Raw genomic sequence first — 67,914 nt, forward strand, 5'->3', positions numbered from 1 at the left:
AGGGATGCTGCCCAGGTCTCTGCCAGGAAAACCTGGAGAGATCCGGGTCCTGCCCCCTGACCTTTTACTCTGCCAGCCGGGAAGTGGGGAGCTGGAGGGGTAGGGAGGGGGAGAAGCCTCAGCTCGTTCCCAAGACAGAGTCCCCACTTGAGCACATGCCCTGGGGTGAGGCTTCTTTGGGAAGCCGAAGGCCTTGAACTCTGTGCCGAAGGGGTCCCGGGCGGAGAAAAGCCCCGGAGACCTGGAAGCCTTAGCCCAGGATGAGTGGAACGCGGAAAGGAGCCCCAGGGACTGGGTGCGAGAGCAAGAGCTGGACCAGCTCCTCTCCTGCGGGGTCGGGGCCCTTGGAGTTGCCAGGAGGAATCTCCCGGGGACGCGGCGCGGCGTGGGGCGGAGCAGCCCCTCCGGTCTTCTCGAGAGCGGGCACTGAGAGGCCGCGAGGGCCAGGCCCGGGTTTTGTGTGTTTCCAGGAGGTCTGGGCTTCCCGGCCACCCGGAGGAGCAACAGGGAGCCTTCCATTCTGGGCAGGAGCCCAAGGAGGCCCGCGCTTTCTCTGGAAGTGAAAGGAGTGGGCGGGGGGCGCGGCCGAGGCGGGGCCCAGGCGAGCGGCCGCGCAGGCTCCGCCTCGGGGCAGTCTCAAGCCTGGGGCGCCGAGCGGCTCCAGTACCCGCCGCGCCGCGGGCTGGTGGGCTCCCCGGCGGCTCTCTTGCTGGGAAATGACCCTGCCCGGGGGCCCGACGGGCATGGCGCGACCGGGAGGCGCGGGGCCCTGCAGCCCCGGGCTGGAGCGGGCCCCGCGCCGGAGTGTCGGGGAGCTGCGCCTGCTTTTCGAGGCGCGCTGCGCCGCGGTTGCCGCCGCCGCCGCCGCAGGGGAGCCCCGGGCCCGCGGGGCCAAGCGGCGGGGGGGACAGATCCCCAACGGGCTTCCGCGGGCTCCCCCTGCCCCGGTGATCCCGCAGCTGACTGTGACGGCCGAGGAGCCGGACGTGACCCCGGCCAGCCCCGGGCCGCCCAAGCCGGAGGGTGGCTGGCTCCCGGCCGCGGGCTCGTCGCACCTGCAGCAGCCGCGCCGCCTCTCCACCTCGTCGCTCTCCTCCACTGGCTCCTCGTCGCTGCCCGAGGACTCGGAGGACGATCTTCTGAGCGACAGCGAGAGCCGGAGCCGCGGCAACGTGCAGCTGGAAACAAGCGAGGACGTGGTTCAGGTACTGGCCGCGGGGGCGGGGCCAGCGCGGGGCGCGGGGGCTGCGTGCGGGGACCTGCGTTGAGCTCTCTGCGGACCGACTCCTGCCCTAAGCTCCCTCCCCGGCGGGTCCGAGTCTCACTCTTTAGGAGGGCATTGGGGCCAAAGGGAGGCGCCGGGCCGACCCCTCACCTTTACAGTGGTCACCCCGGTTCCACAGGCGAGTCGCGGCCCGGGCCCTGGGGCGTCTAAGAGAGTAAGGAGGAGTCTGCGACCCGCCACGGGGAGCGGGGAGGGGGCGGGGGGGGAGCGTGACTTGCTGGCTGAGAGATGGTTGGAGGGATCGGAGGGGCTTAGCGTTACCCCACGAACTCTCGGAGAGTGGGGTCAACGAGTCTCCCTCTCTGCCTCCCCCTCTCCCGCGCCGCGGCCCCACCCCCGCCGTTGCCACGGTTTCCCTCTCCTGAGTGGGAGTGGAGCCGCGCTCCAGGCTCTGCTAGCTAGCCGCCGCCGTCTGCTCCCGGCGCCCGCACCAGGCGTGGACGCAGGGAAGGGAGGGGCGCGGGACTGGGAGCTCTGGCAGGGGGCGGAACGCAGCCCTCCTCCGCTTTACTCCTCCTAATTCTGGCCCGGGAGAAGGTAAACTGAGGCGCAAAGGGTGGGACCAGCCTGCTGACCTCCGCCTCTGGTAGCCTGGATGTTCCGGGGCCAGGTTTGACCCTCGGATAACCCAGGCTAGGGTGCGGTGAAGTCATTCCCGGTGCCTGCCCCTCCCGCATGTGCCGCGCCCAGGATAGCCGTCTTGTCCCCCTGGTTTTAACCAAGGCCAAATACTTCACATAACTATCCGCGGTCAACGCGAAGGAGTTGCTCTAGATCCTCGTTATGCAAGTGTCCCTGTAGTGGAGGGAGAGGCGAAGGGCTCCCCGCAGGCTCTGGTGGCTCGGGGCCTGCCCAGAAGGGCGGTGAGAGCGGCGGACGCGCGCCGGGGTTGCCGGGGCCTGCTGAACCTGGGCTCCCCCCGTGCTCGGATTGGACGAGGCGCGGGAGTCACTGTAATGACTTGCTGTGGCTCCGTGACTCAGTTACCCCTGAGACTTACATTACCCAGAGGGCGGCGTGGTTTGTAAGTGACACAAGAGGAAGAAGGGAAAAGTCTCATAGAGCAGGAACACACTCCGCCACCAGGTGTAGGGTGCGGGGAGTCCCTCTCTCCTCCCCCGGCGTAAGGGTACGCCTGATCCCCGATCATTCTTGGTGCAACCTTGGCGCCTGAAAGGAGGCGGGTGCCGCCCAGTGGTTTCTAAGGCGGTGATGTGGGGCAGTGAGAGGACTCCTCCCTCCCCACCTCCAAAAACCCGGAGCAGTAGCTGTGGGCCCACCGCTCCCCCGCTCAAATCTCTGACAGCTGAGAGGCGGGCGCTGGAGGAAGGGAGCCAGGAGGGAAGCCCCCAGCTTCGCTCTTCCTCCCAAAGGCGGAGTAGGTCCCGCGGCCCAGGACTGTGTACAACGTAGACAGGCCAGCCTGGGTCAAGACTCCGGGGACCAGTCGCAGCTCTGCCTGGGCGTCTTCGGCCGGCCTCTCCCACTCTGGGCCTCGCTGTCACCCGGGGCGGCAGGAGCTGGAGCAGATGGCCGTTGAGAGCCCTTCCAGATCCGAGGCGGCGAGTCCCAGGCCTTCCCAACCCCCAGCACGCCGGGGCCTCCCCGAAGGCAAACAGCCGAGGCAGCGACAGATAAGCCGGGGGCTGTTGACAGAGGCCGCCTGCGTCTGCGTGGAGGGCCCAGCTCGGACTTTGCCTCGCGGCCAGGCCGGGAGCGCCACAGTGCGCCCGCCCAGGCTGCCTTTAGGGCTTCCCCAGGTAGGAAGCAGAGCCCATCGGCTGGCTGACCGTGAAGGATGCACCTGGGAGAAGGGTGCTGAGGCAGTGCTCGGCAGCTCCCAGCTCGCCAGCCCCTTACAACTCAGGCCTGGGTGGACAATGGGAAGAGAGGGGAGGCTCTGCCCAGCTTGTACATCCTTCACTTCTCTTCCTAGGAGCTACGCACAGTCTTTCCAGAGCCTGGAGCTGGGCTCCCCGCAAGGTAGTTGGGACTGGGCAGCCTGCCTCCCTGCTGGGTCCTTTCCTACGGTAGAGGGAAGAGTCATGGGCAGGGAAAACCATACAGGCCAGGAGAGGAGTTGGGGCCCTATCCCCAAGGGTGGCTGGCATGACTGTATTCTTAGGCCTTGTCTGCCTATTAAAACAATTTTGGGATGTTGCTCTAGCAGAAGAGAGGGTGTTTGACTCTTGTTTGTTTGGTTCTCTTCTCTCAGTGCTCCAGGATGGGTAAGGAGACCTGGATTCGATCCTGTCCTGGACCCAGAATTCCCACACTTCACTTCTCACTAATTATAGAGCAGAATTTAGGTTAACAGCCTTCCTTTTTAAAAAGCAGATGCCCCTGGGAGGGTGAAGTCATGGGTCACTTATACCTTAGTGCAAATCATCTTATAAATTTAAACGGATTGTTCTCATCACCCCTGCCACCAGGAGTGCTTATTTGATAGAGTATTGGGAACATGGTGAGGGGGTTGGGTGGTAGAGAGCTTTAGCCAGAGTCTGGACGGCTGGAGGTAGGGAGTAGAAGTCAGGAAGGATGGGGATGAATACCAAAGACAAGCAAAGGATCCGTTCTGGCAGAAGATACACTGAATATCTGGTGTGATATGAGAAGGAGGAGAGTCCTCAGGGCTTCCAAATAGAGCTCAGACAAAGGAGGGTCTGAGGCTAGTATCCAGCTAAGCCCTGCCCAGAGAGAGATGCTCCCTGTCCAGCTCCATGAGTGAGGAAGTATCGGAGGGCCCTCCTGTGATTTCATCAAAGACTCTTTCACATGGTCAGCTCTCCTGAGCTTTTTGTCCCAAGATGTCTGGGTAGCCTCTTGGCTGTGAGCGGCTTTCCCAGACTTCTGTGGCGGGATAGACTGTGCCAGAGGACGGGGTTTTAGCCCTCTTTTCAGCTAGATTTCACTCTGTAACATAATAAATCTGCTTTCTGATATTCATACAATAAAAGCCTTACCTGCTCAAAAATATATTCCCTGCTGTTGTTCGTGTGCCCAAATCCCCACCCACCCACCAAAGAATGATTCTCCCAGAACCTTTTTGGATACATGCATCTTTGTATGCATTATGTTCCCTGGGGGAGGTAGCTCCCTAAGATGGAAGACGACAGAGTTCCATGATACTTGCGTCAGCTCCTTCCATGTTTGACCATATGCATTACTGGCAGAAGAACTAAATCCTGTCACTACCAACCAACCTCAAGAGGTGGCTGAGAGGGCTGAGATGGCATTATGGGTGTGAAAGCCCTTTGTAACCCACATGGCTGGAACCAGCCTTAGTCTTTGATGCTCTTGGCTGATACGATCCTCACAAAACTGTGGTGGGGAGAGTGGAGAGATGACCCCACGTTACCTCAGCTTGGGAGCAAGTCAGTGCTGTGTTATCACACATCAACCAAGTGTCGGTAGCCCAGGACTGCAGGACTAAATCCTCTTCTACCAGGCACAGCTTCCACCTTCCAGCCTCACTCACTGCTCCCACATGATCCCAGAAGAAAGGATGATGCCGTTCTCCCATCTCATCTAACCCAAGGCTGGTTCCTTCTTCTACTAGGGTAGCTACAGAACTAGATGTACCCTCTGATGAAGTCCATTCTGGTCCCACTGTCCCCCAAATTCTGCCAGTAAGTCCCTAAAGCTGCCCGAAGCCCCACCATTAAACCCATCCCTTTGGATGAAGCAGAAGTGTCCAGCCAACAGAGAGGGGTCCCCAGACAGTTCTCAGTGTTTCCTCAGTGATTAAAACATACCACCTTGTGGCTGCAAATTGCTTCATCTTGTACAAAACTCTTTCTCCTGCAGGGTCCCCTTTGACCCCTAAAGGGAGTCTGGGTGGTAGCATGGATTTTGGAACCTGCTGGGGCAATTGAAGCATGAGGAGGGGGTTGAACTGGAGCTTAAGGCAGAGACTGGGGGCTGGGAGCAGGGATGGAGGGGATGTTAACTCTCTGAACTTTGACTGCCTTCTGTAAAATGGCAATAATTACCACCTCATGCACTTGCTGTGCATGTGCAGCAGCTTAACGAATCTCAAACTGAGTGTGGGGGAAGAGGGTATAGGATGGTGCCACTCAATACACACAGCACATACATCTTCCGGGAATTTTATTTGAGGATTCGGAGGTGGGAGAGTTTTATAATAAAACTTGGATTTATTATGCAGCATAATGCAAAACTTGTATGTATTTAAAGCGTGAAAAAGGGAGTTTTGAAAGAGATGTCATGCTTCTAGTGGGCTGCTTCTGGCTACACCCCCAGATCCCCAGGGGTTGGACAAGTGATCACACCCTAGTGTGCCATGTAGGGACTTCAGTAGGAAAACAGGAGCAAGGCTGTCTGATGGAGATGAGAAGTGCCTGGCTTGCAGTAGGCGGTCAGTAAATGGTGGCTCGTGTTATGGCAACAGCTAGGTCCAGAGGAAACAGGCTCACACAGCTGAAATTCTCCCTTGGGTTCACTCAGATAGAAAGTGACAGAGCCAGGACTGGAACCAACTCCAGACTCCCCATCCAGTGCTCTGTCACTAACTTCCATCTCCTCCCCACGGAAAGGGGTTTTATGGTCATCAGCCTCCCCTGCGTAGGCCAGCATGCCAGTTCTCCCTCTCCCTGTTAGAACACCCTCTGGTCAGGGAAGCTGGATTCCTGGGTTCCACGCTTGTGGAGGCACACATGTGTAACTCCTTTAAAAGGCAGGCACCCTGGGAGGAGGCAGCAGACACAATGTTTGCATGAACAAACCTCTGCACTTCAGTGGGTAGACACAGGACTGATGAGTTTGGGGTGGGAAGAGGAAAGGTCCAGAGTATGAGATACTCTCAGGACTGGCTGAAGGCTAGACACAATGGTCAAGAGGCAAAAGGTACACCAAAATCTACATTTCCCTCCCAATTTCATCTAAGATGACAGACCCGCAGCTCTGTATCCCATTTTCAAAGCCCAGGTTTCTGGGTCCAGATCAGGACTAAGGGTGCCCTGGGCCTTGTCAACTGGCTAGGAGTGAGATGGCATCCAGGGATAGCAAGAGGGCCTTGGGGAGCCCCAAGCCACTCTTTCTCCAGGCCCTACCAGGCTGGCCTCCCTGCCCTGGGCCTATGTAATGGTTTGTTTCCATGTTTGTCTTTCTCCTTAAATGAGAGGAACCAACGGTCCCAAGTAAATGAAACAATAATCCAGATTTGTCCAGCTACTGCTTCATGCCAAGGAATGGGTTGGGGGTGGGGGCATCTGTCACACTCAAGCCTCATTTACTACTCACAACAACCCAGCGAGAGCGGTTATTTCCCTATTTTACAGATGAAGAAACTGAGCTCAGAGGCTTCTCAGGCCGCAGAATATCCGGAGGCATTGGTAGAAATGCAAATTTTTGGTCCCACCCCAGACTGCTCAGAATTTCCCTGTGGTGGACCTGAAAATCTGCATTTTTTTAAACAAGAGTGACCATCATGTGATTCTCATGCTCACAAAAGTCCTAAAACCTTGACAGAGCAGTTTAGTAACCTGTCCATGCAGCTTCGGAGCAGCAGAACTGGGGTGCAAACGTGAGCTTTCTGACACTGAGGGCTCTTTTCAGCACACTGAAGAGCTGGATGTCTGTCAACTGCATGTGCTTGTCTCAGGGTCCGCCACACAGGCTCACAATAAACTTTCCCTGAGCGAATGAATGATTGACTCATCAGGCTCTAGCTGCTTATTGTAAGGTTGGGCTGGGCGAGACCATGTTCCAGAGGAAGGAGGGCTTATGCAGACGCTAACTTACAGACCGGGACCGTGTCGCTTTCAGAAAAGCCACTGGCAGAAGATCCGGACCATGGTGAATCTGCCCGTCATGAGCCCTTTCAAGAAGCGCTACTCCTGGGTGCAGCTGGCAGGGCACACGGGTGAGCACGGAGCAGGCACGGGGGAGGTGGGTGGAGGCGGGGAGGAAGGGACTAGGCAGCACTAACTAGCGCCTGCCCGCAGGGAGTTTCAAGGCGGGCAGCAGCGGGATGATTCTGAAGCGTAGCTCAGAGCCCGAGCGCTACTGCCTGGCACGGCTCATGGCGGACGCGCTGCGCGGCTGCGTGCCCGCCTTCCACGGTGTGGTGGAGCGCGACGGCGAGAGCTACCTGCAGTTGCAGGACCTGCTCGACGGCTTCGATGGGCCCTGCGTACTTGACTGCAAGATGGGCGTCAGGTACGCGTGCCCTACCGGGCAGGTGGGAACCTGTAAAGGGCCCGGGGTGGGAACGAGCGCTCTACGCGTGCCCAAGGCCGTGCTTTACAGGGTCCGGGTGTGCGCCTGCTCAATCCCCGCCGCTGTCTGCGCCTCCGTAGGACTTACCTGGAAGAGGAGCTGACCAAAGCCCGCGAGCGGCCCAAGCTGCGGAAGGACATGTACAAGAAGATGCTGGCCATAGACCCTGCGGCACCCACCGAGGAGGAGCACGCGCAGCGCGCGGTCACTAAGCCGCGCTACATGCAGTGGCGAGAAGGCATCAGCTCCAGTACCACGCTCGGCTTCCGCATCGAGGGCATTAAGGTGAGCCAGGCCTGCTTCGCCTTGCACCTCCCGGGCCCTTCCCCCGCCCCAGCCCCACTGTGCGATGTCTGTCCTCCATGTTGACCTCCCACCCTGACAGTCCCCGGAAGAGGCAAGCCTCTGGCGGCAGTCTCGCTGTCCCTGGCATTCAACGTCCCGGGAGGTACCGCTGCTCTGGCCTGATCCTCTCCCCTCGGGCGGGCACGGGGCCCCTGACAATTTCTGCCCACCTCCTACAGAAAGCCGACGGCTCCTGCAGCACAGACTTCAAGACCACGCGAAGCCGGGAGCAGGTGATTCGCGTCTTCCAGGAGTTCGTGCAAGGGGATGCCGAAGTGCTGGTGAGCGCGGGATCCCAGAACCCTGAGGTGTTGGGGAGCCTGATACCTAGGGGTGTCCCCAGGTCAGGTCAATTTATGTAGCACCTCACCCTATGTGACCCCCATCATAGCATTTATCGCATTGTGTTGTAATTGCTTTACATTCCTTCCCTTCTGGGCTGCGCGCCACGTGGGGGCCTGTGCCTTCCTCACCACGGTATTTGCCAAGCCAAACATGCATCATGGCGCTCCTCATATCCGCAGAGGTTCAGCTGGTATTCAGTTAATTTGTTCTCCTCTCCTACTCTCCCCTCTCCAGAGGAGGTATCTGAACCGCCTGCAGCAGATCCGGGACACACTGGAGGTCTCTGAGTTCTTTAGGAAGCATGAGGTAAGATGGGTAGGCTCAGGTACCGGGTCTGTGAGGGAATAGGGTGGAGGGCTTCTCCGGATTAGAGCCGTAGCCTGACGGTGTGGGACTCGGCAGGTGATCGGCAGCTCGCTCCTCTTCGTGCATGATCACTGCCACCGCGCCGGCGTATGGCTCATCGACTTCGGCAAGACCACGCCCCTCCCCGATGGCCAGACCCTGGACCACCGGCGGCCCTGGGAGGAGGGCAACCGAGAGGACGGCTACTTGCTGGGGCTGGACAATCTCATTGGCATCCTGGCCAGCCTGGCTGAGAGATGAGGCTGGGTCCCTGTCCCCACGGACCGGAGGGTCTGACAGAAGGACATGCGCCTGCATCCCCGCCATGCATGCAGGCGAGAGACTGAAACCCCGCGGTGCGGGGCGGTTCATACGGTCCTATAGGGCCAGGTGCCGACCACTACAGGACACACTGCACGCGCAGGGCCTGGCCCCCATAAAAGCCCCAGTGTTCCCAGAGCTGATGACACTAATTTACCGGGCAAGGGAGGAGTAGAAGTGGGATGAGTGGCTTCTTCTTCAGCCCAGCTCTTCTGAGGGGGCTCCATACCTCTCCAGAGAAGCCAGATAATGAACTTTATTTCACAGGTACTAGATCTATTGGTCTGGCCTCCCACACTACAATGGACTCCCCTTCCCAATAAAACTCAAAGACACCAGCTTTGACTCAGGCCTCATCCCCTCCCTCCTCTGGTCCCTTCTTTCTCAGTTCCCTGGCATCCCTCACATCCACTCAGATCACTGGAGGATATGAGAAGAGCTCTTTATTAGAGGTATCTGTAGTGTTGGGGGCTGCCCAGATGGAGGACGCTAGTGGGGTAAAGGCAATCTAGAGAAGACTTCCTGCAGGAGGCAATTTCAATTCCCCACCTACACCTGGGAGTTGGGGGAGTATCCTCTGGTCCCAAATATCAAAGGCTGGGAGTGGCCAGACTCTTGCCCAGGAGGCCTGAGACTGGTTTCCAGGATGGAGGGTCCATGGTGCCAGGCCAGCAGATATACAGGCCCAGACATACAGCACAGACTGTGGGGGACAGAGGCTACTTGGAACATAAGCCACCTAGAAGCCTGGGGAGGAGTACAGGGAGGAACTGCTACCCTCAGTGCCAGAGTCCTCACCCTCAGGGCCCTTTGGGACCCAGGAACCATAGGTGGGATTCCAAAGGTTCTGAGGTTGGAGACCCCTGGATTTGGAGGGCTTGAGGCCAGGGGCCAAGGAGGTTCGCTCCCCAGCTCTTCAAGTTCCCCAAACTTGGTTCTTGGGTCTGTGGACATCTTAGGTCCCCCAAAGATAGGCTCCCCAGCCCCTTCCTCCTCCAGGATGGGTCCCAGTTCCACTGGAAGGGGTGAATTCAGCACATCAGGATCCTGTAATGGGAGGGTAGGGGAGCAGGGGGCCACAGTGTTGTTTTATGGCTTCCCTCCTGACCCCCAAGTCCAGGGTGGTCAGGACAGGTCAGGGGGCACACCTGAGTGCGGTACTGAAGACCTCCAAGATGCTGGCAAAACTAGGGTGAAGTTCAAGCTCATGCTGCCAGCACTGGGTCATGAAATGGTACCTGGGGAGAGGCAGGAGTTCATGCCAACCCACGGCTGTGAACGACCTCCCTCCTGAGGCAACACTCCATACTCACACAGGCCTTGGAGAGCCCCTGAGAGGGTCCATCGAGCCCCCTCAGATGACAAAGCCCAGCACCTCCTGATCGGTGTGCCAAAAGTAGGGCACGTAGTCCAGTGAGATCTCCCAGAGCAGCACTCCAAAAGACCTGCATCACCAGTGGGAGGAACTAAGTGAGGCCCATCAGGCACAGCTTCCCTTTCCCTCACAAGAGGTGGCCCAAGGCAGGGGAGAGCGTGTTATCACCAGGAGTCGGTCTTGGATGTGAAGATGCCCTCCAGGAAGGCCTCTGGGGGCACCTACTTGACAGGCAGCAGAGCCTGGCTCCCCTTGCGTTAATAACTGGCCCTACATGAGGGAGGAGAGGAGTGATGAATTGTTTAAATGGCCCAAAGGTGCTGGTAAACTCCCTTGGAGCGTCAGCCTTCTCCACATCCCCAGGTCCTACACCTGTAGATAGTGCTTGCCATCTCCAAGTCCCCAGTCTTGGCCATTTGGCTGGGTCTGGAGCAGCTCGGCAGGCAGTTCCTGGCAGCAATGTCCCTGCAGAGTCAGGTAAAAAATTCACTGCCAGAACTGAGAAACTCCAGCCTTGATCTTTTCTTTAAAAGTTATGTGGAAGGGCTATTCCTTGGGGAAGGAGTTGGGCTCGGGGTCCCCAGAACCAGGATCACTTCCAACCTGTGGATGAAGTGATTTTCCTCCAGGTAGTGGCAACCCTGGGCTATGTCCCAAGCCAGCTGGAGAAGGTCTTGCATGGCCAAAGGTGATGGCTGGCCCTGGGTCAGGCAGAAGGCGCATCAGACCATGCAGGTTTGGGGACACATGAACAGGGTCTTCAGAGGGGCCTGGCGGGCTGGGAGAAGGGTCTCATCAGCTGTGGCCACCTATGCCTCAGGAAACTCTTCATGTCCCCTCCAGACATCAACTCCAGCAGAACTGGGCCAGGGGCAGCCTGCATGCTGAGCCCCACGCAGCGCAGTGTCCTGATGGCTGACCTTGTTGAGCCAGTGGTGCACATATCCCATCACCAGCAGGGAGAGAAACCATGCTCTAGGCTCCACAGACTGGAGTGAACCTCTGTGTCTCTAGAATTGCTACCTCTAAGCCCCAGGGTGAAGACAGGCTATTTGTGCAGGCAGTTCTGGGTGCCTTCCTCCCACCTTCCACGCCTGCCCCTGGCCCCAGGTGTGCCTGATGATAGTGTCTCCATGAGGAAATCCAGCTGGTCCTGTTGAGAGCAGAGTTCTGGCAGAGTCTTGGGAGGAAGAGGGCAGAGCTCCTGAGCGCCCTGGACACTTCAGGAAGGCAGGTTGACCCTAGCTCCAGCCACTGTTCTTTCCTCCCTGGACCCTTCTTTCCTACTGTCAGCTGGAAGCCCCACCCCCTCTCACCTTGATAGTCACCTGCAGGGGGCTGGGGTCCCCAGGAAGGCCAATCACCAGTCCCGCATAGACCTCTCCAAAGGCACCACAGCCCAGGGCTCTGCAGGAAGACAGGTTGGAAGTGAGTGGGTGACTGGGTCTGGGGAGGGTCCTCGAGGGTCCCCCTTGTCCCCCTGATTGCCCTCCATATGCCCAGCTGGCCCTCTCTGAGGGTCTGAGCTCTCCGCATCACGGCATGTCCCCAAGTACAAACTCTGCAAGGGTGACGGTGACTAGGCCAGAGCCAGGGCAGAAGAGGGGGCAGGTGTGGGGTAAGGGGATGGGGTGGGAGTCTGTGCTAAGGCTTCCCTTAGGTCCTTGCAGACATCCTGGGGCGGAGGCAACCCCTGCTCCAAAGGAATCATATCCTAAGGTCCCTACCATCCCAGAACTGGGGATGACAGCTGACTTTGGACAGGTTACCTTCCCTTTAGGAGCTTCTCTGACCTTCATCTTCTCTACACAAGGGGTTTGGACGAGACGTTCTCTGGGATCCATAATTTACCACAACAGGGAGCAGGATGGAGGGTGGGGATTCAGAGTGCACAGGTTCTCAGAAGGAGGGGGAGGACGCAGCTGAGCAGAGTGATATTTACTGGGAAACCTCCGTAAGCCCTGGGGGCAGAGGCCAGGACTGGGCTGGGCCAAGCCCCACCTGGAAGTAGTAGGGGTTGGGGGTTGTCCTGATGGTGGAGGTAAGCTTGCTCAGCTGGAGCTCAGGGCCTGGCAGCCTCATCCACCACAGGCCCTGCCACTTCTTATGGTTCACTGAGGGTGGGAGGAAAAACGGCACACTCTCTACCTGGCCATCAGGCCCACCCTGACTTGCCCCCTTCCCAGGACACCTCTCCAGATGCCCATTAAGATAAATGTTGTCCTTCTACTCTTAGAACCCCAGAGGAGTCCACCACAGCTCTGCTGGGAGTAGAGGTCTTGAAATCAGCTATGTCTGCCCCTGGGACCCCACAGAAGCCCATCAGTTCAGTGGAGAAATCAGCCATGCTTGCTGGATGCTCCGTACCCAGAATCTGGACCCCACACACCATAGGGAGTCTCAGTGTCAAGATCAACATCACAGCCACCATCAGAATCAAAGGGTCTGAGAGGTGGGCAGGTCTAGAGAGAAAGACACATCTCCAGTGGGAAACGCCTCTCTGTCCCTCTACCCCAAGTTTTACACATGCCTCAAGACTCAGCTCAATTGTTAGCTTTTCCATGATGCTTTCCCCACTTATCCTAAATGAATGCAGCCTCTCCCTCCTGAGAACCCCTAAAATACTTTACACCTCCCATGCCAATTGTCACTATGATATATATCTAGATATAAATGTAGATGTATATCTAGAGATAGTGATAGATAGCTCCCCTCACACACTAGACCATTAGACTATGTGCTCCTTGAAGGCAGAGATGCACCTCCAATCCCCTGCCCAACACCCAACATGGTACCTGGCACACAGCAGGCATCCTTCCCGTGCCCTACTGCCCCCAGCCCAGCCCATGGCCCCAGGAGTCCAGACCTCGGACACAGGCAGGACATACCCATGCAGGTGATGTTATCTGCAGCCAGCTCCATGCCCTCTGGGCACATGCATCTGGCCAACTGGAGCTCTGCCTGCCATTGGCAGATTTTCAAAAGGCAATGACCACGATTGAGGTATAATCAAATCTCCACCTCTCCATGGCTCTCCATGACTATGAGTAAAAGAACTCATATTGCGGGGTGAGCATGGGGGGCATACCTACTTTTTCCAGCCTCATGGTTAATTTTAGCCCTGGACTTTGGAACAAGGAGCAGTGCCAGGCGTCTAGGGTGGGTGGGAGAGCTTGGGGGACTTCTGTCAAGCCTGTATGCTTCCTCTTCTGGGATCCTTGAGCTTGCAGGTAGTTGAAGAGAATTCATAGCAAGAGATATTTGACAAGCAGACCAGAATGCCCCATACTGGCATTACAACTGACAGCCCAGTTCCCAAGTATTCCTGTGCTGTGCAAGAACAGGTAGTTCACAGTGCAGAGTTGGTGGCTCAGATGGGAGCAATTGAGGAAATGGGCTAGGCTAGCTGAAAGGTGGGGGATACGGGCCAACACCTGGCAGAGGCTGCAGGTAGAGCTCTCTGTTGGGGTGTATGAAGGATACCCCATCTTCCCCATCAGCCCAGAGGATGTCAGCCTCTGAGGCATCGCCCCCTGGAAATTGAAAGAGAGGGTTTGGCTACAAAATGGGGGATTAAGGGGCACACAGCTGCCTCACAGCTGGGAAGCTGGCTTATGAACAGTGGGGAAGCTGGAGTCTCCCAGTGGAAACCCCAGTGTGGCCTTCTCTACACACTCACATTACAGTACAGGTGCTGCCAGCTTGCATGTGGGAGCTGAGGGGCCAGAGAAGTGGGAAAGGAGTAATCAGCTGGAATCTGAAGGCCTGGTTCACGTCGGCTGGGATGGCTCCTTGTCTGTCTGAACCTCTCTAATCTCATGTCCTCAGCTATCAGATGGAAGAGGCCCAACCCACATATTCCACTTCTGTGATAATGGAGACGATGCGTATAAAGTACTTATGAACAGTACAGCCCAGACAGACACAAAGGCTCTGTTTCTTTATAGCAGTGGTTTCCAAACTCTGGAGTGTATTAGAATCACCTAGAGGACTGACTAAAACATAGATAGTGGGACCCTCCCCTAAAGTCTCTGATTCAGTAGGTGGAAGGCGGCTGAGTATTTGCATTTCTAACAACTTCTTAGGTGGTGCTGATGCTACTGGCTCAGGGACCACATTTTGAGAACTGCTGACTTAAACTATCCCTGCCTTTCTGCCTCCCTGCTCAGCCTGCTAACTCAGCCAGCTGTAAGTTCCTGGGACTGCTGCAGATCGAGGATGGGACTTGTGATGACAAAGGTCCTGGATGTAAAAGAAAATCGAGGGAGTCCTACCTGCACGTGTGACTTGCAACTTATCTGACCTCCTTTTCTAATAGTTGTTACTCTACCTACTCTGACCTGGAGCTAGCTCAACACCTTTCCTAACTCAACTATCTCCAGAGGGACTAGGTCTGTTCTAAGGCTCTAACCTCACTTCACTCTCGGGGCTGCCCAGGTGCCCTCCCCAAAAGTTCACCTACCCGGGTGGCCGCCGCCGTCTCCAGTGAAGCCGCCGGCTGAGGCCCAGCCAAGCGTAGCCCAGGCCTCCCTGCAGCCCTGGCCACCCTCCGCTCCCTTCCGCGGTGAGCGGCCGGCCGGCGGAGAGGGGACCCGCGACGTCCAGCCGTCCCCTCCACCTGCAGAGAGACCGCGGGATGGCCGGCCGCGGGGAGGGGGAGCACGGCCTCCTCCCCGCCGCAGCCCGCGCCCTCACCCGCCGCCCCGCTTCTCGCGCGCTTCCCGGAGCCGCCGAGCGGTTCTGCAGTTTTTCGGGGGTGGCCTGAGTCCGGCCTCGGTCCTCCCGCCTCAGGTACGCCCGACCACCTCCTCCGGCCGCCACCAGCAGCGGCTCCAGCTCGCGTGCGCGCAGCTACGCGGCAGCGGCGTTCAGGGGCGCGCCCTCTAGCCGTCCAGCGACGACCCGAGCGCTGGGTGAGGGCCCCACCCCGGGGACTGGAGTAAGCGAAGGGGCTCCCAGCCAGGCCCAGGGCTCTGGGGACGCCAAGGAGCTCGTGTGCGTGCGCGCCCGCGGGAAGGTTTGCGACCTCAACGCTGAGCGCTGGAGGCGGGAGCAGCCCGCACCGAGGCAAGCAAGTACCCGAAAGACGGCGGTTGCAACCCCCATCCGCTCCGACTCCTGCCAGCTCCGCGACCCCGGAACCCCTCCGATCCCCTCCGTCACCGCGTGCTCCTCAGCGGCCGGAGACTCTCCGAGACAGAACGAGCTGGCTCTCCTGGCTCCCCGGCGGGCGTCCGGGACCGGAATCAGCGGGGGTCCGGGACCCTCCGCTCTCAGTGCTGAGGTTTTAACCCCAGGAGCGCCCTCTCCTTCCACCCAGCCCTCGCCCCGGGGCGCTTGAGCCGTCCCCCTCTCACTGGCTCCTCTTACTCTCGGACAGGCGTCCTCTTCCTGCTGCCCTACGAGGATGTAAGGCAGCTCCCCGTGACCAAGGGGGAAAACGGCGGAGAGGAAGACTCCATGCGCCGGTGACAGGTGGTTCTTGGCACCTTTGCCGCCCGCGGCTCCATAGGCTGAGATCCTGCGGAAAACAGGCGCTGAGTCCCCGGCCCTTGACCATCGGCCCTCGGGCCGCCCGCCTAGGGCAGAGATTGCTGACAGAGGCAGCTTCAGAAGTTCTTATCTGAAGGACTTGGAGGACGTAGTCGATTTTGAAGGAATGGGGAGACTTAGGTATGCACACCATAAAATTAGATGTTACTTTTTTTTTTTTTTTTTTTTTTTGCCGCGTCGCGCGGCTTGCGAGATCTTAGTTCCTCGATCTGGGATTGAACCCGGGGCCCCAGCAATGGAAGCACAGAGTCCTAACCACTGGACCGGCAGGAAATTCCCTAGATTTTACACTTATTTCGCGAGGCTTAATGGAGACGGAGGGAAGCTCAAGCCACCCTTGGTGGCTGGTTAGGGACACTCCACTTGGCAGAAACAGGCTCCTGGGTACGGCTAATTTGGTGGCGACTATTGCCACCTTTACCCGGGTTCCGCTGGAAGAAGGGACAAAGCCGCCCTGGCCGCTTGTCACTGCGGAATATTCCAAGACACAAAGTGGTGCGTACATAGCCTTGGTTCCCCTGACCACAGAACCTCAGATTCGCAGGTCACCAACCTCGTCTATTCCTGCTCCGCACTTACAGAGGCTGGCCGGCGCCCAGTGCCCACCACAACTGCACGCCTTTCAGAGGCCCAGCGGCCCCACTGTCACCACCACACTGCTGCCGGTGTAGTCCCGGTCACACTGTGTGGGCCCGCGTCAGCTGTTGGCCCTGCAGGTGGAGAACAGCCAACGCCCCTCTGGGCCTGGGAGCAGGGAGGGAGGAAAGGGTCAAGAGCACCCCAGCCTGAGGGTCTGCCTTGGTGAGTGGAGAAGGGAGGAAGGAGCTAGGAGCTCACCTGGGGGAATTAGGGGAGAGGCTGGCTCAAAGCGGCTAGGCGGTGTGTGGTGATGTCCAGGATCCAGGGGCTTGGAACCGGCCGGGGCAAGGGTGAGGAGGGGGGAAAAGGGGCCTGGGACCCCAAGCTGGAGCAGAGAATGGCACCTGAAAGGTGACAGGGCAACAGCAGGGTTGGGAGAGGGCACAGAGGTTAACGGGATGGGAGATGAAGAGAAGGCTGCCCTAGTCTCTCACAGCCACACCCCTACCCCCACCCAGTCAGGGCACACCAGCACCTGGAAGCCACCCGAAGGCAGGGCTGGGGGAGGGGGGTGGAAAGGGTCATGGTGCCTGCTTTTGTCTCTGCAAGTTTTTCCCCTGGAGAGCCCTTCCCAGTGGATGCCTAGAGCACCAAGCTGAACTCGGTCCTTCAGGTCCCCCATCTTTTCTCGACTTACCTTGGTGGTTCTGCCCCCAGGCGGTGCTGAGACTCTAGGGCCTGTCCCTCCTTCCCCAGCCGATATCTGGATCCTCAGATTCAGGCACCCCTGCAATTCTCTGCCTGCACTCCCCACACACTGACCCAGGAGCTTTGGCTGCAAGAGTTCGAGGCCTCTGCAGGAACCACTTGGGACCCCTTCTGTCTCGACTGTGGTCCCCAAGCCTAGGAAGCTGCCTCTAACATGATGGTTCCCTGACTGCCAAAAGGCACTTACCCACGGCTCTGAGCCACAGCAGCAGCTGGCTGAGCGGACTGGCCCACTGCAGCCAGACTTGCAGAGTCAGACCTTGCGACTTCAGCCCAGACTGCCGCTTATAGGAGTGTCCAGTCGCTCACTGGAGACCGCTGGGTCCTAAAGCCGGCCTGGCCACTCTCAGCTCAGACCCCAGGATGCGAAGGATCTCAGGGTTCACCTCGTACAATTCCGTTGCCTGCGTCAACTCTGTGCACAACTTCTTACTGTGATTTTGGTGATCTGATGTTAGAAGACCAGAGTGCTAGTATTAGCATCCCTAGTCAATTGGTTTTGGTGAAGAAATCACAACAGCTCTGAGACAGTTTCTCTACCACCTGCAAAACCATAGGAAGGGAAGTTTCTCTGTAAACCACAAAGCACCCGACAACTGAGGGGCCACACAGCCGTCAGGCGGTTTTGTGTCTTCCTCATTCTTTTGCTCAAAATACCAATTTTAGTGGCTGAGGCCTGCTTAATATAAAACACTGAAAAAAATAAGTTATAGTAGTTAGCTACTTGGTAAAGTCTCTGAGTGTAGAGTGCCAGGTGTAGACACAACAGTGATTTTTTTAAGTTTGGTACCCATGCCTTATTTAACTCTCACTATGAGGTCACAGAATTTACTTTGCAAGGTCCCTGTAAATCAACAGTTCCCCAAGCGCGGTTGGTTCTGGACAGCAGCAGTACCTGGGGACTTGTTAAATGCAAATTCTTGGGTTTCACCCTAGACCTACTGAATCAGAAACACTGGTGGTAGGGCCCGGTGATCTGTTTTAATTTACTGTCCAGGGGATTTTTTTCACATAAGTTTGAGAGCTATTGCTGTTTTGCAGATACCGGAGTTGCTGAGTGAAGCGTATTGTATGATTCTGTGTTCGGCAGCTCTGTTTATGGCGAGTGGTTTCTCTACCTACTGACAGCACACGGCACTCACCCTGACCTATAAACACAATGATGGTAAGTAATTCCTCACAGCAAATGACACTGTAAGAAAGCTTAGTGTTGGAATTCAGGCAAAAGAACCTAGAAACTACCAAAAGAAAGAAAGAAACCAATGAATCAAGAGTTTACGCTTTGATCCACTCCTCCCCAGCCTTTGCCTATCACCAATAAAGTCCACAGTGGAAGGGGTGTTGTAGAACAGCACTATAGACAATGTTTTCACTCCACCTCCCCTCCCGGCCCTCGCCACAGTCCCACCACCAAATTCATACATTGAAATGGAATCCCCAAATTGAGGGTATTTGGAGGTGGGGCCTTTGGGAAGTAAGTCATGACGGTTCCACCTTCATGGGTAAAATGGGATTAGTGCCCGTATAAAAAGAGGCCCCAGAGAACTCCCTTGCCTCTTCTGCCATGGGAGAGCTGCCTATGAACCAGGAAGCAGGCCTTCACCAGATACCAAATCTGCCAGCACCTTGATCTTGGACTTCCCAGTCTCTAGAACTGTGAGAAATAAATGTGTGTTGTTCAAAAGCCACCCAGCCTGTGGTATTCTGTGATAGCAGCCCAAACAGATTTAAGATAGACAGCTACTGCACCAGTCTGATTTCCGGCTTCTTCTTGTCTCATGATTGCCGTTGATGGAAATAGGGGACCATAAGGAGACAAGATGCTAACCTCATTTAGCACACCTACACTCCAAGTGGACTGATGAGAGAGTCCTTCTAGAAGCGCCCCCCATTCCCAAGAGCACCGCCCTGGCCTGGCTTCACTCCAGAACTGGGACCCACATTTTTGTTGTCCCAGATGTGGACTCAGTTTTCACCTCCCATTCATGATTCCTCCCCCATGTCTCTCACAGTGGTCCTGATTCCCCCAGAGATAACCCATTCCTCGATACCAATCCTGAACTAGTACATCTGAAATCAGTCCAAATCAAATTCCCAGAAGATAAAAAAATTCTTTATTTCAATGCTCAGCTCCAGTATTCATATACCCTGGCCTGAAGTGGGGAGAGGAAGAGGTGTAGTTAGTATGTCTTGTCCCCAAGAAGGGGTATATAGCTAAGTCACCCCTCACTCCCAGCACAGACCCTCAGAAGCCCCAGATCCTGAGCTCCAGATATCAGGACATAAGGGTAGGCTCACCAATCTCCAAAAAAGCTCAAAGAGCTTGCTCCTAGGAAGGCAAGCCTTCTGCTCTATTGTTTCCTGCACACTCTTAGGACACAAAGCCCTTCTCTCTGGCCAGGCATCTGTTGGTGAACCCCAGGAGAATGTATCCATCTCTTCCTCTGCAGCAGCTATACTAGGTCTCTGAAACCCCATTTTGGAGCACCCCTGAGATCAGTTTCTGGAGGTACTGCTGACGCAGAGGGGGCAACTGGGGATACAGCTCAAAACCCTCTGGAAGGGCAGAATTAGGAAGTTTATAGTGGAGAAGGTGCTGCCGAAGACCCTGCAAAGAAGGAAGAAACTTTATGAAGTGGGTAGTGAGATCCTGTTGAGATCTCTGTTCCCCAAGGCCCTCCATTCTCCCACCCTCCAAGATGTGCCCCGCCCTACCTCATCTGCCAGCAGCCAAGTTTTCTGCAACATGCTCCTGCGGGCAGCCTTTACCTCATCCTAGAGGCAGAAGAGGGAGAGGTGGCACCAGGCCACAGGCCTATCACTCACCTGGCCTGGACCTCACCTCCTCCCCAGCTGGCTCAGTTCAACTGCAGGTTCCTTCCCTCCCTCTGGAGATGGGGACGTAACTTACCAAGCTCTTTGGGTCCTGGCAGAAGATGAAGCTGTTGACATGAGCCACGGCCACAGCATAGAGCACAGGGCACCAGTGTGATTGGAGCGCACCAGTAACCAGAGCCCGGAAGTAGAGCTGAAGGAGGGCCAGGTTGTCTTCAGGAGGCGCTGTGTAGCTCTCCAGGGACACAGGCAACTGTGACAGGGGAAATGAGACAAGCTGAGGGTCAGGGTGGAATGTGTATCACTGGACAACAGGGTGGATGGTTGATGGTCACATGAAACAAACCACGAGGGCAGAGATCCGGTCCTAAACAGACATCCATCACAAGGATCAAGGTTAAAGACTAAAGAGCTCAAAAGCAGCGGAAACTGGGAAACTGAGAAGCAGCTATGAATTTCTACTGCTACTACTACTTGCTTAATCTACTTAAAACTTTCAAAATGTCATGTTCAGCTGCTCAATTCTATTAGCAAACCTTTCAAAAGTTAATGTTCTTTGGAATAGTAATTGTTTCTAAAAAAATTATTCTTAATTCTACGCAGAAATGATTATAAGTTTATGTCCAATGGTGTTTATCACAGTGTTACTTAAAATAGCAAAAAATCAGAAACAACTTTCATGCCCACTAAGGGGTTCTGATAAAATAAACTGGGACACACTTGCACGATGGATTATGATATAATAATAAAAACGTTGATTTCTTAGATTATTTAATGATGTGAGAAATGCTTACTACCTAACATTCAATGAAGAAAACATTATGCAATGATCCCAATTTTATAAAAATATATATGCACAGGGACTTCCCTGGTGATCCAGTGGTTAAGACTTGCACTCCCAATGCAGTGGGCACGGGTTTGATCTCTGGTCAGGGAACTAAGATCCCACATGCTGCGAGGTGCAGCCAAAAAAAAAAAGACTGAAAAAAGGTAAATCAAAATAATTACAACTGGGCAGTGGGATTATGGATAACTGTAAAGTTCTTTTTTTCCCTTAATCTATTCTTTTTCTGGCCACACCACGTGGCATGTGGGATCTTAGTTCCCTGACCAGGGATTGAACCCGGGCCCTTGGCAGTGAGAGCATGGAGTCCTAACCTCTGGAACCCCAGGGAATTCCCTGTAATGTTCTTTTTAATTCTTAAAACTATTTTATATTTTCTTTTTATTTTTTTATACAAAATATACATTTATATCTTACATACATATATTAAAATGTTTGTATTTCAAGCTTACCAAAATAAGTTATAATGAAAATAAAAAAACAAATCTTAAAAAAATTAGTAACTCTTTACAGCTTACAAGTTTAACTCCTTAACCTGTTATCTGAGGCCCTCTAAGACTTTATTAGCTTTGTTTCCAAAAAGTTCCCAAGCTGGTATCTGTCATAGACTCCTTCCTCTTCCCATCTTGTCAATTCCTTCCTGCCTCTGAGCTTTTGCTTATGCTGTTCCACTAGGCACATTCTATCTTTCTCCTTAACAGTCCAAATTCTACCCAATTTTCCATGCCCAGATCAATCCCCACTTCTTCCACAAAGGCTTCTCCTTGTGGGAAGCCCACTTTGATCTTTCCCTTCTCTGAATCCTGACTTAACACCTAGAATCTGAATACCTGAGAACTATGTTGGTTTTAGTACATCTCTTACCTAGACTGTAGCACCTCATGAGCAAGCAGCCGTGCCTTTTTAATAATAAGTACCTACTGTACCTACTGTACGCCAGACACCACAGTAAACCCTTTTCATGTATTCTCTTAATCTCCTCAAAGCCTCCAAGAGGTAAGATAAGGAACCTGAGGTCTACCAAGGCTCCCTGCGGCTCAGGACTGCCTCCAAGGCCCAGGACAGGATGTCCATGGTGGGCCCTGCTGGGCTGAGAAAGTACCTGGGTCAGAGGCAGGCCCAGAGCTCGCAAGGCTCCCACGTGCTCCCCAAAGAGGGCAAGGCGCAAGGTGACGCTGAACCGACGCTGCAGGGGGAGGAGAACCAGGGCCCCAAAGAGGTGGTCCCCAAAAGACACAGCCTCAAAATGCTCCAGGAAGTTGGCATAGAGATCCGGGAAAGACGTCAGGCCAGGAAGTGGGCAATCCAGGTTGAGGTTTGGTAGGACTTCAGGCTGGCAGAGCCGGGCCAGGAGGGCTGCCACCAGACGTTGTATTGGGGTCTCCCGGAACAATTCACTGTCCACCAAGAACACACACATGAGCCGTGCCAGGCGGGCAGCAGGAGGCACAGCCCGGAGGGCCTGGGGGCGCCAGCTCTCCAGGACTAGCACCCACTGCAGGGCCCGCATGGCTGTGCCCACAGTGTCAGCAGGAGGAAGCCCCGAGGGGCTGTCTGAGGCCCGGTGGTAGAGTTGAATCAATGGCAGGAAAGGCCAGTCAGTGGGCAGCAGAGGCTCCTTAGCCACAGGGAGCAGCAGGGCTGGGACTCGCTGGAGCTCCCCTCGGTGCAAGGCTTGAGAGGCTAGCAGGCTGGCTCGGGCCAGTGAGCAGTGGGTCAGGTAGCAGTTGCGGATGCTGGGGAGGTCCTGGCAGGCCTGAGCTAGTAGAGTCCCTCGCCCACACCCAAGGTCCCCGCCGCTCCCTAAGGACAGCCGGTCAGAGAAGTCGGCTGCCTCCGGACCCCCTGATGCTCTTTCCCTGTAACAGAACCCAAAAGCCAAAAATGAGGGCTAGAACCCACAAGGCCATGCCAGCTCTCCAGGGTTTCCCAGAGGCTCCTAGGTCCAATCCCGCTCCTCCCTGTTCCCCTAATAACCTTCCATGTAGTGTGTATAGCAGTTAAGAGGATGCGCACTAGAGCCAGTTACCTAGGTGCAAGTTTACAGAACTTCTCTGTGCCTCAGTTTCCTCAGAGTAAAGTGGGGATAATAATGATAATAATACACACTCTCATGGTACAGGTAAAACAATTAAAATAGAGACAAACGGTTAAGGGAGTACCGGACAAGGAGTAAGCACTGGGTAACACTTAGCTATTATAAGCGTACAGCTAGTTTAGAACCATTTTTCAGCCATACAGTCACAGAAGTCTCATAATAATACTCTAGCATATTATCCTCATCCTCACTTTACTAATGAGGAAATGGAAACTCAGACAGGTTAAGCGTAATCCATGGAAGAAAGAGAAAGAAACCCAGGTCTCCTGGCCCCAAATTCAGGGCTGCTCTGTCAACCACCACAGCAGCCTCTCAAAGCGCTCAGTTGATGCCACCAACCCTGGACTTACGGGAGGAACTCCAGCCGGAACACACAGCTCAGCAGTAGCTCATGGGCGAGGTGCTCGCTTCCGGGCAGCAGCCGGCTCAGCAGGGCCAAGGCCATGCCGTGATAGAGGGCAGCACTGGTGGCTGACACTGGCTGGAGTGTTGCCTGTGGACAGAAAAGGGGGGAAGGGGGAGGAGTAGGCAGAGGCGGTGAGGGGGGACAAAGCAAAGAGAAGTGAGGAAGAGAATATATGCTGATGGGCACAGGGCCTGGGCATGTCTGCAGGCAAGTAGAACTGCACGGCTTGCCAGAAGCAGCACAAGCTCCAGAGAAGCAGGATGGGGATAATGCGGGGGCGGGGACAGAGGGATGGGGGTTGGGGGCACCCACCGCTCTCTGGGCCAGGGTGAGTGCCAGGTGCTGCAGGTGGTACTCATGGCGCAGGGCCCACGCGGAGAAGGGTGTGAGGCGTGGAGCAGCCACAGGAGCCACACACTGGAGGAAGTAGTTCTGCAGTCCTGGGGCAGCCAATACGGCAGCCAGCTGAGGAAAGCAAGCTTCAGATTCACAAGGTGACTTTGATGCCCTCTAGGGCTCCCCAGCTGCCCCTTCCCCAGCTAAACTCAGAGAAATGGGTGCTGGCAGAAGACGCCTCTCTTCCCCAAGGGGCGCCCTTCCCCTTTCTGACTCCTGCCATCTTGGTCCCCTGCCCCCCTAACCAGGCGCCCAGCGCTCACCTGGCCACACAGCCCCTTGTGGATCCAGCCCAGGGTGTTGAAAAGAGAGAGGAGGGCCGTGAGGAATGGGAAGGGGGAGGCTGAGCCAGCCAGACTAAGAGGAGGGTGGCCTCCTGCACAGCCCAGTGACACGAGGCTGGGGAGAGCTTCAGGGGCCGGAGCACAGGACTGTGGGTTGCAGAGAGGGGAGCAGCACCTGGAAGCAGAATGGAGACACTGAGGGGGGCTCTGGCCTGATATGTGCCGGGCTGGAAACAGCTGCTTGGTCTGCAACCAAGGCTAGCGGAAACGTGGCCGTGCAGACAGTGCCCACGTTCCCTGGAGCCCCCAGTCGCTGCCTGCTAGGGATTCAGGTTTCCCTCAGGCTGGGGGGTTCCACCTGGGATGGACCAGGGAGCCAGGCATAGGAGCCCCACAAGGAGCGAAACTGCCGCCTCCCCGCCCCACCCCCGGCTTCACAACCGCACACAGTACACACCCCAGCGAATCCCACAGTCTGCCCAGAGCAGGCTGGCTCAGCAGGGGCAGCAGCAGCTCCTCCGACAGGCGCTCCATGTCCTGAAGCCAATCCCCTGGGCACAAGCCTGGCTGGAAGACCAAGACACTCACTGAGCTGATGGCCCAGGAGCCCCATTCTCCTGGACCCCGTGTACCCAGGTCAAGCCCATGATTCCGAGTGGCCAAGAGTCAGTGTTTAGAAGCTTCTGCCTTCTGCCCCTTCTAGAGGCAGAGGAGACCCTGAGGTTGCCCTGGCACCCACTGTCTAGGGTCTTGAGAGAGCATAAAGGCTCCAGGGAGGCCAAGCTGCTGTTTGGGGTTCTACGGTCCCTACCAACACGACTCCTTGGAAGCTCCACTGGACATGGAGGTGGAAAGAGGAAGAAAGGTAGGAGGGAAAAGGTGGAAATGGGGAGGCAGGGACGGAGAGGTGGAGACAGAGGGAGAACGAGGGTGGAATGCTAAGATGAAGGCAGGGCACCCAGGGCAGCGTGGAAGGCAGGCAGGCAACACTCACCTGCTGGCTCCAGGCCTGGTAGTAAGCGTCCAGGAAGAGCAGGCAGGCAGTGGGCACTGGGCCAAGGGCACTCCACGTCTCAGGTGTGGGCAGCAACTTCAAGGTCTGTCTTAGACAAGGCTCCACGAGAGGCTGGAGCCCAGACACCTGCGTCCAAGTGATTGAGGAAGGAGTGGACGACACACTGGCCTCAGCAGAGTCACTACAGGAGAGCCACAAGGGGCCACCGTGAGGATCTGGCTGCCTGGACTCCCCTCGAAGCTCTGGCCACCCTCTCCCTGTGGAGGAGCACTCCCACCAGTCCCAGAGCTCCCGACAGGATGTCACCGCCAGCGGCTCAGGGCTACAGCCTACCTTCTGGGCTCAGGGGTGGTGCTACCGGCGGCTAGGGTCAGCTGGGTGAGGACGGTGAGCAGTGAGGCTGCCCTCTGCAGAGCCAGGGGCTGCGGGGAGGGGCTGCTGAGCTCCTTCGGCACAGCCTGCAGGGCTCGAATCAGCACAGGGTACAGCTCCCTGGTGAGTGGGGAGAAGGACCGCCCTTCAGTGTGAGAAGGGAGATGGAAACAGAAGACACAAAGCAAGGCCCGGCCCCGGGCATCTGCAGTCTGGCTGAGGAGGAGCAGGAGGGAGGCCAGGGCTGCGGACTCTGGGAAGGTTTCAAGAAGGAAGGCTGGGGGCTGAAGGGAAGGAGGTAGCCCCTCAAGGCTTCCACCACAAGAGGGAATTTAAATCTGATTTCACCAAGATACCAAGCTGGGGTGCACAGAATGTGGTTAACCCAGCTTTGTTCCACTCTCCCCCGGCTAGTCCTGACTCCCAAATTTTCTTCCTTTCTCCCAGAATCACCTCTTTCTCATACTCAGCCTCCCTCCGAGCTTGAACCTTGATCAAGGCCAGAGTGCAGAGCTGGAGGGGTCTGTGAGGGAGCCTACCCTTGTCTCTCCTCACCTGTAAAGGTCACCTCCCTGGCCGTAGGAGGCTGCCACGGCCCACAGACGGAAGGCCTCAGTGCTCAGTGTCTCGGCTTCCTCTGGGGGCAAGGCCAGATCCTGGGGAGCCTCAGCTATGAAGCGGCACAGGCGACTCCGGAGATCAAAGCCACTCAGCTGGGGTTGGGCAGAGAGTCTGGGGATCAGGATCAGCTGGGAGCCTGAAGTTCCAGGCCTCAGGTTCTCTCACTACAGAGACTGGCTCAACTCATCCCTGTTGCGGCCCCTCTGGTGCCAGAGGGTCATGGTTCTGGGCTAGGGTGAAACTATCCCATCCATCCCTCCCTTCCTCTCTCCTTCCATCCTTCTTTTTAGCAAGCACTTGCTGGGCACCTTGGCTATGCCTATTTGTATGTGGCCCTTCTGGCCTGGGTCCAGGGAACAGGGAACCTTCCCTTCCCATAATGAGAGCAGAGCAGGCCTACAGGATACGCTAGGCTCCAGGTGACTAGGTTCCTGCCTGGGGGTTTCTGTTCTGTTTCTAGGCAACTGGAACAGATACGAAGAGAAAGATGGCATGACTGGGCCACCCAGAGTGCAGGGGCTATGCTTAGCCCCCAGCCCAGCCCTGTCTCAAGCCGCCATCCCTTGCCCTGTGTTCTGCTTACCAGCCGGGCAGCAATATTCCTACCAGCCGAGGCCAGGACACGAAGAAGTTTCATGGCAGGAGCACAGGGCACTCTGTGTAGACTGAGGGTAGGCTTCACCCCCATAGGGGACCAGCTGGTGGGCAGGAACTCTTGAATCACAGTCTCTATCAGCCGAGGGCACTCCAGGACCTGTGCAGGCCAGGATGAAAAGGGAGGTAAGGAGGCTGAGGGTCAAGACCAGGCCTGGCTAGGCTCTTTGCCCAGTCCCTGCCTCCTTCTCTTTCTCACCCTTGTGGCTGACTCCAGGGAATGCCGGGCCAGGCGGATGAGCACAGCCAGGATGTCAAGGACCGCAGAAGGTCCTGGGCAGGTCACCTCCAGCAAGTAGCGTAGCCGAGGCAGCAGGTTGGTAGCCAGGAGCCCCTGAGGATCAGAGACACAAACCCACTACCAAATGCAACTGGACCCTAGGCCTTGATGACCCCTCCTGCCCAACATGCGCCAGCCCCGGAGGTCATGGGACAAGTGCAGCTGCCCCAGCACTTTTACCTTGATGACATCATGTCGGGCCAGGTCAGATGGAGGCCGGTTTCCTTCCTCCGGGCTCTTCCTTTTTGCCTTTTCTGCTGGGGGCTCTTCATCCTCATCCTCGTCCTCCTTGTCCTCCTGGCTGGGCATCAGAGGGAACACCAAAGCTCCATGGTACCAAGAGAAGGTGCTATCGAGGAGCTCCTGCCAGAGGAAAGAGTGTGAAGGTGGGAAGAGGAAGAAGGCATCAGGCCAGAAAGCGGGTCCAGAAGTAGAGGGCAAAAGCCACGCACAAAGGACAGAGAGGCAAGGCTCCTAGGCTTTGGGGCCTTTAGAAGGTAGTGACACAGCCACCCCATTCTGTGCTCTGCCTGGCAAAGCATCATCAACGAGGGCAGCCCCAGCAGGAGGCGTAGGGACCCTAATGCCTTGAAGCCTCATTCCTATGCCTGTTGTACCTCATCTCCAGGAGCCACCAGCAGAGCCCGAAGAGCCCGGATAGCAGCTGCGATGACCCCATCCACTCTGTCATCCAGAGAGAAGCGCAGCAGGAAGAGGAAACCAGCATCCAAAAGGAGGCGCAAGACACTGCCCACTAGCCGGTCCCCAAACTCGCCAGCCTGGGCCTTGAGGGCAGGAGGATAAAACATTGCTGAATACGCTGAAGTTACAGTCTCTGTCCTAAACCCTTTACTTGTCCAGCTAGGACCCTGGGTTTATCCTGTTCTCAGTGTGACCCACACACAGCTCGTGTATGGGCCAGTGAGTCAGAGTGAAACAGGCAGGAGGTGGGAAAGTCTAAGGGGAGGGGGGCGGGCAGGATGAGGCCAACAGTCCACTCACCCTGCCGATGACCTGGGCCAACACATGCAGCGCTAGTGCTCTCTGCTGGGACACCTGGCTGCGCGTCAGGTGGAACAGCTCCTGAAGGGAGTACCCTGCTCTCTGGAGCAGGGACAAGAAGTCAGAAGGAGCCAAGACACAGGACAGCACCCACCAACAAATACATGGCAACCCCTATCTGCCATGCACTGAGTCAGGTGCCAAGGTGAAGACAAAGAAAAGTAAGTGATGTCTCTTGCCTCTGCTCTCCGTGGACCCTCAAACTGGTAAAGAAAATAAGACTGGCGTACAAGTAACCATAGCATAAGGCAGTTTGGGAGGAATGTAGTAATCGGTGTTTAATTTGCAACCAGAGAACAGGAGACAGAGAGAAGGGGCACCTGGAAAAGTGCTGTGGTCTCAGTGGGTGGGTAGAGCTCTGATGGCCTGGCATGGAGCAGAGGGGAAAAGCGTTCCCTGGAGAGGGCTTCAGGAACTGAGCCCTGGAGGTCCTTGAGCACAGCGGGTACGTGGGGAGGAGGCAACAGAATGTGCAGCAGAAGTGAGGGATGCAGAGCTGTGGGGTCAGCAGGGACAGATGGTGGAAGGCTGTTCTGTCGTGCTGAGGAGCCAAGACCTTATTCTGGGAGAATTCCCTGAGCGAGGAAACTTTCTGAGGCAAGGGACAGCCTGAGCTGGGCCAGGGGAAATCACTACGGCAGACCCGTTGGGGAGCAAGCGAACGGCAAGACGGAATGAGTGGAACATGGTGACTGAACAGACCAGAGGGATCAAGGCTCTGATCGAGGAAGCACTGTAGGGAGGTGACAAACAGAATTGGCAAGTTCTGGCGACTGACTGGAATGTGAGGGAACAAGGAGAAAGATTTCAAGCCTAAGAACTGAAAGGACAGGGACTTCCCTGGTGGTCCAATGGTTAAGACTCTGCGCTCCCAATGCAGGGGGCCCGGGTTCGATCCCTGGTCAGGGAACTAGATCCCCCATGCGGCAATGAAGATCCCACATGCCACAAGGAAGACCGGTGTAGCCAAACAAATAAACTAATAAATAAATATTTTTAAAAAAACCTGAAAAGACAGTAAGGCCGTGAACTGGAATAGGGTGCACAGAAGGGCCAAGGCAGCTGAGCAGCAGTCCTTCTCCACATGGTTGTTAAAAGCACTTGCTGAGAGCTGCCCAGTACTCCCTGGACCCCACGCCTCACCTCCGCCTCCTCTCCATGGTGGTGTAGGCCCAGATGGGTGGGAAGGTCCACGCTGGGGGCCAGCAGCTCTCCCTGAAGGCTGAATCGGGCCTGCATCCTCTAATGGGTACAGAAAGAGAACTATGGGCTGGGGGCACCAGCAACTTCCCCACAGCCATTCCTCACCTGTAATCCCAGGCCTCTCAGGACGTAGGGCCTGACTACCTCTGACCAGAAGTGGGGCTCCTCTGGCCTTAGAGACCAGGCAGGAAGAGGGGGGTGAGCACTAGGAGAGATGTTTCTCCAGCTTGGGGGAAGAGAAAAGCCTAAGTTCTGGGTGCAAGACAGCAGCCCCACTCACTGCCACCCCACCTTGCCCTTGTAGGCCAGCTGGCTCTCCTCACCTCCTGAGTCTGCTGCCGTCGGAGTGGAGGCAGGTCTCGGGTCCAGTGGAGCTTCTCCAGCTCAATGGTGTCCATGTGCAGCCATTCTTTCTGGGGAGTCACGGGCAGTGCCAGAGCTGGGGAGATGGAAGCAGAGTAGTATTCCCTAAGGGGCTCAGCTCACTGATCCACTGGGGTCCCAGCCATCATCCAGAAGCTGCCACATCCACCTCTGCCCAAGGGTCTGGCAGCCTCTGCCTAGAGCTCTGACTAATGGCACAGCCCAGGGGCTGGAATGCCTGATATGGCAGAACACACCCCGTCCTGGGCTCTAGCCCCTTTCTGACCCCAAAGATTTGTTGGGAGAGGAAAGAGGAAGCGGAAGAGATAAGGAAGAGAAGAGAGAGGAAGCAGAGGAGGAAGGCAGGACCACATACAGCAGGGAAACCACAGTTCTCCACTCTCTAGTACCGACCTTCTAAAGGAGCAGGGGAGTGGAGACAATGAGGAGGGGGCAGCTATACTTCAGCAGAGCAAGATACAGAAACACACACCTGCAATATCCTCCTCCTTCCTCACCCCCACCACCCCCATCCAACCTGCTCAACTGGCCTAGAGTTCATCCAGGGGCAGGAGGTTCCTGGCTCTCCTAATTCAATTCTTCTTTTGTTAATCACTAATAAAATCATCCAGTTCCTGGAAGATGAGTGCTCCCACTGGCCTCTCTGCTTCAGGTCTGGCATGTTCACAAGACCTGCGTCAGACCCTTCCTCTCCCACCACCCTGCCATTATCCTCCCAACACTGAGAGCAGAGGCAGAAAGAACTGTGGGATGGATGGAGCCAGAGCTGGGGCAGCTACTGCAAAGGCAGGGGGCAGATGGTCTGGAGGGGGAGGGGGCCATTCAGCCATCACATTGTGCTGTTTCTTACCAGGGAAGGGAGAGAAGGAGCAGTAACAGGACAGGAAAACAGGAAGCACATGCAGGAAGAATATATGCATCAGCAAATGAAGATTGACTTCAAGCCAATAATGAAGATTAACGTTAGATGTTCAAGGACAGAGAAGATTCTCTCTCTTCCCATCTGCCAGGCCTAGGAGAAGGAATACTTCCCTCTACTTTTATTCCCCAGAAGTCCCCTCCTCCTCCAAACCTGGGGCTCCTGGCTCCAGCTTATCTTCCTGCCTGGGCTCACTGGCAGAAGTTGGCATGATGGGCTCCTCTCCAGTGACCTCAGCAGAGCGACCTCCTGGCCTCTGCTCCCCCGTGGCCTTCTCTTCTGCCTGCTCACAGGTGCGGCTGTGAGATCTCAAGAAGGCAACCAAGCTGGGATCTAGAAGAGAGCATAGAGGGGAGAATGGGTGGGGGCAGATCCTCCCCAGCCTCCATACACCTGAAGTCTGCTTAATACTGCCTGTCTGTGGGCGCCAAGGCCAAGACAAGCCACTTCCCAGCCCTGGCCTAAGCCCTGGGGCTCTCTTGTAGCCTCGATGACCCATATCTGTCACTGGGACCTGCCTGCCCGCCTATCCCTCCACCCTTCACAGTCCCCTGGTCCAGGCCAGTCTGCCCATCCCTGTGCTTGGCTTCAGGTCAGAGGCCCAAAGTAAGTGGCTGTGGAATAAATGAATCAATGTTGACGAGGGCCAAAAAGAAGGCATTTAGGGGAATAGTTTCTCACTTTCAACTATTTTATTTATTTATTTATGCACAAATATTCACTAAAAACCTAATATATGGGGACTTCCCTGGTGGTGCAGTGGTTAAAACTCTACCTGCCAATGCAGGGGACACAGTTTCAAGCCCTGGTCTGGGAAGATCCCACATGCTGCGGAGCAACTAAGCCCGTGTGCCACAACTACTGAGCCTGCGCTCTAGAGCCCACAAGCCACAACTACTGAGCCCGTGTGCCACAACTACTGAAATCTGCGCGCCTAGAGCCCATGCTCTGCAACAAGAGAAGCCGCTGCAATAAGAAGCCCGCGCACCACAACAAAGAGTGGTGCCCCGACTTGCTGCAACTAGAGAAAGCCCGTGTGCAACAATGAAGACCCAGAGCAGCAAAAAAAAAAAAAAGAAAACAAAACTAATATATGGTATGCTCTATATAAGTGCTAGATACATAGTTTGGAACAGATTGACTTGGCACTATTGTTTTGGTGAACAGAAACTAGGAGGGAGGTGTAGTATAGCACAGCATCACATAATAGAGCACCCTGTAGTTGTACTAGAGTACAGCCAAAATAGTGTATACTACACTACAGTAGTACAGTATACATGGTATAATGGTTAAGAACACAGCCCATGAGACCAGGTAGAACTGGGTTTATATCTCATTGGTGTTCATTAACAGGATGTGGTACCAGGCTGTGTGACCTGAGGGAGAATTTCTTAGTTTTGAGCCTCAGTTTTTTTTGTTTTTATCTTTTCATAAATAAATGAGGTTAGTACCTCCGACCTCACAGGAACAGTTTGAGGACAAAATGAAATGTGTTAAAGTACTCTGCCTGGCACTCACAGTGAGCCTTCCTCAATAAATGACAGTCCCTTCCTAGCCCGGTCTTGGCAGGAAAGGCTGGTACCCGTACCAAGCTGAGCCAGTAACCGCTGCTGTTCCTGCAGGATCTCCTCCGGAGCCATGGCTTGCAGTCTCGCTACGTTCTCTTCATGGATGGTCTGGGCTTCCTGCTCAGCCTCCTGGCTTTTGAGCCCCTTCCCTGTAACCAGATGGGGTCCCTGGAAGCTGTAGCTGTTCCATGGAAGCTGGCTGCCCTGCTCCCTAGGTGTGAGTGCCTCACAGGTTGCAGCACCTGGAAGAAGGATACGATCAGTTTCATTGTCTCACCCCAACTGGGCCTTCTGTCCCTCTTCTCTAATCCCATTAGCTCTGGAGACAGATGGAAGCCCCAGAGTTTTCCCAGGCAAAGAGTGGAGACCCCCCTGGGTTTGGCACAAGACTCCAGGGCATCCTGGGGCTGGGTTGGGGTGATGACCTCTCTACTCATTTTTCCCCTTGGACTTAGAAGTTTCCCTCAGAAACATCCCACTTTCTGACTCTTCTCTTGGATGTCTAGGCAGCCGTCTGCCTCCAGGGGCCTGCCCCCAGCTCTTCTGCTAGTAATTTGCACCATTAAAAGAATCTTGGCCTACGTCTTTATTTTACAGTCTCTACCAGACACTTCTATCCCCTTCCTTTCTCCTACAGTCAAGTAACGCCCTGCCTTCTCCCTGCACCTAAGACCCAGATGTGGACCCAAGCTGCCCAAACTCAATAGTCTAAGTGGAGATATCGGATGGCTCCTCTTTAGATGGCCCAAATGCACTTCAGATTTGAGGCAGGGAAGATGTATATCCAAAGATGACTCTACAAATGTGTATTACAAAAAGGCTGAGCCCAAACCTCTTCAAACCCTGCTCACCCTCTGGTGGGTGCAAGGTAGATGCAACTTCTCCAACTGGTGGGACCTTGGCTTCAGATGCTCTCCTTGCTGCAATTTCCTGGGCAAAGATACTTCTCTTACCAGATGTTGCTGGCTTCCCCTATGGGGCAAAAAGAAAACCCAGGTGACTGATGCTCATTACCCCATTCTCTTCTCAACCTCTTTATACCAAGGTCGCTGGAACAAAGAGAGATACAAGAGACTTGCTTAATCTCCAAGGGTCACAACCCTAGTCCTCAGAGAAAGCAGGGCTCTACAGAAGCATAGGTTTTGAAGTCTGACAGACTTGGGTTGGATTTCTGGCTCTTCTATCTATTAGATGTGTGGTGTTGCAAAAGTTATCAGTTTCCTTATCTGAAAAATAGAGATAATGATACCTATATTACATGGCTGTTATAAGGATCAAATGAAGTAATGCATATAAAGTGCTTAGTGTGGTGCTGTTTTAACAATGGAATTGCTTATCATTATTAAGATTATCTACCTGGGGAATATGTACTATGATGCTCACAAGACTGTCCTCCCCTAAACACCATGTGAGGTCACAGCTGCCTACCTGTCTCCCCTGTGAGTGATGGAATACAGGAGGGAAAGCAACGCCACAGGGCACAGGCAGATTCACAGCCACTGAACTTGTATCTCGTTCCTGCAGCAACAAAGTACAAAGCAGTGAAGATACAGAGATTTCCCCAGGCTGGACCCTATCCTACTAGCCTCAGTTCTATATGACTAGAACCTCACCCTAAGGAGTCATGAACCCATCTTGCTTCTTAAGTCATAGTGATTCTAAACCAGCCCCCAACCTGACTGCACGGGGATAAAGTCCCATCTTTCTGAATCACTCTCTGCTCAATAAGGCTCACCACCCACACGCAACATCCTTTCTGCCCTTGGATGCCTTGCCCCACTCAACCAGGGTGAGACGCACAATAATCTTAGTCAAGACAGCAGTGATGTGCTTATCATGCCTGTTCAGCCTCTCTTCAGGGTCCTCATGTTCAGGCAGGGGATGGCCGGGGCTGGGCCTGGCTCTCTTTGGGGGAGCAGGAACCAAAGCTGGGGGCAAATCTGGGAGATCTGAGAAAGAAAAAAACCCAGATGTGAGGTTACTCATATCTTCCCAGGAAGAGACTGAGGGCTAGGGGAAAGCCAAAGAAAGAAAGGCAGCTGCTGTGCAGCGCTGGCTCAAGCTGTGTCACCTTGGGCAAGGTATTTAACCTCTTTGATGCTCCGTTTCTTCATATGTAAAATGGGGCTGCAGCAACAGAGGTTACACAGTTCTGAAATAATGATGGGGAATCCAGCCACATCAGGAAGAGGGAGAGACCCTGAAGTTGTACCGCTCTCCTTTTCAACCTCATACCCACAGCCACTCACTGTCCAGCATCACCACATCCCGATGATCCTGCAGAGGAGGCCTGTCCGGGTTAGCATCACCACCACTCCTACTTCCTTTCTTCACCAGTTGTACTGCTGGGGCTGCACCAGCTGCAAGAAACTGACTCTGGAAGCGCAGCAGGTCCACCTCGGACTCCCCTGGCTTTGGTCTCGACAGCATCTTGACACTCCAGCTGCCTCCCTTGTGGGACTCTTTCCAGCACTGCTTCAGTGTAGGGAATTCACTCTCATTCACTCCTAGAAGCAGTAAAGATGTTGAGCCCTCTGCAACTGAACCCTGATTCTCTTTATTTATTTATTTATTTTTTGAAGTACGCGGGCCTCTCACTGTTGTGGCGTCTCCCGTTGCGGAGCACAGGCTCCGGACGCACAGGCTCAGTGGCCATGGCTCACGGGCCCAGCCGCTCCGCGGCATGTGGGATCCTCCCGGACCGGGGCACGAACCCGTGTCCCCTGCATCGGCAGGCGGACTCTCAACCACTGCGCCACCAGGGAAGCCCTCTGATTCTCTTTTTTGTGCATCAGAAAAGGCTCCTTTTCCCTGGGTTCGGTGGACTCATTCCTCCCCATTCATACCTTATTGCCATTCCCTCCTTACTTAGCTCTCCCTGATGTCAATAGCCCAGCAACAATATTTACTGCCATCTTAGATTGTTTACAATCTGTGGATGATAAAAACTTTCAAGAACAACCATAGGGGACCTAAGGAAAATGTCATTAGGAGCCAGGCGGATAAATGTGTCATACCGGGGAGTGGTGATTCGGTATCATACTGGTGGGAACATGCCTGGCCGAAAAGTATTCAAATTATTAAAAACCTTGGGCTATAAAAGATCAATATATAAAAATCATTTGTATTTCTATACAGTATTACAGAACAAGCAGAAAACGAAATTAAGAAAACAATTCTATTTACAATAGCATCGAAAAGAATAAAATACTTAGGAATAAATTTCACCAAAGCAGTTCAAGACATATTCTGTCGGGCCCCACAACGGCCCCTAGGGCTCTACGGTCGCGGGCGCTCCTGGGCCACCCGCGTCAACAAAGAAAAATCACGGAGTCTTAGCCTATGCTGCCCGCGGATGGAGGGCCGTTCCCAGGATCTCCGCACCGACGAGGCCGCGGCCGCTCCTGGCCAGATCAAAGACACTGGGGCAGACTCCGACAAAGAACTGGATACCCTGTACCAGAGCCCTCCGCCGCGATCTCCTGTAGTCCGTCCCGCTAGCCCAGCCACCTACTTGGCCTTGTACCACCTGGACGCCGCCATCTTGCCCAGCTGGGGCCGGGCTTCCGCCGCCACCAGTTCTGAGCTTCCGCCCCGCAGCCCGGCCCCGCCTCTTCAGGTCCTGGCTCCGCCCACTCCTGGGAGGGGTTTGCCCTTTTGGTGTTCAGGAGTCGTGAGCCTGAAGGTATTACGCTTGCCGCGTCCCACCGCAGCGCGGAAGCTCTGGGCGGACACTCTGTACACATACAACACCCGTGACAGAGGCAAAGGGTTCCTCAGACGCCGTTCCGCACTCACCAGCCCGGATTACCACATCCTACACTCCCAAGCTCAGGGACAGCACATAGAAACCTGCATAGACTCGACTATGTGATTATGGGCGAGCAAGAAGATAACCAGGAAAAAGGAAAGGTGAGCCCAAGGAAAGAAACACTGCAGGAATGGTGATAATGAGGAGAGGAGAAAACAGCCTCATTGCCTGCAAGGTGATTCACTTCTTGAGCATCCTGCCTTTGTTCGTGCCAATGTCTCTTTTTCCTTCCATCCCACCCCAGTCTTTTTCTTCCTTTAAGGCCTGGTTGGAATCAGCTCTAAACTTTTGCCAACTGGGCCTACTCACTGAACTTTCCTTGGAATCTTCCATCTGCACCACTTGTGTGCCATGTTGGGAACATACTGCCCACGATCAACTGTCTCCAGTTACCTTTTCATAAGTACGTACCCTGTTCCGTTGTATAGACTGTGAGTTCCTTGGGGGCATCAGGCCTTCTTTTTTGCATCCGTAATGCTCAGCACCCAACATATTGCCATGAACATAGGACCTCAGTAAATCATTGCTTGATTGAAGGCTGTCTTATGGCAGCCAGTGTTAGTCCAGGAGTTCTCAAGCTTTAGCAGGCATCAGAAACACCTGGAGGGCTTGTTAAACCAGATTTCTGGGCCTCACCTGAGTTTCTGATAAAGTAGGTCTCCAATAGGACCCAAGAATTTGCATTTCTAACAACTTTCTAAGTATTCTACAGAATCCTTCTTTAGTTCTCTTGGTTTCAAGTGCAGCAGTAAATTTCAGCCACTAGGATTTAGCCAACCTTGGGGGTCCAAATTGTACTGACTGTTCAGAAGTTATGGTGAATGAGGGAGGGAAATTGGATCCAAAAATGCAGGAAGAATGAATGTAGAAAATCACTGTTTGCAACCACTAATCAAACAATCGCTCCAGACAGTAATCATCAATAACTGATAAAGCTATTAGGTAAAAGGTTGATGAGAACTTAGTATGGATCAGGTGGTCAACTTTTTAACCTACTGATGAATCTTAACATCACTAAAAGTGGGGCCACTGGACATAATGTGCCCCCTGATATGATGCCACTGAAAGTACAAAACATGTTCTAGGAAGCCTTCATGCCAAAAAATTGAAGCTGAATCTAGTCAGTCATCTAGATCTAACTATCATCTCTAACTACATTAAGAGGCTATCAATTAAACACGTCATCCTTGTTTGTATCCTGATTCAAACAAACTTATAAAATGACGTTTTTTGAGACTGTTTGGGAAAACTGAACACAAACTGAGTTTTATATGATATTAAGTATTTTTAAAAGATTTTATTGTGTATGGGGAGTTCCCTGGTGGTCTAGTGGTTAGAATTCGGTGCTTTTACTGTCACGGCCCAGGTTCAATCCCTGGTTGGGGAACTGAGATCCCGCAAGCCAAGTGGTACGGCCAAATAAATAAATAAAATGTGTTTTTTTTTAAAAATGGGGCTTCCCTGGTGGCACAGTGGTTAAGAATCCGCCTGCCAATGCAGGGGACATGGGTTCGAGCCCTGGTCTGGGAAGATCCCACATGCCGCGGAGCAACAAAGCCTGTGCGCCACAACTACTGAGCCTGCGCTCTGGAGCCCATGAGCCGCGACTACTGAAGCCCACGTGCCTAGAGCCCATGCTCCGCAACGAGAAGCCACCACAATGAGAAGCCCATGCACCGCAACAAGGAAGAGTAGCCCCCTCTCGCCCCAACTAGAGAAAAGCCCAGGCGCAGCAACGAAGACCCAACGCAGCCAAAAAAAAAAAAATGTGTTGGGTATGGATGTGGTTCTTTTTGAAAAATAAACTTTATTTTATTTTTAAAATTTATTTATTTTTGGCTGCATTGGGTCTTCGTTGCTGCGTGTGGGCTTTCTCTAGTTGCGGCAAGTGGGGCTACTCTTCATTGGGGTGCTCGGGCTTCTCACTGCGGTGGCTTCTCTTGTTGCAGAGCACAGGCTCTAGGCGTGCAGGTTTCAGTAGTCGTGGCTCATGGGCTCTAAAGTGCAGGCTCAGTAGTTGTGGTGCATGGGCTTACTTGCTCTGCAGCATGTGGGATCTTCCCGGACCAGGGCTTGAACCCATGTCCCCTGCATTGGCAGGAGGATTCTTAACCACTGCATCACCAGGGAAGTGCCAAATAAACTTTATCTTAGAATAGCTTTAGATTTACAGAAGAATTGCAAAGAAAGAAAGCTTCCATTTACCCCAAACACAGTTTCCCCTGTTATTAGCATCTAACATTAATATGGTACATTTGTTGGAATTGAAAAACCAATATTGACATACTGTTACTACTAAACTCCATACTTTATTCAGATTTCCTCAAATTTTCCCTAAGGTCCTTTTCCTGTTCCATCCAGCATACCACATTACATTTAGTTATCATGACTCCCTAGGCTCCTTTGGCTGTGATAGCTTCGTAGACTTTTTTTATTTTGATGGCTTGGACAGTTTAGAGTAATACTGGTAGGATATTTTGTAGAATGTCCCTCCATTGGGATTTGTCTGATGAGTTTCTCATGATTAGACTGGGGTTATGGGTTTTAGGTCCTCCCCCTCCTTTTTTTTAAAATATTTATTTATTTGGCTGCACCGAGTCTTAGTTGCAGCACGTGGGATCTTTGTTGCAGCATGTGGGATCTAGTTCCCTGACCAGGGATTGAACCCGGGCCCCCTGCATTGGGAGTGTGGAGTCTTAACCACTGGACCACCAGGGAAGTTCCAGGTCCTCCCCCTCCTTGAGGCTGGAGTATCTACATAAATTATTTGTAATTCTGCATGGGAGATTTGTATATGCTCTCCATGAATTAACTTATTAATTTATAATATACTTTTAAATTATTAATAAATTATAACTTATTCACTTATATATATTTGACCCTTTGATAAACCCCATCATTTTCTGTGTGTGTGTGTGGTTTTTTTGGCCACACCACATGGCTTGTGGGATTTTGGTTCCCCCACCAGAGACTGAACCCAGGGCCTTGACAGTGAGAGCGAGGAGTCCTAACCACTGGACCTCCGGTCCTAGAATCAGCCATTTCTCCAAGGATCCTTGGTTCTTTTTATTAGAAAATGGTATTAGAAACAAAGATTTGGGTGCTAGGTATACTCATTGCTACTGGGGTGTCTTGCTTTTTGGCCCTCCTCAGCTGACAAAGAAAATATATGTGTATACTGTTATATATACACATATCCATAATTATCTCTGTATGTAACCATCTGAATCTATATATGGATGAGTTTTTTTAAGTCTGTTACAGATACACAGTGTAATATTTACAGCTGAAATTAATTATATGGCTAAGATTTGCTTCTAAAAACTCCAGCAAAAGAACAAAAAAAAAATTGGGGATAATACAACACAACTGGCTAAGATAATCATTGAAGCAGAATGATGGGTACATTTGGGAGTCATTATACTCTTCTGTCTACTTGTGTGTATGTTTAAAATATTCCATAATAAAAAAGGTTTTAGAAAATAGCCTAAATTGCCATGTTGCTATTAAAGTGGGTCAAAAAGAGCACTACAGACAGCCAGATATGTGGCATTCACACACACATACATTTTTTCTCTCAGGTCCATCCCTAGGTGAAATTTTGAAGAGGACAACTGTTTTTCTTCCACACGTTTGGACCCATCTGCTGTTTCAGAAACCCCAAACTTATTGCTCTCTTTCTACTTCCTAAACCTGCTTTTGGGGAAAAACCTGATCATTTGAAAATACCCCTTTCAGAGTGTGGTCTTTCCTAGGAACTTACTTTCTGCTTCATCATCAACTGGGCAAGGAGTGACATTGTTTCTGGCTTAGGGATTTCAGGCAAGGGATGTTTGGCAGGTACAGCAATAGTCCCCAGCACCCCTGACATCACACCTGTAACGTAGTTTTGCTCCAAGCCCCAAAGTCATAGATTCCCTGCATTCTCTAAGGTGATGAGGAACACAGACAGTCTGTGGTCTGCCCCATTCCTTAAAGGGAACTTCCCAACTCTTACCTCTTTAACCAGTAGTTGGGAAAGAATATAGCCTTGGTCACAGGGCCAGTGAGACTGCCATGACCCCATAACTCACGTTGGTTCCCCGCCACTCCCTGAGGTGGGGACAGGAGGTGGAGTCCTAACTCTGAGAAAGCTGAAGCAGCTACTTCCTGAGACTGCTGGAAGTTGCCATCAAGGTGTTCTGCTGCTCTGGGCAGGTGGTTCTCATTTCCAGTTTTGTCTTTGTCTTCTCTGGCTCCTTGGCCTCCTTGGACAGTCGTGGATTATAAAAGGCAGAGAGTGGGCAAATACTTACTTCACACGAGTAGGGTGATGCCAAGGCCCAACCTAGCTCCACCCATAATAAGGGGCTGCTGCTGGCCCTTCCTCTCTCCTGGGATAGATCATAACAGGCTCTGCTTCTGTTCTGAGGACAGGAACTCCTAGGACATCTGCTCATACATTAGGTCAAATACATTTCCTGTTGATTCGATTAGTTTCCTTCCAAGCAATGCATTTACAAAAGGAAGGGAGATCTTTGCAGGCATGTATTTGCAAAGGCAGCCAACCTCCTCCAGTCACACACACACATCTTCTCCCCATCCACCCACAAAGCGTCAGTCACATTTAGAGTTTGCACAAATGCACACCCTCCCTCATACATCACAATGCACACCCTCTCACCCACCTACACACCTCTTCCACAAAATCACACCTGCTCTCATACCCTTAAAGTATGTTCCTTTACTGTGCCCAGAGAGAGAGAGAAAGATGGGGGAGATGGGTAAGAAGAGTGGGTTGTGAGGGCTCAGGAAGGCAAGCATGCTGTGTAGGAGCTGGAAAGTCAGAAGACCAGGACCCCACAGTCCTCTTTACCCTGCAAGTAGAAATACTAGGAATCGAGAGGGGTTCAGAAGCAGGGGTAGAGGAGGCAGGCACTCAGGGTGCCAGGCCCCACATGGACAATATGCTGCCCCAGGGTGAGAGTGATGTGCCTCAGCCCTGCAGCTGAGGTAGGAAGTTTGTCAAGGCTGAGTGGAGAATGCAGAGGTATTCATGATATGTTCCAGAAGCCCATTTTGCCTGGTAGCAAAGGATGGTCCTTGGGCTGGGATTCTCATCAGAGTTCAGGAAATGGGTTTCAGGGGGAGGGTTGGGGTAAGGGGTGAAAAGGAAGTGAAAGGCTGGGTTTGGACTCTGGGTTCAACACCTTCTAGGAGGGGTCTTCCCAGTGTCAGCCAGAGTCAACAATTTCCTTTCACTGGAAACTTGAAGTCCCCTCCAGAGAGGAGAGGTGGGAGAGAGGACCTTGAGAAATGATAAGTGCTCAAGTTCAGGGCTGCAGCAACGCACTGCTGCAGTAGCCATGGCCCCGGTGAATCTGGCTTCAGCCCCAGACTGTTGTCTGCCTGCCCTGATCCGACTCAGCCTGAGCTCAGACACTGTGGATTCTGGAATGGAGCAAGGCTTTTCCTTTAGGAAAGAGTCCTGAAGCTGACCCACAGCGCCCCAGAAAATTGCCTGAGCTCTCAGTGAAATGGAGGCTCAGGCCCCTGCCGTCCAACTCTAACAGCGCTTCTCCCTGTGATGCCGCCTGGGGGCACCCCCAGCTGGGTCTGAGACTGCCGCCCTGCACTGCTACTGTTGTTATCATTAGTATAATTAATAAACAAGCACTGATGGGGCCAAGAGGAAGAAGAGGCAGGCCTCTGCTGCTCAGGAGAATCCCTGAAAAGATCCAATGAGGCTGCAGGGAAGTGGAAGGTGGGTTGGAGGGGGCACTGAGTGGCTTGTCCCTCCTCCCCAACCAGGACTTCTGGGAAGGGCCCTTTGGAGTGTAGGCTCCTGGGGACAGTAAAGGCAAGGGAAAGAGGAGGGGAACATTTGGTAGACTGGATTTGGAACTAGCTCTTTCTCTGCCTGACAGGATGTCTGTGGGCACGGCCATCCCCTTGATTACTGGTTGTGGGGCAGGCCAAGTTCTGAGGCAATTATTCATTCATTTAACAGGCATCTGTCTACTTACTTATGGCGTGCCTACTATGTGCAAGGTGGTCTACTAATAATAGCTAATGTTTTATTGGATATTGTGAAGACAGCCAACTTTCACACCACATCCTGGGGCATGGAGGCAAAAAGCAGAGGAAGCAACTAGGGAGAATGACAGCCCCAAAAGATATGGGCCATTGGGCTTTGACCTATGTAGTGTAGCAGTGAGGATAGCAGATAAAACCTGAGTATTACCAAGATCTCAGAAAACTCAAGACCCAAGGCCCAAGGTCTTGGAGATAAAGGGGTGGGAAATGGAGTACGAAGATGGGGAATTTGGGCGAAAGGCTCATGAAAGAGGCAGGAAGGTGTGCTAGTATATCCTGTGGCGGGAGCACTGAGTCACGACAATTTCAGGGGGCCTCATGGTTGGGAGTATCTAGGGGATACTTTCTGTGTTGAGAGGAGGGTGCTGGGTTCTGTGATCAGTCTGGACAAAAGTTGGGGTGTGGTAGAGGCTTCTAGCAAGGTTTGGAGGGAAGGATCCAGAGTGTTGGGTTTGAAAAGATGCTGGAGTCCTTAGGGAAAGGAGGGGCGCGGCTGGGGTGCCCGTGTAGGGGACCGAGCCAGATCCGTGGATCCGGCCTTGGGGCAGCTGGGGCAGGGGGTGCCGGCCGGGGCTGCGGAGGTCTGCGGGGGGAGGTCGGCCGGAGGCCGGGCAGTCAGCGGCCGGGTTGGAGCTCGGAGCGAGCCGCCCGGGGCTCCGCGGGGGGGCGGTACGAGCTCCGGCTGCCGGCGGGCGGGCCGGCCGGGGAGGAGGCGGCGGCTCCGAGAAGAACATGAATCAGCGGCGCCGGCGACGGCGGCGACGGCTGTGGAAGGAGCGCGGTGGCCCAAAAGCGGCCTCGGGACCCCGCGCGGCTGACGGCCGCCGTGGCGACTCGCAGCGGGTGCGGGTCTCAGAGTGCGGGCCGCAGCGCCGCCCCTCGGGCCGGCCCCCGCCCCTCCCTCGGCCCTCCTCCCTCCTCCTCCTCCTCCTTCTTCTCCCTCCTCCTCCACTCCCTCCTCCTCCACTCCCTCCTCCTCCTCCACTCCCTCCTCCTCCTCCAGTCCCTCCTCCCTGGTCGCTCGCGGGCCGGGCCCGGCATGGTGCGGGGTCGCCGCCGATGGCGCTGAGGCGGAGCATGGGGCGGTCGGGGCTCCCGCCGCTGCCGCCGCCGCCGCCGCCGTCGCCGTCGCCGCTGCTGCTGCTGCTGGCGGGTCTAACCGCTCTGCTGCTCCCCGAGCCCGCGGCCGCAGGTAGGGGCTGGCCCGGGGGGCGGCGGAAAGCGGGGGGCTGCGGAAGGGCGCGGTCGGGGTCGGAGCCCGGGGACGGCAGCCGAGCGAGCCCCGGGCCTGGGCGGGCCGGAGAATTGGGTGGGGGGCTCCAAGCTGGAAGGCCGAGGCTCGGGAGGGGGGAGGGGGCTCAGCGGTGCGTTCGCCGCGGGATCTCGGGTCGCGGCCCCCACCCCCAACTTTCTCGCGTCCGGGCTCATCTGGCGGGGTTGTAAGGAAAGGAGCGGGGCTGCGGGCCGAGTGGTCAGCGGGGGGTGTTTGGGATTGGCGTTTCCCGCCTCGACGCTCCTAGCTGTTTGCTCTCCCCTCCCAGTCCTGGGGACCACATCCACCCGCCCCACACAAACGAAGGTCCCACTCTGAAGCCACAGGGGCTGGGACTGAGCACCCACCGGCACCCCTACATCATGTAGGTACAGGGGCTTCGAGAGCGCCCAGTCACAGAAAACACCTGGGCGTACTCTAGTCGCGGTGCCTTTTCCGAGCTTCCTGAAACTGGGCGTGTTGGAGAGGATGGTCTGGGGCAGGGTTGCTGATCTTTGCTCAGCCTTGTGTTCCCACATAGCCATGAGGCATTTGCCAATGGCAGGAGTGCTTCTTGCAGCACCGGGATCCCCAAGTTCACACTACACACCCCTGGGACTGCTGGGCATGTATGGGGTGTAAGGCTACCCCTCCTTGCGCTGTGGCTGGTCCTGAGAGGGTGAAGGGAGTAGGAAGAGACACAGGGCAGAGCAGCAGCCACCCAGCAGGCACCTTCTTTTCAGACAGCACTCCCTGCCTTATCAGCATCTCAGGGAAGGGAAGGGAAAGAGTGACAAGTATTTACAAGCGGAAGGGTGTATGTATCTTAGGATCAGAGCGCTCAGGATTTGCCTTGCGTCACACAGCAAAGGGCAGGAAGAAGCAGAACTGGATTTCAGCTATGTTGATAGTTCACCTGCCGCTCTCTGAGGGTGTGTGTGTGTGTGTGTGTGTGTATGTGTTCAGAGGGTAGTGCCCCTGTTGGTGTGAGAGTAGCTCAGGGGTTTCGGGCTCCCTGTTCAGGGCCCCTCCCCTCCCTTCTACCTCCTACCTTCCCAGCGCCTGACCCTGCACCCATTCAGGTATTAATAGAGCGGCTGGCTGCCAGGAAGGCTGCCATGTGTTTTCTGACGTGGTTTTGCAGCCATATGTTCTCCACTTCAGGGGAGCACCCCCTCCTTCCCTTCCTCAGCCTCCTTACATTTGCTAGGGTAGGGTGCAGGGGGATGCCAGCAGCAGTGCAGGGCCTAGGCTGACACCTTGGGTGGAGAGCTGGCTGCCTGTTGCACTGACTGGGTGCAGCAGTGATTCCCAGGGCAGTACCTACCCCAGGTGTATGAAAGCGCCCCACTGTTGCAGCCTGGCTTGCTTTCCTTTTGGTGGTTGGGCCTGACTTAACATTGCCCAGCAGGGAGGTACGGGGAAGAAGTCACTTCCTTACAGCTGGGAGGAACTTGGCAGTGGCAGAAATGGTGCCTGGAGAGCTTGTCATGCTCCTTCCCCCAGCCCGGGTCCAGGCTACCTTCCCTCCCACACTGTCCTGCCTCTGCTTCCTTGGCCATTGGCTGATAATGAGCCCCCTGACACAGAACCTAGGTTTTGGAGTAGGATGGGGGATATTTCTCGAGACAGGATCCCTCTCAAGCAGAATGACACATTCTCCTTCCCACCTCTCAGGCCTGAAGCTCATGGGAGCCCCAGTGAAGCTGACAGTGTCTCAGGGGCAGCCGGTGAAGCTCAACTGCAGCGTGGAGGGGATGGAGGAGCCTGAGATACAGTGGGTGAAGGACGGGGCTGTGGTCCAGAGCGTGGATCAGGTGTACATCCCAGTCAGTGAGCAGCACTGGATTGGCTTCCTCAGGTGCAGGACCGTGGGGGAAGGTGTGGGATGCCAGCCTGGGGACACGTTGTGCTCTTTCCATGGGGTTTGGGAGCTGGGGGCAATGCTGATGCCCAGAGGTCTGTGGTTTTTTTATTCGGCAACCTGCGGAGACTTCTAGAAGTGGGGGCAGGCTGAACCCATTGAATCTGCCCAGCAGAGCTGCCCTCCTTGACCCTGGGAGACCTGGTGTCCTGTTTCCACAGCCTGAAGTCAGTGGAGCGCTCTGATGCGGGCCGGTACTGGTGCCAGGTGGAGGATGGGGGCGAAACCGAGACCTCCCAGCCAGTGTGGCTCACGGTAGAAGGTGAGGAGGCAGAGCCACTTGGGCGTGTTGGCCTGGAGCAGATGCTGTCTGCTAGTGACCACCCTATGCCCAAGAAATCTGAGTGGAAGCTGGGCTGCCCCACTGCCCTCTGGGACCTGATTGCGCCAGACTCCAGGCCTGGAGCAGCCATGGAAGACCATACCCACTGGAGTCTGGGTATTTGAGAGCCAGAGGGGCAACTAAGACCCATCATCTATGGGGTGCAGTCAAGTTTCAGTTGTCTGACAAACAAGCCTCAAGCACCCATCTGGGGCTGGACCCTGTTCTGCCAAGTGGCCAGGCCAGGAGGGGGAGGGATGGGGGAGGGGAGGAAGGATCCGCAGCTGCAGGAGCTCAAAGCTGTGCAACCCCGGAAAACAAAGTGACTAAGAAAGTAACAAAGGGCTCTGAACGGGATCTGGGGCCTGCCAGCAGAACTCTGCTAAAGCTCCCGCCCCCTCCCCCTCCCTTACTGCCCCTCCCCCAACTCCCCACCCTCTGCCTCTTCCCTTGCTTTGAGAAGGGCTGTTAGAGCAGGTCTGAAAAGGGAGAATCTGTCAGGCCCAAGGGTACAGCATAAAGAATATCCCTGATGGGGCCAAAAAAGAGAAGCTTCCCCCCTCAAGCCAGATGCCTGTTCTGCAGTTGACCCAATCATAAGGGCCCGTGGGACCTTCCGCATAGAGGGCTTCAGATGGTAGCAGACTTGTGGCTTGGGCAGTCGGAAGCTGAGAGGTGGCAAGGCTCACTCCCCACCCGCCTTTTTCCCCCTAGGTGTGCCATTTTTCACTGTGGAGCCAAAAGATCTGGCAGTGCCACCCAATGCCCCTTTCCAACTGTTTTGTGAGGCCGTGGGTCCCCCAGAACCTGTTACCATTGTCTGGTGGAGAGGAGGCACGAAGGTTGGGGGACCTGCTCCCTCTCCTTCCGTTTTAAATGTAACAGGTGAGCAGCCTCAGGAGGGGCTTTGAGCAGGGGTGGTGAGGCTGGCAGAGTTCAAATCTGCTTAAATCACTGAGCCTGCGGTCGTGAGTGTCCAGAGTGCCTGGGTTCGTGAGCTGCACCCACCATTACTAAGCTCATTAGTCAGGTGTGCTAGGCTGGCCTGGTGGGCTGATTAGTGGTGATCCTGCTGCGTGTGCCTAAGGAGATGCTGAAGCCTCTTTCCTTCGTTCACAGCAGTCTAGGCCGTGCACAGCTGGCCGTGGAAGATTAATGTGTGGGACCAGGGGCACCCATCCCCCCCCACCCTCCCAAGGGAAGAAGCCAGGAACCAGCCCATGCAGAGCTAAGAGGAGTGTCTGGTAGACTTGCCTAGAAGTAGAGTCTCAGGCTGCAGAGTGGGGAATGGCAGGGGGAAGGAAAAGGGGGAGGGGGAAACCAGCACAAAGATACAGGGGCCTCCTCTTCTAATGGCCTTTTCCAGAAATCTCCAAACCTTTCCCAAACAATTGTATCTGTCCACACCTCCACAGAGTTAGACCAGAAGCAGCCACGCCTGCCCACCCACCTGGACCCCAGGATCCTCAGGCACATACCTTACACACTTGTGAGACTTGCTAACCTGTGAAACAAAGTTAATGTTTCTGGTCAAGGCTTGAACTGGCCGAAAAAGATGGGAGTCTGAGCTTAGTCTCATGTACTGTAAGGTGGGAGGGACGGACTCTGATCTGCCAAGTCCCTTAGGAATACGCATCTTCAAAGGAGGTGGACTGCAGGATCTGATCCTGTTCAGGAGGCGCTGGGTTGGAGCAGATGAGAAGGGAGGTTGGATTCAGTTCTCTCCAGATGTGCGTGGTTGGGACCGTCAGGTAGCCAGCTTGAGAATAAGCACTCACTGAACTCCCACTCCACACAGCACACTGTGCTAGGCACCATGGGAGATCAAGGGAGTACAAAGGAAATAGAAGCCATCGGTCCAGCCCCCCAGGAATTAGTATAACTGGGGAGATAAGACACATGCATAAGGAGCAGAGAACTATTGAAAGGCAGCGACTCTGCAAATAGAACAATGATATGGCACAGAGCAAATAGAGAAGGGCCCTGGAATGTGCAATAAAGTAGTGACCAGAAAAGGGAGGCAGCTTTGTACTGTCCGCGGGAGATGGGATTGTGGTGGGAGGGGCAGTATAACATTTCTCAAGTGCTTTACTGTGTGCCGTGCACTTTACATATGTTGCATCAGTTGGTTCTCACAATTCTCCCATTTGGGAGATGAGAAAACAGAGCCCCAGCCCTGGGATTTATATCCGGGCCCACACTGTGGAACCTTTCCTTTGGCTGGATATTGTAGGATATTCAGACCCAGAGCCTGACTATCCCCAATCCCAGACTGAGTGGGACTTGATGCTGGGGGGCGGTGCTGACTGAGGTTTTCTGGCCCCAGGGGTGACCCAGAGCACTGTGTTCTCCTGTGAAGCTCACAACGTAAAAGGCCTGGCCTCTTCTCGCCCAGCCACTGTTCGTCTTCAAGGTAGGAGGACCCTGGGAGGTGAGGGGTGGTAAGGCAGGGGCATTCTCAGCAGGCTGTGGGTGAAGTTAGAATTGTTTGCTGTTCCAGCTCGCCTGGGTCCTGCTGGGATCTGACGGATGAGTGGTTAATTGGCATGGCTCCATTCCTAGTGGGAGCACCTGAGACCCTGCCATGGCTGAGATGAGAATAGAAACCTGACGTCACAGTAGATTTCCCATCACGAAGCAGAGTCCTTGGGAGGGAAGGAGGGAGGGAACCAGCAGGAGATGGTCAAGGCTCAGGCCCAATCTTGCTTTTGCCAGCCCCTGTCGAGGGAATGGGGGTGGGGATAACAGCCTAGCAGGATGATAGAGGAGACCCAAAGGGCTGCTGTGCACAGCGGGCAGGGTGGAAAGGGGAAGAGAGCCGGTGTGTGCAGGAATGGGCTGTGGCCGCAGGGTCAGCTGCCTCTCACTGGTATCTCCCAAGGCCGAGGTGCCATGCTCCCCCCCCCGCCCCCCGCCGCCAGACACACATTATCTTACCCTATTTCTTGGTCAGACAGGGCCCCCGATTCAGGGAGCAGTAACCTCTCTCCACAGCCTAGGCGCTCTCTCGGGTTATGAGCAGCTGTTCGCTGCCAGTGGCTTGACTTGTGTATTACTGTGGTCCTGGGCGTGCTGAGTAGCCATCTTAAGTTTTTTTGGGGGGAACCCTAGGGAGGAACTCAAGGCTCGACTCCCATGCTTTCTCCCTCTTTTTCTATCCTCCCTGGGCACTGACTCTAAGTCCCCATCCACAGCACTGCCTGCAGCCCCCTTCAACATCACAGTGACGAAGCTCTCCAGCAGCAATGCTAGTGTGGCCTGGACGCCAGGTGCCGATGGCCAAGCCCTGCTCCAATCCTGTACGGTCCAGGTAGGCTGAGAGGGCGGACAGGCTCTCCTGGCTGTGCCCCTTCTGGCTGCCTTGGTGGCACTTTGTTGACAGTGGTATCACGTTTACCTAGTCTTGCCCATGGGGCTTGGTCTCCAGCTCTATTCAGGTGACATTCCCTTACCAGGAAGAGCCCTGGCCACTGCCCCTTATCATAGGGTGCTCTAGCAATCAAGTGACGGCAGATCGGCTCAACCTGTGCATTCTTCAGGCTGGAAAACAGATGACTAGAGCAGATTGGGGATACCTGGAAGAGTTTTTCTTATGTGGGTGAAAACCCAAACCTTTGACTTATCTGATACCTGCATTCTTGTGCCCCAACCTCTGACCCATGCCAAAGAGAACAGGGGGACCAGAAGAGGTCCTAGGCCCCAGACAGTGGGAAAGCTGGGTAAGATGATACTAAAAATGAGGCAATTCAGGCTTGTTCATTTTTGTCTGTTCACTCAAAAGGTATTTAATGAGCACCTTTGACATGGTTCTAGGCAGTTCTCTTGGGCAACAAAGGCCCCTGCTCTCGGCTCCACCCTTTAGAGTATCCCACTCTGGCCCTCCTTTGGTTGCACCCCCTGCCCCTGGGCAGGGAATCCATAGGGCCAAGGGAACACTCCCATCCAGCTCACCAGGACACACCCCTCTCCCCTTAATTTGAGTCTGCTTCTGGGGCCTATATGGGCCTCTCCCTGGTCCATCCTCCCAAGGATGGATCATGCTAAGGTATGTGCACCTCTGAGCTCAAAGGGCAGCCATTTGAGGGGGAGTAGGTATGCAGGCAGCACTGTCCACAGCCATGCACGTGATGTCCCTCATGTTGCAGACCTTTGGCTGGAGCCTGGCTCTTCTTGTGCCACCACATTCTGGCTTGGGACTCCAAGGATTTGGAGAATTATAAACGTAAACCCGATCTTCCAGGTTGTTTTGTAGCTTTGTTTGTCAATACATTAAGATAGAAAATATTTTACTTAATAGTCTTTTCGCTGATTTTTAACGTTTAAATATTTAGTCATATGGTACACTGGATCTCCATTTGTACTCTTGCCCTGGGTCCCCAAAATGTAAGGAGCAGGCCTGGTTCATGGTGCCCATAGGCTCCCAGTTACTTTGCTCTGAGAGTTTGCATTGGCATGTAAACAGTTACAAAGAGTGGTATCCACTCTAACATAATTATGCATCAAACAGAAAGGGGCATGGATTTTCTCGAGTATTTGAGAAAGACTTTCACAGAGAGAGTGCTATTTGTATTGAATCTTAAAGGATGAGTTGGACTTTGCTAGGAAGGTTATTCTCAGCAAAGGGAACAGCTTTTGCAAAGACATGGAGGCATGGAACCTGGTGTGGTGGCGGGTGGGAAGGGGTGGGTTGCAAGTGTCTGCTGATAGACTTTTTTAATTGAAGTATAGTTGATTTACAATGTTGTGTTAATTTCTGCTGTATAGCAAAGTGACTCAGTTATATATATTTTTTCATATTCCATTATGATTTATCACAGGATGCTGAATATAGTTCTCTGTGCTATACAGTAGGATTTTGTTGTTTATCCATCCTATATAATACAAGTTTGCATCTGCTAATCCCAAACTCCCAATCGTTCCCTCCTCCTCCGCTCTCCCCCTTGGCAACCACAAGTCTGTTCTCTGTCTGTGAATCTGTTTCTGTTTCGTAGGTACGTTCATTTGTGTCGTATTTTAGATTCCATATATAAATGATATCATATGGTATTTGTCTTTCTCTTCCTGACTTACTTCGTTTAGTATGATAATCTCTAGGTCCATCCATGTTGCTGCAAATGGCATTATCTCATTCTTTTTTATGGCTGAGTAATACTCCATTGTGTATATATGTACCACATCTTTTTTATCCATTCATCTGTCAGTGGACATTTAGGTTGTTTCCAAGTCTTGGCTATTCTGCTGATAGACTTGAAGAGGCATTAACTCAAGTCCCCCAACCATCCCCCTACCTGTCCCATCTTCCATCTCATCTCACATGCCTAAGAAACCTCCCTGCCTTACATCATTAATTTCCTTTATTTTTTAAAAAAATTATTTATTTATTTTTGGCTGCATTGGGTCTTCGTTGCTGCACGGGGGTTTTCTCTAGTTGTGGCGAGCGGGGGCTACTCTTTGTTGTGGTGCGCGGGCTTCTCATTGCGGTGGCTTGTCTTGTTGTGGAGCACGGGCTCTAGGTGCGTGGGCTTCAGTAGTTGTGGCACGCGGGCTCAGTAGTGTGGCACGCGGGCCCTAGAGCACAGGCTCAGTAGTTGTGGCTCATGGGCTTAGCTGCTCCGTGGCGCGTGGGATCTTCCCGGAGCAGGGCTTGAACCCATGTCCCCTGCATTGGCAGGCAGATTCTTAACCACTGTGCCACCAGGGAAGCCCTAATTTTCTTTTTTTAAAATAAATTTTATTTATTTATTTTTGGTGGCGTTGGGTCTTCGTTGCTGCACGTGGGCTTTCTCCAGTTGTGGTGAGCGGGGCTACTGTTCGTTGCGATGTGCAGGCTTCTTATTGTGGTGGCTTCTCTTGTTGTAGAGCATGGGCTCTAGGGCATGTGGGCTCAGTAGTTGTGGCACGTGGGCTCAGTAGTTGTGGCACGTGGGCTCAGTAGTTGTGGCTCACGGGCTTAGTTGCTCTGCGGCATGTGAGATCTTCCGGGACCAGGGATCGAACCCACGTCCCCTGCATTGGCAGGCAGATTCTTAACCACTGTGCCACCAGAGAAGTCCCACATAATTAATTTTCTGTTTTTCTGTAGGTGACTCAGGCCCCAGGAGGCTGGGAGGTCCTGGCTGTTGTGGTCCCTGTGCCACCTTTTACCTGTCTGCTCCGGGACCTGGCCCCTGCCACCAACTATAGCCTCAGGGTTCGCTGTGCCAATGCCTTGGGGCCTTCTCCATATGCTGACTGGGTGCCCTTTCGGACAAAGGGTCTAGGTAAGGGACTTACAGAGCAGAGTACCTGGGCATGGATGAATGGGGCCGGGGGCTGGGGTAGTAGGGGTAGTGTTGGCTCCAGTTCTGAATGGCGTTGATTGAGAGAGGGCTACCTGAGAGGGAGGATCATGCATCAGTCAGCAAACACTTTACTGAGGGCCTGTTGCCTGGAGATAAATCCAGTCCCCTTCCCATTCAGCTCTAGTTCTAGTGGGTGGGGCAGACAAGCAAAGTGGGAAAGATCAGGTAGTATGGTGGTGAAGCGTGCCCCAGGGTGCTCCAGGAGTACCCCCATACAGAGATCTGAGGTCTGAATGATAAGGAAAGAGCCATATTTGGGGGAAATCCCTGCAGGAAGAGGGCACAAAGTACAATGACCCTATGGCACAAACTTGCTTGGAGTTCCTAGCAATTGCAAGGAGGCTGGCAGGGTTGTGAGAGGAGAGTGAAGGATGTTGCTGAGGCAGTAACCAAGGTGATGAGGAGCAATACCCTGCCTAACTGGGATGGTACGGGTTCTGCCATTACCCACCCGTACTCCCCAGAGCGATGGGTGAGAGCAGTCAGACCTGGGAAGCAGACTCTTCCCCCAGTGTCGTTCTCTGAGCTATTTGGTTCTTTGGAGTTAGTTCCAAAGACCTGCATGGGATAGCGGTGGTGGGTAGGGCAGGGCTCTTAGCAACCTTCTTTTTTTGGGAACAGCCCCAGCCACTGCTCCCCAGAACCTCCATGCCATCCACACAGACTCAGGCCTCATCCTGGAGTGGGAAGAAGTGATCCCTGAAGGTCCTTTAGAAGGCCCTCTGGGACCCTATAAACTGTCCTGGGTTCAAGACAACGGAACCCAGGTAAGGAAAGCTTCTGCTGACTACTAGAGTCGGCCCTCACGGCTCTGAGGCCTTCTGAGCTTCAGAAGGGCTGTCCTTGGTGAGCCTGGGGGCCTTGGTGGGCCTGTTACCATCCCGGGGAGTCTACCCCTCCCGCCCTCCCCTGCAAGCTGCACTCTTCATTGGATTATGTCTCCTGTTAAGATTGCCTCCAGTGTCCACTTTGAAAAGAAAGCAGGAAGCGCATTCCTGCACAAACTGGGGAAGGACACAGATAAAGCCTTCTTATCCTCCCCCACCCCCCAGTTCCTGCCCATCCCCCACGTCTGCATTCTCGGACTGAGCCTTGTTTGTGTTCAGGAGAGGCCTCTGCAGCCTGCGGCAGGAATGTGATGACTCCCAGCAGGTTGTGTTCCTGCAGCCCCTGAACCCACAGTGTCCCTAACCTCCCACGTTCCTAGCGAGACCTTTTTCTGACTTCAGGCCCCAGCTGGAGGCCTTTTACTCAGGCTCGGTGTGCGATGGGGGTTTTTCCTGGCTGCAGGGTGAGCTGACAGTGGAGGGGACCAGGGCCAACCTGACGGGCTGGGATCCCCAGAAGGACCTGATTGTGCGTGTGTGTGTCTCCAGTGCAGTTGGCTGTGGGCCCTGGAGTCAGCCGCTGGTGGTCTCTTCTCATGACCATGCAGGTAAGACCTGCAAGACCTGTAAGGGGAAGGGGACAGGGGATGGAGGCTTTCAAGGGCAACCTACACTGATGGGAGGAGGCTGGCAGTGCCTCCCCTCTGAAGAGGCCCAAAGACTCAGAGTCAAGCACTTGAGGCCAGGGTTGTATCTCCTTCTCCTCCCCCTGCCCTCCAGCTTGCATAGAAATCCCTGGTCGTGCTGTAGGTCCCAACAGTCAGCGCCTGTCACTGACAGAGTAGGAACCCTTGGCTCTTCCTTTGGAACCTCTTTCCACTCTGGACCCTTACTGAGTGAGAGGAGCCTCTTGACCAGGCCAGATGGCCATCACTGGAAAATTCTAAAGGACCTCCTTGGAATCAGGCTAGCTCGTGCTGCTTCCTGCCCCTGTCTCCCACAGGCCGGCGGGGTGCTCCCCACAGCCGCACATCCTGGGTGCCTGTGGTCCTGGGTGTGCTGACAGCCCTGGTGACGGCTGCTGCCCTGGCCCTCATCCTGCTTCGAAAGACACGGAAGGAGACACGGTTTGGGTAAGGCGGGGGCACAGAGGGAGAGGCAGGTGGTAACTGAAGACCTTGGAGCTGACTCCAAGTCCTGCGTTTCCCTTTAGGCAAGCCTTTGACAGTGTCATGGCCCGGGGGGAGCCGGCAGTTCATTTCCGGGCAGCACGATCCTTCAATCGGGAAAGGCCCGAGCGCATCGAGGCCACACGTGAGTGAGTGGTGGGGAGCCATAGGAGGAAAAAGTGGGTTATCTTGGACCCCTATCTGCATTCCTCTTATTAATTTGACCAATAGGTCTGAACCTTGATGAGTCCTAAGCACACCGTGGAAAAGACACAGACCCATCCTCATGGAAATCGCCGGCCCAGCTGTGGGAGAGCTCACCTAAGCTCATCTCTGCTTTGAGGGTGGAGTCTGGGGTGCAGGAGGCAGGCTGGGTTTTGGATCTGGAACCAGAGAGGTCCCTCCCCTTTCTCACCACCCGCCTCCCCACAGTGGACAGCTTGGGCATCAGTGATGAGCTGAAGGACAAACTGGAGGATGTACTCATCCCAGAGCAGCAGTTCACCCTGGGCCGGATGTTGGGCAAAGGTGTGTGAGGCTGTGCAGGGATTGGCATGAGTTGCCATGTCCCGGTGTGTTTGGTTGCTTCCGTCACTCTGAGGGTGTGGATTTAGGTCAGCTCCTATGAACGGCATATGCTTGTAGACTCCTGGGTTTGGGATGTTTGGGGGAATGGAGGCTGTGAACGAGGAGGGGTGAGGTGTCATCACACCCAGCCCAGCATACTTTGCTTTGCTATGAAGGAGGGAGCCTCTTTCAGTGGCCCCAGAGTCTAATGATTTTGTGTCCCTATGAGGGATCCCCTGGGAGGGCTCTGGGTTGGGGACAGGAGGCCAAGGGGACTTACCATCATTTGGATCGGTTCCTAGGAGAGTTTGGTTCAGTGAGGGAGGCCCAGTTGAAGCAGGAGGATGGCTCCTTTGTGAAAGTGGCTGTAAAGATGCTGAAAGGTGAGTGGAGAATAGTACTGGAGTGGAGTGAGGACGTCACTTGGGAGGGTGAAAGGGGTGGCTGATCCTGAAGCAGGCTCTGCTAGGCCCCTAGACTTTGCAAGACGAGTTAGCACTAAGTGGGATGCTGTCTGTACCATGTCAATAATTCACAGGCATAAACCCACACTCATTGGTGCCCCAGCCTTTGTCCCCTGCTGTCAACAGTGACTGTCCTCTGGTTTCACTCGGGGTGATTAAAGCTGTGGTTGGTTGAGCCGTTTGACTCTCCAAACCAAAGGGAAGGCATGAGCGAGTGGAGAAATTGTTGGATAGCACCAGCCCGTGGGAGTTTCTCCTGCTCATGGCCGGACTGTTTCCTGGGCCCACTGGGGGCACATTTCCCTCACTCCCTCCCTCCTTTCCTCCCAGCTGACATAATTGCCTCAAGCGACATTGAAGAGTTCCTCAGGGAAGCGGCTTGCATGAAGGAGTTTGACCACCCACACGTGGCCAAGCTTGTTGGTGAGCCCCTTCTTGGGGGAGGTAAATGTAAAATAGGGCTAAAACTACGCTCCCCCAACTGCGAGGGCAGTTCTGTGGGAGAGAAGTTCGGACTTCGCCTGGTGAGTAAGCAGACACCAAAAGAGCAAGGAGCGGCCTGGCTGAAATCTGATCAGGCTCTAGGTAAGGAGTTCAGTTTGCAGACCCTGTTCCATGAAGGCTGCTCATATAAACAGAGGAAGAGGGGACAGAGAAGATGCTCCAGAGACTGGGGGGGCAGCCAGAGTCCCTCCTGGGTAGTCACCAGGCCAGTGTGGAACTTAATGAGGAAAGAGGTAGCAGAACCAGGGCTAGAGGTAGAACCCAGCAGGTAGGGTCTCATACAGATGCCTGAACCTTGACCTTGACCTTGAACCTGACCTTGAACCTGAACCTTGCCTTGACCTTTATGTGCCCCACTGACTCTCCCTTGTCCCCAGGGGTGAGCCTCCGGAGCAGGGCCAAAGGCCGTCTCCCCACCCCCATGGTCATCCTGCCTTTCATGAAGCACGGGGACCTGCACGCCTTCCTGCTCGCCTCCCGGATTGGGGAGAACCCCTTTGTGAGTGCCTGGGGTGGGAGCAGCCAGGAGTTGGAAAGGGACAAAGACCCTGGGAGAGAGGTTGGCTTGGTGGATAGGGCCAACTGAGTTGGTTGGGAGAAGGTGGGCTCCAAGTTTGACTTTTTTTGCTAACAGGCTTCCTTCTCCTTCACAAATCCCTGCTGGGAATTTAGGCTGGGCAAGGCCCCTTCCTGAGAGAAGAGTTCTGTGGAGCCCCAGACTGGGGGAGTCTTGACTTTTGGGTGCTCTCCCTCAGATTTGCCAAGGCTTCCTTGCACTGGGAAGCCCCTTCATCCCCTTCCTTTCAGTGAATCTGAGGACAGTCTTTAGGCTTTCTGGCCAGGGAATCCCATTCATCCTGCCCTGACTGGGTCTAGCCTGAGCTCGCCCTGTCTGCCCACCAGAACCTGCCCCTGCAGACCCTGGTTCGGTTCATGGTGGACATTGCCTGTGGCATGGAGTACCTGAGCTCCCGGAACTTTATCCACCGAGACCTGGCTGCTCGGAACTGCATGTATGTGAATTCTGGAGGGCTCGGGGTTGGGAGGCAGGAAGCAGTGCCAGGAAGAGCTAGCTAATGGTCAGCTCCCACCTGGGACAGTATCTGCTACGTGAGGGGACGGCTTGAGAACAAAGATGCTCTGGATTTAGGCTGCCAGCCTGGCAGAAGGCTGACCCCATCCTCCGACACTCCTCACAGGCTGGCGGAAGACATGACGGTGTGCGTGGCCGACTTTGGACTCTCCCGGAAGATCTATAGTGGGGACTACTATCGTCAGGGCTGTGCCTCCAAACTGCCCGTCAAGTGGCTGGCCCTGGAGAGCCTGGCTGACAACTTGTATACTGTGCACAGTGACGTGGTGAGCAGGGCGGCAGAGTGAGACTTGACGGTAACACAGTAGTGCGGACTAGTGCGTGGGTGGACCTTTAGCACTGCTCTCTGGGCTTTGGCTGCCCCATTATGAGGCCCCGGAGCCCCAAGATATGCTTGCCCCGGGACTCTGCCTGGCTCAGGAAGCCTAGTGACATCTCCCCTCCAACCTCGATTCTGTCCCAGTGGGCCTTCGGGGTGACCATGTGGGAGATCATGACTCGTGGGCAGACGCCGTATGCTGGCATTGAGAACGCTGAGATTTACAACTACCTCATCGGCGGGAACCGCCTGAAACAGCCTCCGGAGTGTATGGAGGACGTGTGAGTGCCCCAGGAAGGGGATTCTGGGAGGAAACAGGTATTTGGGGTTTCAGCTCATGGCCGCCGCAACAGCTGCTGGCCCACTGGGAGCTCCGATCCGCAACTAAACTTTAATTTTTTTTCTTTTTTTTTTGTGGACATGTCCTCATCATTAGAGGGAAGTCTGACCTCTACCCCAAACTCCCTCTTCATCTACTGCTCCTGTTTTCTTTCTCTCCCCCTTTACCATCCCATGTTTCTTGCTCCAGCCTTTTCCTATCACTCTGTTTTCTCCAGTTTCCAGGGAGAACCAGGAATCCCACCTAAGGGCAGAAGGTGCAGGGTGAGCAACAGTGCAGGTTTCCCTGTCACCTCTTCCCCACCCCCACTCCTTCCCTAAGGCTGAGCTCTCCCTCCCCCTCAGGGAGTGCTGCACAGGGGCAGGAAAAAAACTGCTGCTCCCTCACATTCCTTCCCTGACAGGGAGGGGGCGCTGGGGGCGGGAGGTTGGGTTCCTTTCTTGTCTTGGCCTCCTCTCTGAGGGAGTGGAGAGACCTAAGATAACAAACTGAGATCCTGGGAGAAGGGTACTGCCTCCTCTCCTTTCTGGAAGCCCGGAGCCCTTGGGAGTGGGGCAGGGTGGTGATACACTCACTGCACCGGGGAGAGTCATGAGCCCCTTGTGACTAGAAGACAGTATCACTAACATTAGCTGGGTTCTTTGCAGGCATTCTTTCAGGTAATCCTCCTCTAACCCTATGAGGAAAAGACTATTATTATTCCCATTTTGTAGATGAGGAACTAGGATTAAAGAGGTTAAGTAACATGACCCAGGTCACACAGCGATTAAGTGAATGAGTTGGGACTTGAATCTAGATCTGTGTGATTTTAGAATGTGCCTATTAACCATGAACCCAACTATGATTTGTCTATTCTAGTATTATTCTACCACCCCATGCAAGCCAGAGTCTCCCTGGGCCTCCGGAGGACCTTTTCACTAGTACAAGTCTTAGTGAGGGAAGGAGTCCACAAACCTATTTCCTGCTCTGGGGTTGGACCTCAAGAGGTCCAAGAATGGAGACAGGCAGAGGAAGGCTCAGCCTGAATGGTAGGGTCCTCTTTCTCTAGGACAGTGGGTTTGAAGTGCCCTGAGGTTGGACTGTGGGAGAGAGGGCAATTTGAGTACATGAACCAGGCCCTACGTCTCAGCAGAGCTCAGGCATGTCAGGGGCAGAAAGGTCAGGTCTCCCGGTGGCTGTAGCCTGCCTGGGCCTCTGGAGCCACAGAGGTTCTGCTGGGCAGTGGGGACCAGGCCCTGGCTTAGTGTCATCTGGGGCTGGAGTTAGTGTTGTCAATAGAGGGTGGGCAGGCGCTGGCCTCCCACCAGGCAGCCTGGTAGACAGGCGCCAGTTGGCTCCTGGCATGGCCTTGACAGTGTATTCCAGCCTGGCCACATACCCATGGCCTGGACCATTCCCACGACCTATTCAGTGTCTGGCATGATTCCCCCCATCGTTGGAGGCCCCTGTTAGGAGGGCTGGAGTCGGAGGAGTGTTTGGGGCTTTTATCGTGGGCACAGGCAAGAAAGTCAGGCATTTGCTATGACTAGATCTGGTCTCAATCCTTTCCTGTTATTTATTTACTTACTTTTTTTTTCTCAGCATGAGGCATTCCCTGGGAACAGGGATAAGACCTCAGGGAATCTGCAAAGCTCCTGAAATTGTAAAAAGTGTCCCTGCCAGGGGAAAAGGGCTGGAAGCTTTTCTCAGATTCTCGAAGGTGAGAATCCTCATGAACAATGAGGATTTAAGACCCCCTGAACAGGTGAGGATTTAGGACAAAGGGTGGATTCCCAAATCACCCCCGTAAAATAACCCTGACTCCAGGCTGTGTTCCACAAGACAAAAACACTCCTACTACCCCTTCCCAAAATAGCGTAAGAGGGACTCTGGACCCGACCCACCTAGCTTCATTACTTTCTACCTGTGTGACCTTAGTCAAGGTTCTTAACCTCTCTGTGCCTCAGTTTGAACGTTGGTAAAATAGGGATCACTTATTTCACAGTATTGGGAGAATTAATAATAAATGTAAAATGCTTAGAAGAGTGCCAGATACATAGTAAGCCCTATACATTAGAGTGTTCAATTACATTTTATTTTCTTTTTCTTTCTTTTTTAATTTTTTTAAAATTTTTGGCTGCACTGCTCGGATTGTGGGATCTCAATTCCCTGACCAGGGATTGAACCGGGGCCACAGCAGTGAAAGCCCAGAATCTTAACCACAAGGCCACCAGAGAACTCCCTCAATCACATTTTTCTAAATCCTGGCTTCATATGATTAAAGGGCCTCTGCTTTTGAGAGAAGGACCCTCCTTCTCCTTTCTCTGGCTCCTCACTACGTCCCCTCACCCTTCTCTCTGCCCCAGGTATGAGCTCATGTACCAGTGCTGGAGCGCCGACCCCAAGCAGCGCCCGAGCTTCACATGTCTGCGAATGGAGCTGGAGAATGTCCTGGGCCGCCTGTCTGTGCTATCCGCCAGCCAGGACCCCTTGTATATCAACCTTGAGGGAGCCCAGGAGTCTGCCGAGGGAGGCAACCTGGAGCTGCCTGGCGGGGACCCGGCCAGCAGCGGGGCTGGGGATGGCAGTGGCCTGGGGGCCGTGGGGGGCACCCCCAGTGACTGTCGGTACATCCTCAGCCCCGGGGGGCTGGCTGAGCGGCCTGGGCAGGAGGAGCAGCAGCCAGACAGCCCCGTCAATGAGTCCCAGAGGCTGCTGCTGCTGCAGCAAGGGCTACTACCCCACAGTAGCTGTTAGCCCACAGGCAGAGGGCATCTGGGGCCATGCGGCTGGCTCTGCTGGCCACTGTGCTGGCTGACTAAGCCCTGCCTGACCCCAGCCCAGGCAGCAAGGTGTGGAGGCTCCTGTGGTAGTCCTCCCAAGCTGTGCTGGAAGGCTGGACTGACCAAATCACCCAATCCCAGTGCTTCCTGCAACCACTCTGTGGCTGGCCTGGCATCAGTTCAGGCCTTGGCTGGGTGGAGGTGGGCCAGGCCTGGTTGTCTAAACCCAGGCAGCTGGCAGAGGGGGTGGTTATGTTTCCATGGTTACCATGGGTGCGGAGAGGAGTTGGGCGAGGGTAGATCCAACCTTGTGGGCCCCTAGCCTCCTAGCTGAGCTGCCCCTGCTGCTTTAGTGCATGCATTGAGGCGTCTCTGGCCTGGGGGCCCATCTGTGCCTGTGCTTGGGGTTTAAATGCCCAGGTTTGCCCCTCCTCCCAAAGAGATGCCCTTGTATTATTCCCCTTTAGGTGAGAATTGGTAAGGGATTGGTACAGTCAGGTCCCAAACCCTGTAGCAGGAGGCAGTGGGACCCTCAGGGCTGAATCTTCGCCACCTTCCTGGTTACCCACCCTGTCTAGGCCAGGAGTAAAGTGCAGCTGACCAGGTCACAGCAAGGCATGCTGAATTACACAGGCTACCATTTGCCCAGCTTCTAAAGGCAATGCACTGAGCCCGGCAAGAGCAAGGGCTGCTGTAAGGCTTGCCCAGGAATGAGTGAGGCCAGAGAGGAGCCCAGGAGCCCCTCTTTGAGCCCTCCCGCAGTCTGTCTGAGCATGCTACCAAATCCCCAAATATCCTAAGACTAACCAAGGCAGCTGTGTCTGAGCCCAATCCTTCCACGCAGTGTCCTTTAGTGCCGTCTTTCCCTCCAACTGGAGACCCTCTTCTGTCCCAAGTCTCCAGAGATGGAGAGAAAGTAGGCTTGATGGCTGGTGTGGCTGAGGGGGAGTTACTGGAGCCTGGACCCCAGCCCTGGTTGGGGGAGCCTCTGGGAGTGCATGGGGCAGGCCCTTGCTGTTAGGGACTTTTCCAAGCCATTAGATGCTGTTTAAAAACAGAAATAAATTGAAGACTAAAGACCCAAGACTTTGTCTCTTAAATGTTTACTTTTTTCCCAGATCACAAAAATGAAGCATCTCTGCATAGAGAAAAGTCTGGAAAGACATATGCCAGAATGTTCACAGCTGTTTTTTTTTTTTTGCCTTACGCGGGCCTCTCACTGCTGTGGCCTCTCCCGTCGTGGAACACAGGCTCCAGACGCGCAGGCTCAGCGGCCATGGCTCACGGGCCCAGCCGCTCCGTGGCATGCGGGATCCTCCCGGACCGGGGCACGAACCTTCGTCCCCTGCATCGGCAGGCCGACTCTCAACCACTGCACCACCAGGGAAGCCCCACAGCTGTTATCTTTACCTGATGTGATTAAGGGAACTTTTTTTCCTTTGTGTTTTCTAAGTTTTCTTCATTGAGCACAAAGTGCTTTTGTAATTACACAAGGTCCCAAAGAATCCTATAGTAAAAATAATACATTGTCATAGATGATTAGGAAAATGCAGAAAGTCATTTTAAAAATGCCAAATACCTGTAATCCTATCACCATTGACCTTTTGAAAATGCACGTGTTTTGAAAAAGTTCTTTATCTTGGAACAAAGACAAAGAGACTACTTTGGCTGCCTCCTAACCCTCTATCAGACTCTATTGGGTGTGGAGACAGCTCTCACCTTCACAATGTTACCTGGAGCCAGGAAACTGGGAATAAGAGGGCAAGGAGAATGTTGAGCCTCTTGAGGATTTGAAATAAGAGCATGAAGTTTGCTTTCAAGTATTTCCATTTGAAAACTTTAGAAGCTTTTAGAGCAAGCTTATGGGAACAAGACGCAGGAGGCATGAGAAACAGCCACTCTCTGTGTCGAGGAGTGTGGGAAGACTGTGAGGGACACAGGTATTGCCCTGCTGGCTGAGGGCAGTGGAATGGGGTGGGTTCTTCTGAAAGCAAATATCCTGAGAAACCTGTTGCTGGCATTCCAGATTCTTGTTCCCATGTGGATCATGAGACCTGAAGTAACTTCCAGGGAAGTGGCTTTCAGAATCTTTCCTTCCTGTGATTAGCTTTAACTGCAGGTAATCATTATCTGTGAGGTAATGTTTGGGAATTATTGACTTGGAAGTCCTGTACTCTTAAATAATTGTCTGCTATTTTTTTCTTTTTTAAAATATTTATTTATTTATTTGGCTGCACCGGGTCTTGGTTGTGGCATACGGGATCTTCGTTGCCACGTGCGGGATCTGCAGGATCTTCAGGATCTTTGTTGAGGCATGTGGGATCTTTTAGTCGCAGCATGTGGGGTCTAGTTCCCTGACCAGGGATTGAACCCATCCCCCCTGCTTTGGGAACGCAGAGTCTTAACCAGTGGACCACCAGGGAAGTCCCTAATTGTCTGCTCTTAATGGGCTCCTGCTATTATGTGCCGGGCACAGTGCCTAGTGCTTCAAGTATGTTATCTCATTTAATACAGGGAATATTCCTGTAAAGTTGGAATATAATTATCTTCCAAAAGGACAGAAATGCAGAGTAAGTAACTTGTCTAAGGTTATGTAACTAACGAATTGTTGATCCAGGCTTGAAACCCACTAAGTAAGAGAGCAGAGCCTGTGCAACTCTCCTACCACTCCAGAGAGCACCTTGAAGTTTCATTGCAAACATGTCATCTTTTGGGTGAATGCTTGTCGATAGTAGGCACCTTTAAAAATGCACAGGAGTTCCAATAAGTGTGTGTGTGTGACAAAGTAATCTATTGAAATCGGAGATACCTATCAGTAATTAAATCGGTTTAAGTAATTTTTCAGCTCAGTCTCTTTTCCCCAAGCACAACTTTCTTATGGAAGTATAAAACACATACAAAAAAGTATACCCATCAGAAGTGTACAGTTCTTAAGAATTTTCACAAACAGATCCAAATAACCAGTAACCAGGTCAAGAAACAGAATATTACCAGCACTCCAGAAGCAAGTCTTGGGCCCTGCCCCATGTCTGCCCCCTCTCTCCTCTCCAGAGGTAACCTCTATCCTGACTTCAAACACCATGGATTGGTGTAGTTTGTTTTGAAGTTCATATAAATAGAATCATGTAGGTTGGATTATTTTGTGTTTGCCTTCTTTCACTCAGCAGTGTTTTCCAGAATCATCAAGCTGTTGTCGGACCCAAGTTCATGTGCCTGATGCGCAGTGAGGCCAAGCAAACCAAAATGGTGAAGTTCGGAGCAGAGAAAGGTTTACTGCAAGGACCCACCAAGGAGAACAGGCAGCTCTTGCCCAAAAAGGCCGAACTCCCCAATAGTTTTGGGGGAAGAATTTTGTTTGTTTCTGTTTGTTTGGCTGTGCCCGCAAGGCTTGTGGGATCTTAGTTCCCCAACCAGGGATCAAACCCGTGCCCCCTGCAGTGGAAGCGTGGAGTCCTAACCACTGGATTGCCAGGGAATTCCCAAGGGAAGAGTTTTTATAGACAGAATTTGTGGGGGAGGGCTGCAGGGTGTGTGACCTTCCTTTGGTTGGTGGTGAGGTAACAGGGTGGTGTTCTGATTCTAACCAGTCTGGGTCCACGTGCTCTGCCTGAAGTTACCATCCTCCACATGGGTGGAGGCCTTAGTTCCTGTAGAAGGGCTTGGAGATTTGTATCAGTTATGTATATCCCTTGAGAAGGAACCAGGTACCTGCCCCATTGTTTCTTGACTGCCTTTCTTTGTTTCTGCATTCCCTCATTCCCCTAATTAGTAACTGCTTGAATCTGCCCTTTGGAGTTCAGGGAAGGCCTAGGAAGCTGAAGCCTTTTTCCTGCAAACCAGAAATGGGGGGACACAAAAAGGCTTTTGTACACAGGAGTGCCCCCACAGGGTCCTGCTCGGTTTCAGAGCCACAACAATTTGGAGAGGTGGGGGTCAAAGAGAAGAGCCGAGTAGAACAGTGTTTTTGTTTTGTTTTGTATATCTTTGTTTTTTATTATGTCCTCTGGCTCAGTGCTCCTCGTTCCTCAAACAAGATGCCACAGTCAAATTACCTGAGAATCTTGTTGAAAATAAAGATTCTGATTCGGTAGGTGTGGGGTGGGACCTGAGATTCTGCATTTCTAACAAATTCCAAGGTGATGCTGATGTTGCTGGCCTGAGGACCACACTTTGAGGTGCAAGCACTACACTGCATCAATAATTTGAAAGTGTGCAGCAGTGCTTGAAAAATCATTCAATGACTGCAATATATAATTTCAGCATAATAACATTAATGGAAAAGATTGGAACATAATTTGTCTTATAAAATTTGATTTCTTTTTCTTTATGTGTTTCTGATTGATACTTTTCTACTTTAAAAAATTTATCTTTTCAAATAGATATCAAATATACATGGTTAAAAAATTTAACAGGTATACAAAGGTAGACAGTGAAAATAAGTTGCCTTGCTGCTGGCCCCTCAGTTCCTCTCTCCAGAGGTAACCAGAGTTACTGATTAATTGTGAAATTTTCAAGGGATATTTTGCCCAAATACTTATTTTTCTTTTACACAAATAGTAGGTAACTGTACATGCCATTATGCCTCTTGTTCTTTTTATTAACAGTATGTGTGTAAGTAAACAGCTAATGGTATATATTCCGGATATTTTTCTAAGTTCTTTTGGTATTTTAATTCATTTAAACGTCACAACAACCCTGTGCAGTAGGTACAATTATTGTTTCAATTTTATAGATGTAATTCAAATCTAATATACCCTACAAGCCTCTACATTTGAAGGTTTTTCCCGAGCTGTACATATGCATCTGTTTCCCATACTTTGCTATTACAAAGAGTGCTGCAATGAATTTTGGGGGCATATCGCTTCATACTTATGAATATAGCTATAGGAAAATTCCTAAAAGAGAAATTGCTGAGTCAAAGGAATGTGCGTTTAAAATTTTGGTCAATATTGCCAAATTGCCTTCCATAGGCGAGTTTTGCATATCTGATAAGTGAGAAAGGTATTTCATTGTAACTTTGGTTTGTATTTCTCTTATTATGAGTGAGGTATCTTTTCATAGCTTTAAGAGCCATTTTGATTTTCTTTACTGTGAACTGTTTGTCATATAATTTTTTTTAATTAATTTTTTTAACTGGAGTATAGTTTATTTACAAGGTTGTGTTAGTTTCTGCTGTACAGCAAAGTGAGCCAGTTATACATGTACATATATCCACTCTTTCGTAGATTCTGTTCCCATATAGGTCATTACAAAGTATTGAATTGAGTTCCCTGTGCTATACATTAGGTTCTTATTAGTTATCTATTTTATATATAGTAGTGTGTATACGTCAATACAAATCTCCCAATTTATCCCTCCCCCGTCATGTACTTTTTTACCAAGTTGTTGGTCTCTTGTTACTAATTCGTAAGTGCTCTTTTTTCTTCTTTTTTTTGGCTGCACCGTGCAGCTTGTGGTTTCTTAGTTCCCTGACCAGGGATTGAACCCGGGCCCTCCGCAATGAGAGCATGGAGTCCTAACCACTGGACTGCCAGGGAATTCCCCATAATTGCTCTTTTTTTTTAAATTGTAAATTTATTTATATTTTATTTATTTTTGGCTGTGTTGGGTCTTTGTTGCTGCACGCGGGCTTTCTCTAGTTGTGGTGAGCGGGCACTACTCTGTTGCGGTGTGCGGGCTTTTCATTGCAGTGGCTTATCTTGTTGCAGAGCACGGGCTCTAGACGCGCGGGCTTCAGTAGTTGCGGCACGCAGGCCCAGTAGTTGTGGCACACAGGCTTAGTTGCTCCGCGGCATGTGGGATCTTCCCGGACCGGGGCACGAGCCCATGTCCCCTGCATCGGCAGGCAGACTCTCAACCACTGTGCCACCAGGGAAGCCCTCCTAGTTTCATTCATTCATTCATTCATTCATTCATTCATTCATTTATTGCCAGGCTGGGAGGCACGTGGGATCTTAGTTCCCCAACCAGGGATCAAACCCGTGCCCCCTGCGGTGGAAACGCGGAGTCCTAACCAGTGGACCGCCAGGGAAATCCCCTCCTAGTTTCTTTATAATGGGTCCTTCCTGCCATCAGCATCCTCAGACCTCCTCTGTCCCCCAGACTAATACAACAGCTCTGAAAGCTCCCTGACCTCTCCCAACCCCAACCAGATTATAAAGCCTCCTCCTCCAGCACCTGGGGAATTCGTCTTCAGGACTCTCATTCCCCTTTTGTATTATAATAATTAGTTGTGATTCCCCCCACCCACCCCCAGTTTTGTGACCACAGGGACCTTGTCTGCTTTATTCATTACAGAACCTCCCCCCCAACACCACACACACATTTGTACACAGTAGGCACTCAATAAATATTCATTAAATGATGTGGGAATAAGGGGAAAGGGAAATGTATATGTAACTGGAGGAGGATTTGGTGGATGTTAAGGTTATTAACCAGTGCCTGCCTAGGGCAGACACAGAGGGGAAAATTCTAACCTCAGGTTTTCTTTTTCTTTTTTTTTTTGGGCCAGGCCAAACTGCTTGTGGGATCTTAGTTCCCCTGCCAGGGACCAAACCTGCGCCCCCTGCATTGGAAGCGTGGAGACTTTTTTTTCTTTTAAATTTATTTTATTTATTTATTTATTTATAGCTGCGTTGGGTCTTTGTTGCCGAGCGCGGGCTTTCTCTAGTTGTGGCGAGCAGGGCTACTCTGCTGTGGCTTCTCTTGTGGTGGAGCACGGGCTTTAGAGCGCAGGCTTCAGTAGTTGTGGCGCTCGGGCTTAGTTGCTCTGCAGCATGTGGGATCTTCCTGGGCCAGGGCTCAAACCTGTGACCCCTGCATTGGCAGGCGGATTCTTAACCACTGCGCCACTAGGGAAGTCCCAGGAAACGTGGAGCCTTAATCACTGGACCACCAGTTAAGTCCTAACCTCAGTTTTCTAAGAATGTAAAGACATAATGTGAAAACAATATTTATTTCACAAGCCCTTTTGAGGATTAACTAAAACAGTATCTAAGTGCCTAGAAAAGTACCTGGCAATTGGCTGAAGTTCAGTTACTGTTAGGCACGACTTCTCTCTTTTCCCCCACAATCCTTCAGTTTTTCCCTGGGATAAAGCAAAGGAGAGAGGCTGTTTGGGCTCTGCCTAAGACACACAGGTGGAGGAGGCTCCCGGATCATTAAAAGGGAAGTAGGAATTTTACATTTCTACCCTTGAGAACCCAAAAGGCCCCCAGTCGGAGGGCTGTGCCTGAACTTTGGGCAAAGTTCACGCTATTGCCACAGGCGCCTTTCTGCGCACCGGCTCCGACAAGGGGAGCGTCGGGAGGAGTAGGGGCCGGGACCGGGCGGCTGTGCCCGAAGAGGCTCCAGCACGCGGGGCCGGGGCTAGAGCGGCCTAACCAGCGAGCTCGGCTGGCCCACCAGGGAGCCGGGCCACGCGCGGAGTCGCACGCAATTCGCTCCGCCCATGCTTCGGCAGAGGCCTCTCGGCGGCCGGCAGAGAAAGGCTCCCGCAGGGCGGCGGGACACAAGCCCCTTTGTCCCGGTCGGCGTGGAGGGGCCCCAGCTGCAGGCCCGGGAGCCGAGCGCGGCTGCGGTGGCCGGAGTGAGCGCTCCCCCGCCCGGAGGTCAACGGTTGGGTTCTCCCATTTCCACCGTCTCTGAAGGCCTGCGTCTGGGAATAACATTTTTTGTTAAAGCTGTCTTAAGTTTGTCCTCTCCGGCGGTAAAATTTAACTCAACAAGGATTGACTTGGCCGCAAAGAATATAAGAGAACTGTGAGCACGATTATTTTCGCCCAAGGAGCTTGTGCTTTGGGAGACAATGAAAGTGCTACTAAGTCGGTCGAGGACGAGCTAAGGAGTGGGGGGACGCTAAGGCAGGGCAGAGGAGGAGAGCGCTAGGTGGGCGGAGCCATCCCAGCCGAGTGGAGGCCCAGGGTGTCCTAACCGGGTGGCTGGAGGTGTGGGGATGCCACACGGAAACAAGGTCTGCAAATGCTTACTGGGCAGAATGTAACTAGAGACTCCCAGGAGATTGCTAGAGCCTGTGGACAAGAAATAC

The 67,914-nt window shown here is 53.5% G+C and overlaps 4 protein-coding genes across 12 annotated transcripts; 2 read left to right on the forward strand and 2 right to left on the reverse strand.

Moving 5' to 3' along the window:
* Positions 1-716: 716 nt before the first annotated feature.
* Positions 717-9,191, forward strand: ITPKA (inositol-trisphosphate 3-kinase A). Its single transcript, XM_060168849.1, has 7 exons — positions 717-1,205; positions 7,073-7,169; positions 7,252-7,465; positions 7,606-7,810; positions 8,050-8,151; positions 8,450-8,521; positions 8,618-9,191. Exons 1-7 carry the CDS (start codon positions 717-719, stop codon positions 8,819-8,821), a joined length of 1,383 nt encoding a protein of 460 aa, XP_060024832.1. The 3' UTR covers positions 8,822-9,191.
* Positions 9,192-9,376: 185 nt separating this feature from the next.
* Positions 9,377-18,639, reverse strand: LTK (leukocyte receptor tyrosine kinase). The gene is given in 26 exon segments (XM_060164297.1): positions 9,377-9,765; positions 9,767-9,868; positions 9,870-9,928; positions 10,030-10,049; positions 10,052-10,119; positions 10,195-10,326; positions 10,425-10,526; positions 10,629-10,721; positions 10,860-10,961; positions 11,057-11,164; positions 11,342-11,436; positions 11,573-11,685; positions 12,200-12,370; positions 12,624-12,701; positions 13,145-13,297; positions 13,691-13,789; positions 14,719-14,895; positions 14,972-15,107; positions 15,336-15,475; positions 15,614-15,777; positions 16,389-16,452; positions 16,455-16,553; positions 16,647-16,712; positions 16,715-16,792; positions 17,344-17,460; positions 18,579-18,639. Coding segments are annotated over 26 exon segments (2,742 nt in total). The 3' UTR covers positions 9,377-9,620.
* Positions 18,640-19,253: 614 nt separating this feature from the next.
* On the reverse strand, positions 19,254-35,680 carry RPAP1 (RNA polymerase II associated protein 1). Of its 5 annotated transcripts, none has more exons than XM_060147837.1 (25): positions 35,612-35,680; positions 34,347-34,604; positions 33,898-34,046; positions 33,526-33,615; positions 32,949-33,069; positions 32,118-32,339; positions 30,683-30,862; positions 29,550-29,665; positions 29,167-29,265; positions 27,964-28,065; positions 27,579-27,746; positions 27,142-27,324; positions 26,881-27,015; positions 26,611-26,781; positions 25,962-26,119; positions 25,368-25,526; positions 25,014-25,215; positions 24,477-24,586; positions 23,999-24,194; positions 23,652-23,804; positions 23,284-23,426; positions 21,938-22,694; positions 20,068-20,244; positions 19,872-19,931; positions 19,254-19,764 (listed from the first exon to the last, which is right to left on the reverse strand). In XM_060147837.1, exons 2-25 carry the CDS (start codon positions 34,525-34,527, stop codon positions 19,615-19,617), a joined length of 4,182 nt encoding a protein of 1,393 aa, XP_060003820.1. In that variant the 5' UTR covers positions 34,528-34,604; positions 35,612-35,680; the 3' UTR covers positions 19,254-19,614. The 5 variants fall into 5 exon arrangements, with proteins under 5 accessions (XP_060003820.1, XP_060003801.1, XP_060003794.1 ...); XM_060147818.1 differs by having other exon boundaries at positions 35,482-35,661; XM_060147811.1 differs by lacking the exon at positions 27,579-27,746 and having other exon boundaries at positions 34,347-35,622.
* A 7,311-nt stretch (positions 35,681-42,991) lies between these two features.
* Positions 42,992-60,951, forward strand: TYRO3 (TYRO3 protein tyrosine kinase). Of its 5 annotated transcripts, XM_060147873.1 has the most exons (20): positions 43,001-43,175; positions 44,913-45,096; positions 45,321-45,421; positions 46,196-46,366; positions 47,808-47,894; positions 48,676-48,791; positions 51,564-51,741; positions 52,444-52,589; positions 53,113-53,257; positions 53,653-53,782; positions 53,863-53,963; positions 54,251-54,346; positions 54,688-54,768; positions 55,180-55,272; positions 55,731-55,852; positions 56,257-56,366; positions 56,553-56,712; positions 56,910-57,046; positions 58,687-58,849; positions 59,451-59,581. In XM_060147873.1, exons 1-20 carry the CDS (start codon positions 43,043-43,045, stop codon positions 59,454-59,456), a joined length of 2,460 nt encoding a protein of 819 aa, XP_060003856.1. In that variant the 5' UTR covers positions 43,001-43,042; the 3' UTR covers positions 59,457-59,581. The 5 variants fall into 5 exon arrangements, with proteins under 5 accessions (XP_060003865.1, XP_060003856.1, XP_060003845.1 ...); XM_060147882.1 differs by lacking the exon at positions 58,687-58,849 and having other exon boundaries at positions 42,992-43,175; positions 59,451-60,951; XM_060147862.1 differs by lacking the exons at positions 46,196-46,366; positions 58,687-58,849 and having other exon boundaries at positions 59,451-60,951.
* The last annotated feature ends 6,963 nt before the right edge of the window (positions 60,952-67,914 follow it).

This window comes from Lagenorhynchus albirostris, chromosome 1 (genome assembly GCF_949774975.1).
Source record: "Lagenorhynchus albirostris chromosome 1, mLagAlb1.1, whole genome shotgun sequence".
NCBI lineage: Eukaryota > Metazoa > Chordata > Mammalia > Artiodactyla > Delphinidae > Lagenorhynchus > Lagenorhynchus albirostris.

Excerpts from the sequence above, each read along its gene's own strand:
- RPAP1 (XM_060147837.1), bottom strand. The coding sequence starts at position 34,527 with ATGCTGTCGAGACCAAAGCCAGGGGAGTCCGAGGTGGACCTGCTGCGC. Across the intron at positions 32,340-32,948 it reads TACCTTGCACCCACCAGAGG|GTGCTGCAACCTGTGAGGCA; the intron begins GTGAGCAGGGTT and ends TCCTTCTTCCAG. Across the intron at positions 25,527-25,961 it reads CAGGGAGGTGACCTTTACAG|GGAGCTGTACCCTGTGCTGA; the intron begins GTGAGGAGAGAC and ends CCCACTCACCAG.
- TYRO3 (XM_060147882.1), top strand. The coding sequence starts at position 43,043 with ATGGCGCTGAGGCGGAGCATGGGGCGGTCGGGGCTCCCGCCGCTGCCG. Across the intron at positions 56,713-56,909 it reads ATACTGTGCACAGTGACGTG|TGGGCCTTCGGGGTGACCAT; the intron begins GTGAGCAGGGCG and ends ATTCTGTCCCAG. Across the intron at positions 57,047-59,450 it reads CCGGAGTGTATGGAGGACGT|GTATGAGCTCATGTACCAGT; the intron begins GTGAGTGCCCCA and ends TCTCTGCCCCAG.
- ITPKA (XM_060168849.1), top strand. The coding sequence starts at position 717 with ATGACCCTGCCCGGGGGCCCGACGGGCATGGCGCGACCGGGAGGCGCG. Across the intron at positions 7,466-7,605 it reads GACTGCAAGATGGGCGTCAG|GACTTACCTGGAAGAGGAGC; the intron begins GTACGCGTGCCC and ends GCGCCTCCGTAG. Across the intron at positions 8,152-8,449 it reads AAGGGGATGCCGAAGTGCTG|AGGAGGTATCTGAACCGCCT; the intron begins GTGAGCGCGGGA and ends TCCCCTCTCCAG.